General features: G+C 41.9%; 6 protein-coding genes across 7 annotated transcripts; 2 read left to right on the top strand and 4 right to left on the bottom strand.

Annotated features, from left to right (window-relative positions):
- The first annotated feature begins 8,586 nt into the window (after positions 1-8,586).
- Positions 8,587-14,937, top strand: LOC131841310 (uncharacterized). Of its 2 annotated transcripts, none has more exons than XM_059189635.1 (5): positions 8,587-8,854; positions 12,013-12,222; positions 13,179-13,379; positions 13,792-14,006; positions 14,840-14,937. In XM_059189635.1, the coding sequence occupies exons 1-5, from the start codon at positions 8,795-8,797 to the stop codon at positions 14,919-14,921; spliced, it is 768 nt and encodes a 255-aa protein (XP_059045618.1). In that variant the 5' UTR covers positions 8,587-8,794; the 3' UTR covers positions 14,922-14,937. The 2 variants fall into 2 exon arrangements, with proteins under 2 accessions (XP_059045618.1, XP_059045617.1); XM_059189634.1 differs by having other exon boundaries at positions 14,831-14,937.
- A 7,778-nt stretch (positions 14,938-22,715) lies between these two features.
- On the bottom strand, positions 22,716-31,139 carry LOC131841316 (major facilitator superfamily domain-containing protein 6). The gene is made up of 9 exons (XM_059189639.1): positions 31,005-31,139; positions 28,018-28,710; positions 27,469-27,661; positions 26,790-26,966; positions 26,002-26,151; positions 25,804-25,917; positions 25,206-25,398; positions 24,465-24,778; positions 22,716-23,729 (listed from the first exon to the last, which is right to left on the bottom strand). The coding sequence occupies exons 1-9, from the start codon at positions 31,085-31,087 to the stop codon at positions 23,616-23,618; spliced, it is 2,031 nt and encodes a 676-aa protein (XP_059045622.1). The 5' UTR covers positions 31,088-31,139; the 3' UTR covers positions 22,716-23,615.
- A 5,169-nt stretch (positions 31,140-36,308) lies between these two features.
- Positions 36,309-45,838, bottom strand: LOC131841303 (glutamate receptor ionotropic, kainate 2-like). The gene is made up of 18 exons (XM_059189626.1): positions 45,689-45,838; positions 43,789-43,961; positions 43,255-43,425; positions 42,949-43,103; positions 42,642-42,841; positions 42,235-42,509; positions 41,785-42,021; positions 41,404-41,467; positions 40,663-40,808; positions 40,414-40,575; positions 39,998-40,197; positions 39,523-39,721; positions 39,275-39,363; positions 38,738-38,819; positions 38,440-38,488; positions 37,787-37,902; positions 37,174-37,395; positions 36,309-36,617 (listed from the first exon to the last, which is right to left on the bottom strand). The coding sequence occupies exons 1-18, from the start codon at positions 45,768-45,770 to the stop codon at positions 36,336-36,338; spliced, it is 2,904 nt and encodes a 967-aa protein (XP_059045609.1). The 5' UTR covers positions 45,771-45,838; the 3' UTR covers positions 36,309-36,335.
- Positions 45,839-46,549: 711 nt separating this feature from the next.
- LOC131841334 (uncharacterized) lies at positions 46,550-54,551 on the bottom strand. Its single transcript, XM_059189658.1, has 6 exons — positions 53,838-54,551; positions 53,672-53,800; positions 50,295-50,884; positions 49,577-49,767; positions 48,147-49,049; positions 46,550-46,794 (listed from the first exon to the last, which is right to left on the bottom strand). Exons 1-6 carry the CDS (start codon positions 54,549-54,551, stop codon positions 46,550-46,552), a joined length of 2,772 nt encoding a protein of 923 aa, XP_059045641.1.
- Positions 54,552-60,374: 5,823 nt separating this feature from the next.
- On the bottom strand, positions 60,375-64,706 carry LOC131841333 (metabotropic glutamate receptor 5-like). Its single transcript, XM_059189657.1, has 7 exons — positions 64,350-64,706; positions 61,795-61,944; positions 61,454-61,607; positions 61,221-61,372; positions 60,898-61,149; positions 60,749-60,818; positions 60,375-60,643 (listed from the first exon to the last, which is right to left on the bottom strand). Exons 1-7 carry the CDS (start codon positions 64,704-64,706, stop codon positions 60,375-60,377), a joined length of 1,404 nt encoding a protein of 467 aa, XP_059045640.1.
- Positions 64,707-66,862: 2,156 nt separating this feature from the next.
- LOC131841332 (uncharacterized) lies at positions 66,863-69,817 on the top strand. The gene is made up of 2 exons (XM_059189656.1): positions 66,863-68,979; positions 69,787-69,817. The coding sequence occupies exons 1-2, from the start codon at positions 66,863-66,865 to the stop codon at positions 69,815-69,817; spliced, it is 2,148 nt and encodes a 715-aa protein (XP_059045639.1).
- Positions 69,818-71,503: the final 1,686 nt, after the last annotated feature.

Raw genomic sequence — 71,503 nt, 5'->3', positions numbered from 1 at the left:
CTAAAGAATTACTAACAACCGAGTGCGTCCCGTATCGTCGCTCATTCATGTTAGTGAAACTAATAATTTTGTTTTAAAAGCGGGCCGTGACTCGGCCGGACTATTTCGATGCAACGAGTCAACCAAGTCGCTGCAACTTGGTAGGACGGGGCGCACTCTGTCGTGCAGTGGGTACCACTTTTGTTACGTAGCGTTGTTTGTTGTTTGTTGCCTAATCCGACAGACTGTCCGCCACTGCCAGCTGAACAAAACTAATAAAATTTACCTAATAATCTATATTTACTAGTTATTACGTTTAGGGTAATATTGTAAAAGATATCTCTATAAATTGTTAGGTTGCGTACATGCGTATAACGATACAGAAATATTGAGTTGTTACTTTGTTAGACTGAGACACCATACACTGGAGTAGTGATCCCTAAACATATGAGGCTGCGATAAAGTCGCAATCCTTACAGTTTTAGGTCGAAATGTGAGTCGCAATCTTCCGACTGACCAGCTGTATATTACCATCCTTATAAATCTAATACAGGCTGTAGACAGCCAGTAGCGAGATTGGAGCATGTTGGCTGGCTTTATTTGACTTAATATATTTGACGAATTCAGTAAAGTTCACGGACTTATTGCATTGTGTGGTATCTAAGTTTAGGAATCACCGCACTAGAGGACTCTTCTTGGTGCACGTTAGTTATAGAATAACGTAATGAAAGCAGACTGCCATATATTGTTTATTAGTTAGTGTAAGGCCCTTCATACACGAGGCTACTCAAGTTTTAGATACTCTACGATTTTAGTCTCCGAGCGACTGCCGGCATATATAGTAAATCCACTGAGTCGCCGTCATACGTGACTCGCACCGCGCCAGGCCGACGTATAAGTTGCGGCGTATTCCAGATGGCGGAGCAGAAACGTGTGATCCAAAAATAAATGGAATCTTAGTTTTTTACGGACCGAGTTACTCGATACTAATGTATTATACAACTATAGATCAATAAGATTTGCCAGACAAAAAAACAGAGTCAACTAAGTCTAGCTAAAAATAATAAAAAACGGAGACGTTCGAATACGGGACAGATATATATAAAATCGACGTCTATATAACATCAATATCGAAGATTTTGTAGCCATGTGTACAAAGGGGCTAACAGGAGAGAGGCGACATGCCGTCTTCATATCACCAGTGTTAAACAATTATTTCTATTACTGCTCTATAGTAATTGTTATATTTGCGTAGTGTTCATAATCTATATAAATATATTGATTGTTTGTAACAATTTATTGTAAAGTAAAAGTTCAAGATGAACGATACAGAGTTCTTATGATGTTAACGAATACAATGGCGTTATTACAATTGAGAAATATATATCTTCTTGATAGAGTATCGTTTTGATGTTACGAGCGACGGGTGCTGGCAGGCTCGAGGTCAGGGGTGGGAGGACGCCGTGACCTCGCGGTGCTGGTCTCCGGCCACTGTTCGCTCGTTCTATTCCATGTTGCTGTGATTTGTTTTTAAATGACGCGTATGTAATGTAGGTAAAAGTTATAACGTACGAGCGTGCGAGGCGGACTGCAGTGGGCGGCGTCCCCGAGTCGCGCCGTACGTTCACCTGCCATATATTTAGATAAGGTCAACTTTAACTTCCAGTACGGTTGTTTTGTATTTGGTGCCAAATAGTTAAGTTAAGGGTAGGCCCGACCTCGGTTGTAGCTCGGTGCGCACCGCCGCCGCGTCGCCGCGCCGCTCTGGACATGGAAGGTTAATTAAAAATATTGTAATCCGGAGGCGTTCAAGTATTACGTAAGTACTGTAAGGGGGCGGGGGGGTCTTTGCTTATGATACGGGAGGTATGGAAGTCTAGATAATGATTACGTCATCGGTAGTCATTTACTTTTTTACACGAATGGCAACCCTCACATTGTCTGCGCTAAAAAAACGATACATTAATTGAAAAATGTTTACGTAGGCAAGGGGGGAAGGGGGAAGAGTATTGCTTACTTTTGCTGACAACAGGGTTGTGGGGGGGGGGGGGTAAGTAATTGTAATAAATCTGCTTACTTAATACTATAGGCCCCTTTCCTGAGCATAAGTGTTTTATACATTGACAAGAAAACTTGAATCGTTTGTGTAATATGAAATTATATAACTTCCGTCTCTAGTTGGTGGTCGGTGTAGTTACGAAGACATAAAGAATATTGACAATATACGTATGAAGGCACTGGCGCTCACCTGGTCAGGGTTGTGACTCGTGATTAGGGTTGCCAACTTTTTCTGACAAAAAAGACGTTTAAACTAGTTTGGATGGGAGAAAAATAAAGTATTAAGAATAATATTTGTATTTGTCAAATTTTATGTTTTCATTGCTATAAAAACGTATTTCTGTCACAACTCACAATTGACATCTAACATTTCGTTCAGTAATTATAAATCGTTAAGTACCCATAATGAGTATTTTGTTTTACGCATCACAGTGAAGGTTGAAAATAAAGTATTTTTGCATACTTTATTTGTATGTAAAAGTATAATTACCAAGAATAAAGTAGGATACGTTATTATAAATTATGGTTGGCGACCCTACTCATGACCAACTCTGATCAATTAGACAATAAGAGAGAGCCCCGCGCCCCGCGCCCCGCGCCCCGCGCCCCGCGCCCCGCGCCCCGCGCCCCGGCCCTCCGCTCCCGGCGACCACGTGACGCGCGCGCGGCACTCATTCCATATAAGTATCAGGATAAATTGATATTTGTAGTTTGTAAGAGTAATAAAGCAATAAAGTGATATTTTTGTATGAACTCCTGTTGTTTTACTCATACCATAACAATCGACAACTGCATACGCATTATACGAGTTGAGAACAGTGGCGTAGTTAGGTAACCAAAAAATGGGGGCCTACTGGGTCATGGTTTTATTAAAACGTTATAGTTCGTCAAATTGACGACACTTTTTAAAGGGAATTTTATAGGTACAACTTTCGAATTTCTCTCAACTGAGTTGCCATGTTAAAGTCGGGTAGCAACCTGACATATTTATTTTGAAAATTGGAGAAATTTTGAAAAGGTAAGTTCGATCGACATTTTCTGGTAAGGGTACGAGGGCCCATTGAGCTTGAGGGCTCCGGGGCACTGCCCCGCCTAGCCTCTAGGTAGCTACGCCACTGGTTGAGAACCCTATTTTTTCGTGTGGAGATAAATCTTCACATGATTGTCCTCTCGCCAGGGTGACGATCTGTGATTTTTATCCACGATAAAAATACGAGCGCCATTGTCGGTGTGGCGAGGTCGCTTCAGCATTCTACCACGACTCCGGCCACGTTGGACGCCCCATAGATGTTATGGGGCATCCCCATCTCATTGAGACGTCCTATCTCGCCCTATTCAATTATGGAAGCGTGTGGATTCTCACGCACACCTCTGGGCCCTTGTAGTCGGGGCGCTGCCTATACGAGTAGACGCTGAGATCAAGAGGATAAATTTATAGTGAGCTAGTCAGAGAAGCAGCGATTTCTTATTCTATGGAAAGTGGAATAAAACTGCCAGCGATATGTTTATTTAATTTTATTGAGTAACTGGCTGAGGAATTTAACTTTATTTTTCTAAAATAAAAGCAGCCTAAGTTAATCCTTATTACATCAGCTACCGGTCAAAAAAGTCCCGTCAAAATAGGTCCAGCCATTTCAGAGATAAGCCGGAACAAACAGACAGAGAGACAAAAATTGTAAGAAATGTTATTTTGGTGTATGTACTGTATTTATATTCATATGCATGTAGTAAAAAATGATTATTTCAATATTACAAACAGACACTTCAATTTCATTTATATGTATAGATTTGAAGAAATCTAACAAAGTTACCACGTGGCACCTATACCTATAATAATAATAATGTCCCCAAAACAATTCACACGCGCTATCTAGTCGCAAGGAAGGCAAAGCTTGTGTTATGAGTAATCAACAACTGATATCAATATCTTTAAATACATATATAACACACATAGAAAGCGATCTACATCGGAAGTAAAGCGGCGTGCTAAAACGTTAAATTCAAGTTAAAAAATCATTTATTCATTTTAGCCGTTTATGAACGGTAATTTTTTTACATTATACATAATTTGAATTATTTCTCTACCATCCAGTTCAGTATGTTCCTACACTTGTAATATTTCTGTCGACACTTGAGACCCTTCCATTAGTTTACGTCTCCATTAACATAGATTTAAGTTAAGGGTAAAACCAGTCTACGTCCCGACTCCGCGTCGACTGGACGCGTTATTAATAAAACATGTAGCACACTGCCAATAAACTTAATAATGTACAATAAATGATACAATTATTTCACCAGTATACTCAGTATCTACACACTACAATAAATAATATATTATGTACCGCCACTTCATCACAACATACATATATAATGCTACAGTGATGAGGATAACCACCGCGCTACAAGTATATAGATCCAATTGAGAAGAACTGGCAAGAAACTCAATTGAATTACTTTTTTTTAAAAGCCAGTTTATTTACAATGTATATATGTAGGTGTCTATGTCTAACATTAAATGAAAATCCCGTGCATGAACAACTATTGCCATGCACGCTCGTCATTCAATAGGCTTTACTCAGTACCTATGGTTCAACAGATGTTTTGAATTCATTACAGTATATATCGTAGACCAGCAAGGCCGTTAATAACACAATAAGTTGAAATTAAATTTCATTCAAAGTTTGATACATGAGGGGAAAAACTAACACTTGTATGTAGTTGTATTTTACCATACTTCTTTTACCTAATCATCTTCCTGTTCAATAAAAATGACAATAAAGTGACAGGTAAACACTCAGACAGACTACTGAAAGCTATAAAGGTTTTATATTATACTAGCTGTTCCCGCGACTTCGTCCGCGTGGAATATAACTTTATTTTTCTAAAATAAAGTTTCTAAAAGTTACTACTCATTACATCAGCTATTTGTCAAAAAAAGTCAAAACCGTCAAAATCGGTCCAGCCATTTCAGAGATTAGCCGGAACAAACAGACAGACAGAAAATTAAAAAAAAAATGTTATTTTGTATGTTGAATGTTGTTTTTAAGTGGTAGAGTAAGATGTACGACCACACGTGGTTGTTCAGCTCGATTGGGCCGCTCGAACCGGGAAATACCACACCTCGGCAGAAAACCGGCGTTAAGCGATATCGCGTTTGGCATGGTGAGCTGTAGGTTCCGGACGCCCCTCCCCCTCCCCCTATCGCTTTCCTATTTCCTTCCCCTAATCCGCCACCATGGTATGTAAGAAAGGTGTGGGCCCTTTCTTACATACCATGGCAGCGGATTACAAGAGATTTTTACCCCAGGGTGGTACCAGTAACCATGTTACTGGAGATTCCACCCCTGAGATATCACACTCAGGCTGCCCTGCGTATTCTGGCGTGGGCAATACTCCGCTCATATTGGCCAAAAGGAAACCGAGCAAATCTCCATCGGCGTTTCCCTTACTCATAGTCAGTTGTCTGCAACATCAGGGGAATTCATTCCAATCTCAACGCCGTCCACCACCACCTAGAGACGGCGAGGCCGGCTTTGCTCTTCCTTACGGAGACGCAAATATCCTGTCCCGACGAAATTTCGTACCTGACCTACCCTGGATATAAATTGGAACACCATTTTATTCCACGGGCCGGTGTGTGCGCTTATGTCAGAGAGTGTTTGTTGTCGCCGTCTTGGTACACTTAAAGGTTGCGATGACCACCCCCGCATCTATGCATGCTTATACAGGTCCCATAGCGGTAACATCGAAACTGACCGACTCATTGCACACGTCAAAATGGCTACAGATTTTTTGCTCCAACAAATTCCCTCCGCTGAGGTCGTGATTCTAGGTGACTTCAACGCCCATCACGCTGAATGGCTCGGTTCACGTACCACCGACTATGCGGGGAGATCTGTTTATGGCTTTGCTTTGGCGTATGGTTTAACGCAACTGGTATCCTCGCCTACGCGAATTCCTGATGTTGTTGACCATATACCTTCACTGTTGGACCTTCTGCTGACTTCTCATCCGGACGGATATCAGATCTCTGTAGAAGCGCGACTGGGATCCTCTGATCATTGTCTGATACGGAGCGAAGTGCCTCGCACGCGTCCTTCTTTGCCGCTATCTACTGGTCGACGTCGTGTTTGGCATTTTAAGTCGGCAGATTGGGATGAAATGGGAAGTTTTTTTGCATCTTACCCAGTTTGCTTCGCACTGGACGATCCTGATGCAATAGCTGAATCTGTCACCGATGTAGTACTTCACTGAATGGAGATGTTTATTCCAAATTCGCTGGTACCTGTCGATGGGAGATCTCAGTCCTGGTATGGCGGATCCTGTAGATTGGCGTCTCGCCATAAGCAGGAATGCTTCCGTGCCTGGATTGCAGCTGTGAAGTCGAGTGATCCAGATACCAGTGCCCATAAAAGGAAGTATAACTCCGATTCCAGGTCCTTCAAAAGAGTTATAGCCACAGCAAAGTCGGAGCACATCAGCAGAATTGGTAAGAGACTAAACAGTCTTCCATCTGGATACCGGGCTTTTTGGTCTCTTGCCAAAGCTGCTCAGGGAAATTTCTGTCAGCCATCTTTTCCACCACTGCGCAGAGAGGATAACTCGTTGACCCAATATGCTAAAGATAAGGCCGATCTCCTTGGGTCTCTTTTTGCATCCAACTCGACACTGGACGATAGGGAGCAATCACCGCCGGTCATCTCGCGGTGTGAGACTTTTATGCCAGAGGTAAAATTTACCCAAAAGCTAGTACGTAAGTCTCTTTTCTGCCTAAATATCCAGAAGTCGAGTGGGCCTCACGGTATTCCTGCTATTGTGCTCAGGACGTGTGCACCTGAGTTAGCTCCGGTACTAACGCGTCTTTTCCGGTACTGCTACTCTACAGGTGTAGTCTCTTTGGAAGACGGCTTTGGTTCATCCGGTCCCTAAGAAGGGAGATCGCTCAGATCCAGCTAACTATAGGTCCATAGCCATCACCTCCTTATTCTCAAAGATCATGGCGTCGATTGTCAACCGTCAACTCCTACGATACCTAGAAGTGAACCAGTTGATTTCTGATCGTCAGTATGGCTTTCGCCAGGGTCGGTCGGCTGGTGATCTTCTAGCGTATTTGACACATCGATGGGCTATTGAGAGGGGGGAGGCCCTATCTGTTAGTCTGGATATTGCGAAGGCCTTTGATCGGGTTTGGCACAAGGCTCTTCTTTCAAGGCTACCTTAGCTACCTTTCTTAGCTATCCTTTGGGTTGCCTGCGAAGTTATGCAAATGGGTCGCTCTCGCTGATCGGGGCATCAAGATCGTTGTCGATAGTGCTTGTTCCGACCCACACTCTGTGAATGCTGGTGTTCCACAAGGCTGTGTGCTATCTCCGACTCTGTTCCTTCTGCATATCAATGACATGTTACAAGTCAACAACATTCATTGCTATGCGGATGACAGTACCGGAGATGCCTTGTACAGCGGCCATGCTAATATGTCGCAGGCAAAAGTTATAGAGTACCGGAACAAACTTGTGTCTGAAAACGAAACTTCACTCCATCAAGTTTCGGTTTGGTGTCTGGAAAATTGTGCTCAATTCAACCCCAAGAAGACACAAGTTTGCGCGTTTACCGCTAAAAAGATTCCATTTATCGTATCTCCTCAGTTTCAAGACACTCTCCTTGATGTGAAGCCAAATCTCGAGGTCCCTGGCGTTGATATATCCAGTGACGTTCAGTTTTGCGGTCATTTGGAGGACAAGGCTAAAATAGCCTCAAAAAGGCTTGGTGTGCTCAGTAGAATGAGACGGTATTTCACGGCGGCCCATCGCTTGCAATTATACAAGGTGCAGACCCGGCCGCATATGGAATACTGTTCTCATCTCTGGGCGGGAGCACCACAATACCAGCTACTTCCATTTGACCGCATTCAGAACCGAGCAGCCAGAATCATTGGTAATCAACGTCTATGTGACAGACTCGACCCATTGGCTTTGCGGCGAGATATTGCATCTCTGTGCATTTTCTACCTCATATATCACGGGGAGTGTTCTGAGGAATAGTTCGGAATAATACCAGCTGCTGAGTTTCACCATCGTACCATCCTGATCATCTGGATGAATGGCGGTCTTCCACAGTACGGTTTTCTAGAAACTTTTTGCCTCGCACAACCACATTGTGGAATCACCTTCCAGCAATGGTATTTCCGAACCGATACGATATTGAAACCTTCAAGAAAAGAGCTTATTCCTTTTTAAAAGGCCGACAACGTACTTGCAATTCCCCTGGTGTTGCGGGTGCTCATGGGCGGCGGTAATCACTTACCATCAGGTGAGCCGCACGCTCGTTTGTCCCCTGTGTTATAAAAAAAAAATGGTCCGTATTTATATTCATATGCATGTAGTAAAAACTGTTATTTCAATATTACAAACATACACTCCAATTTTGTTTATATGTGATTAATTTTAGTAAGAAATACCTATAATAAAATTTAGATTGGTATTATCTCTGATAATGTTATCTACTATAAAAAGTGTTTGCTTATGAGCATACGAGGTATATCAGTGTAACTGGAGCAGTGCGACGTATATTATCTTATACAGTAAATATAAATAATTTCAAGAAATTGCTAAATATTGAGTCGGTTGAAACACTGACATGATTTCGGGACAACTTACAAGATTTCGCGTGTGTGCTGAGAGGTAGCTGTGTGTTCCGAGCGTTGTGGACAGGTGATAGTTTCAAGTGCGCCGGGGCCCGGGTGCTGCAGGCCTCCGCCATGTGGAGCCCCGCGCGACTGGCGGGCGCGCTCCTGCTGCACGTCAATCTCTTACTCATGGTATTCCTTTGTCTACAAATGAAATAATCACAACGCCATCTAGTCTCGCTTAAGTAACAACTTACATAAATACCTTTTTATTAATATACCCTTGTTTGTGTGTCGGTGTGTCATCAATACAGTTATCTATCAATTAATACGAATCATGTAAAACTTACGTGACTCTCTACATGTATATATATTGTGTTGTATATTGTTAACTGACCTTTGTACTTGTGGTTTCACGTTGCATCTTTTTTTACAATTTTGTACCTTGTACATACGTAACGTACCCTTTAACGCATGTAACAGTTTCATCTATCTATCTATACATATAAATAAAATTGGAGTGTCTGTTTGTAATATTGAAATAACCGTTTTTTACTTCATGCATATCAATATAAATACGGTACATACACCAAAATAACATTTTTTTACAATTTTTGTCTGTCTGTCTGTCTGTCTGTTTGTTCCGGCTAATCGCTGAAATGGCTGGACCGATTATGACGGGATATTTTTGGCAGGTAGCTGATGTAATAAGGAGTAACTTAGGCTACTTTTATTTTAGGAAACTTAAGTTAATTCCATTCGGACGAAGTCGCGGGAACAGCTAGTCTAAATATAAAGTTTCTAAGGAAGGGCTAGATGCAATGTGAATGTGGCATACATAAAGAATACTGTCAAAAAAATCTGTGGCGACATCACCCAGAACTTCATTACACGCAAATAATGTTGTAAAACATCAAGAAGAGTATTGAAACAGACATTAAATATTGTCTTATCACTGCTTGTGACTAATATTGTTATGAATTTTACAAATCAAAAGCTGTACTATTATAGCTGTATATTTGGTGCTATTATTCAAACCATAAAGATATCCAGTGACAAATTTAATTTCAAAGATACTTACATTCAAACACTTTTGGAGTCACAAGTGTATGACTAATATTTTTAATTTTCGTAACATTCGTAAAGCGGTGCCATCACATCTATCACGTTTACATTTAAACTAGCTGTCCCGGCAAACGTTGTTTTGCCATATAAATTAATAACGCTACAAAAAAATAGGGGTTGATGATAGAAGGGTCAAAATTTACGGTTGTATGTATTTTTTAATGACACAATAAAAAAATATAAATATAAAATTTGCCCAAAAAAAAATATTAGGGGTAATATTACCCTTATCCGTTAAGGGTATGAAAAATAGATAGTAGCCGATTCTCGGACCTACTGAATATGCATATAAAATTTCATAAAAATCGGTCAAGCCGTTTGGGAGGAGTATGGTAACTAACATTGTGACACGAGAATTTTATATATAAGATATGTACTCTCATTTGTATACACATTGTATGAAATATTCATATTATTTTATTCACAAATGTAACACAGCTCGTTACACAGTATCACGTCAATTGTAATTACAGTTATTTATGATAATTATGTCACAATTACAATTTTAATTATTCAAAATAATAAATTATATTAAATTTGGACAAGTCCAAACGCCCGGCTGTGTGTAGGTACTACCACAGATAATATAATATTACATAGTACTACTGAAGTAGATTATGTTGTGTGGATTATTGTTTCTAAAAAAAATTTCATGTTACATTTTCCATACCAAATATGTTTGACTACGCTCGCTACCTAGACCCGTCAGGGACAAGAATTGGTTTTTATCAGGGATGTTATGCTATGAAATTTCGGATACGGATTTTACGGAGGTTTCGGATATAGGAATTATTATTATACCGAATACGGATACGGATGCGGATATAAAATTATTGCGGGATTATCCGTTAGTTTCGGATAATTTCACAAGTAAAATACTAATAAAATTGTTACATAACGTGTCACAATAGGCTAAGGCAATAGTCTGACGCTCCGCCCCTATCCGATATTATCCGAAACTTTTATTTCGGATTCAGTTACGGTTACGAATATTTTTTTATATCGGATATCCGATAGTTTCGTATCCGGTTACGGAGCTCCCTAACATCCCTGGTTTTTATCTCCTCTGAAAAGAGTGTAAACTTGCCAAAGCAGATATTTCGTTTATGCATGAGTGGGCTTTTTTTTTTTTTGGATGATAATGGAATGGTGGACCCGCCTGCGCTAACGGTTTACGCTGACGGGGCACCAGTGGAAGATGATAAGATGAGCATGAGGTCAGGTTAGTTAGCCCATCGTGACAAGCTCACCAGGAATTTGTTGCAATGGTTTCCAAGGGCAACCGTGTGGAGGTCGACCTGACATTGTACATTGCTAGTAATGGGGTTATCAATCCACATTACTAACAATCCCCTTTCCCCCCGCATGAGGGGGCTACAACCACATAGGATGTGTTGTTGTGTGTGGCGTTTCCTCTTCAGTTTGGCAAAATCTGCAGATCTTTGTTGTGCACAGGCTTAGCTTAGCCAAACGTTTGTTCAATTTGCCGTGTCCTGTGAGGGCCCTCATTCATATGTTGTTTTTACTCAATAGCAGTAGTTTATTGGAGTATTTGTCCGAGTAGCCCGATATTAGGCCGTTGAATGTACCAAACCTGGAATTTCCTGCAAGTTATTCAGTGCTTCTCGTTTGGTTATTAATTTGAGATATCCCAGTTTTAGGCTACGAGGAACGCCACAGAAGAGCTCGGGGCCCAGTTGGACGGTTTTTGCACGTAACTTTGCCAGATGGTCGGCATTTTCATTGCCTAAATGTTTGTATGCCTTACTTCATTTAATAGCAAGAATATAAAAAATAAGCGAAGAAATAAATTAGATAAAATAGTCAGTGTCACTCCTTGTATAATATGTATTAATAACTAATTTGTACAATAAGTACACAATCATGTACCACGGCCCCGGCCACGCCATGCGCCATCTGGCAATACTACTACTTTATGAATTAATTCACTAATAAAACAATAAAGGGCATTATATATACATATACAAGTTATATTCAGTGTTGGAGCTTGATTATTAAACAATCAATATATAACGTTTGCAAGGATTCTGCTTCTTAGCCCACCTTCGGAACCGCAACTGATTTCACTAGCCTTCTTCATTCATTTTATAAGTTTCGGGCCGAGAGGAAATGATTGACTAATTTATGATTTGTAGGCGTGTAAAACACCAGGGGTGTCACGTGCGTGTGCGTTGTCGTCCTTAAATATACCCTTGTTGACGTAGGTGTGGTGCGGGGCGGGGCTGGCGACCGCGGCGCGGCTCAAGTGGGACCCCTCCACGTACGTGGTGATCCGCGAGCTGGCGCCGCTCGAGTACCGCGTGTCGACGTCGGCGCTGTGCGCAGCCTCCGTCGCCCTGCTGCTCCTCACGCACCTCGGCACCGCCGGCGTCTACGTGCGCAACACCCGCGCCGGCCCCCACATACTGTACGCGGTGAGTGGACAATGACACACCACTCAATGTAAAAGTAATATGTTACATACATTACATGTTCACGAGTGTCACTACAGAAAACTTAAGTCTTTAAACTATAATTTTATTTTAATATACCTCACCGAATTCCTAAATAAGGTGTCAGCCTGGCGTACCGTCAAAATATATGTATGAAAAAAGCACGAAACTTATATAAGTTTTATTTATTGCTTCACAAACAGGAATGTATACAATTAAGCCAAGCTGTTTTACGTGATTTTCACTATCATATTTTTTTAGTAATAATTAAAGTAGAGGGGAAAGAAGAGAAGAAGGGTAGAAGGGGAATCGGCGATTGACTCCAAGTGGAGAAAGAAAATGCTATTGGTGACAGCCCACCGGATGGAACGCGGCAACCGTTGTATACTCATGTAAGCAGCACCGCAGACATCATCGTGGTCAGTGCTGTAGCTGTACCACCATTCATGCACTGTCATTACTGAAGAATACCGTGTAGTTTCACCGGCATATTTCAGCATTGGTGGGCCGGGTCATTGGGCTCCCTAAAATATGGTCGAGCGCAGTGATGGCTAGTTCATCAGTCATACTCGTGAACGAGTGCTGCTTGTAGGGACCGGTCTGCTCTTATCACTACGACTAATTTAATCTTGTTGTGTTTTTATATTTGAGCCTAAATAAATTAGTGCTGGCTGGTAGTTTGTATTCACACGTTTCGACTTGTAAAATGTAAACTTACAAGGATTGTTTAAAAGAGCAACACACAAGTTTCTTGCTTATTCTTCTTGTGATGAGACAGCTTTCCGAATAAGCGGTAGATTTAAAAAAATGATGACTATTCAAAAGTGCTTAAATTAAGTTTATTTGAATAAATGATTTTCTATTCTATTCTATTCTATTCTATTGAGGTGTATTGAGCCGAGAGAACAGTGGTGGCTATCGATGTGTACCGTGTGCAGTTCGCTGGTCTGATGTCCCTGCTGATGGTGTTGGAGGTGGGGCTGGTGTTCTGGGGGGTGCGGCGGCTGCTGGATTGGCTCGACTCCCCCGAGGCGGCGGTCGTGTACGAAGCGCTCGACCTGCGCGACGAGATCCGCACCATCATGAAGTTCATCAACCGGCTCTATCCGCTCCCCTCCAAGATTGATGATCTACTACAAGTTAGTTTCAGTCCATTCATCTATCAAAATTAAAATCTTCGAATTTTTCGGTTTGTTCTGTACTATTTACAAGGATGTATATAAATATAACTTTTTCTCTTGAATCACTGCTTTAGGGAACATCGTAAGACAATAAAGTCCTCGAGTGGCGACCGCGGATCGGAAGACGCAGCGTAGGAAGGCCTCCAGCAAGGCGGACCGACGATCTGGTCAAGATCGCTGGGAGGCGTTGGATGCGAGCAGCGCAGTTGTTCAGCAGTGGACGTCTTCCGGGCTGAGATGATGATGATGATGATGCTTTATTTACTATTTTCCTAGGAAAAGTGATATTAGTAGAGTGGTATGGTATCAATTTGACCAGTTTGGACCACTCTGCGTGACGTGACCGCTGACAGTTGAGTGTGGCTGACAGGAGATGGAGGAGGACCTGCCGCGGAACGTGTACGTGGCGGTGGTGGGGGTGGTGCTGGTGGCCGTCTCGCAGCCGCTGGCGGTGGTGCTGGCGTGCCTGACGGCGCGCGGGCCCGGCCCCGGCCCCGACCCCGACCCCGGCCCCGCGTACTACCACAGTCACCACGACAACATTGACTACAGACCCATGACTGACGACCCGGATATATCGCATCCGTGAGTACGCTTTGCTAATAACAATAATTAAGCTGTGAAAACAAAACATACCAATAATAATAATAATAATAACCAGTCACACAATAAGTACACACACACACATACACACACACACAGACTGCACTTGTATTCGTCCCGTAATTCGTGAGGTAAAAAACAAGCAAAAGTTAAGAAAATGCGACAATAGTATAAATAATAATAATAATAAAACTCTCATTAAATTAAAATTAAATAAACAAATAATTAGAAAAAAGAAAATTATTCAAACAAAAGGCGGCCTTATCGCTCAAAGCGAAGGCACAAATGGAAGAAAAGTAACAGATTCTAGATATAAGAATAATTGCATTTGAGTGCAAAAATATAAAAATTTGTCATTCGTCGTCTATTTTGGACGTGGACGAAGTCGCGGACACAGCTAGTACTATATATTTATGTTTCGTTTCGCTATTACATTATTATATCGTGTATATGTACATATATATACATATTAATAAAATTGGAGTGTCTGTTTGTAATATTGAAATAACCGTTTTTTACTACATGCATATGAATATAAATACGGTACATACACAAAAATAACATTTTTTACAATTTTTGTCTGTCTGTCTGTTTGTTCCGTCTTATCTCTGAAATGGCTGGACCGGTTTTGATGGGACTTTTATTGGTAGGTAGCTGTTGTAATAAGGAGTAACTTAGGCTACTTTTGTATTAGAATTCCACGCGGACGAAGTCGCGGGTACAGCTAGTATACCAATAAAATTATGGTAAATGTTAAGTATTGCATGTATTGTGTATAATCGTACGCACATATATAAGGCAAGCAGTTGTCCCAGATACATCAATAACATGGACCCCAAGAGGCCGCTGATCAGGCCTGTGTACGAGCAACGCCACGGCCGGGTGGAGCCGGTGTGACATTGTCACACTGACACGGACACTGACACTGACAGCGGCCCCTCGAACACACACAAGAAGGCGCTGTGTATGACAACACAATCTTAGTCATCAAGTATGTAAGTAAAGGTGGATTTATATGTTATCTGTGTAGTGACGTGTCGTGTCGTGACGTGATGACTAATTGTCACTTTTATATGTCACTAGCTTTTGCCCGCGGCTTCGCTCGCGTTAATTTATCCCCTTAGGGGTGGAATTTATAAAATCCTTTCTTAGAGGATGCCTATGTCATAGTAGCTTTATGCATGCAAAGTCTCGGACCGATCGGTTTAAAATTGACAAAGTTTCATACAAACTTTCATCACCTATTTTATCCCCTTGGGGGTATAAATAATCAAAATTCTTAGCGGATGCCTACGTCATAACATCTACCTGCATGCCAAATTTCAGCCCGATCCGTCTAGTGGTTTGGGCTGTGCGTTGATAGATCATTATGTCAGTGAGTCAGTCATCTTTGAGTTATATATATATAGATGTTCTGATTCCTTCTGACGATATCACATTGTAGTATGTTCTGCAACTTTCTAACGATACATTGAATCAATACAGCCGTAGCTCTACGTTTCTGACGCGACACAAGAGAAGCCATCACAACTTGTGTTGCCTTCTCTTGTGTCTGGGTATTCTGTCAAACTGCTATGCGTTTCATCTGTAATCACAACACGTTACGCATTACCAGTATTATATGTACTAAACCAGTACCGTTCTGACGCATCATGTCACGACACGTCAGACAATATATATTCACCTTTACCTACTAGTTCTTAAGTTAGTTAAGTTACTAACTTTTTTATATTTTGTTTATTATGATAAAATAGTTACTTATTTTTGTATTGAACAGTTACTTTATAGTTGTCTGTCTATTTTTTTAAATTTTATTCTTCTTTATTTAAGTATAACAAATACAAATAGATATACATCTAAGAGTACACAAACATATTTTTTTATAAATATTAAAATTTTAATTTTAATAATTAATTTTAACAGTGTAGCATATAAGTAACTAACTAACTCGGGACGAATCCCTTTGTCCAATACCGCGTCAAAGGGATTCTACCCGAGGGCCCACCCTCCACCTCCCTTTGGTTGAGAGCGGATGACCTATATCTATATCCGTCCGTATATATATAAATATATATATATATATACAGGCACATACAAATGTAAATTTTTCATCAAACAATTCATGACCAAGTTGTTTGTGATTTAACTAATGCTCCATAACTTGCAGTGCAGTGCTGTAGTATTTGTAAAGCACATGCTCTCCGGTCGATTGTGCAGCTGTAGCTGTAAAGGGGAGTGAGGGGTTGAGGAGCAGGGGGGAAACATCTCTTTATAATTGAGTCCCGTCTCAGTCCGCTGACTGTGATGACTGTGACGCACTGCCAACTAGATATTTAGCTAGCAGTACAGCTATTCTGTAAGCATCACTTACGAATTCGAAGGCGAGATCCGCGCTGACATTGTACATTGGTATTGTGTAAAACTCGACAGCGACTGCAGCGCCACACGCTCGTGAGCGCGATGCAGGTACAACTAGTAATTTTATTATAAACTAGCTGTTCCCGCGACTCCATCCGCGTGGAATTTAACTTTATTTTTCTAAAATAAAAGTAGCCAAAGTTACTCCCTATTACATCAGCTACCTGTCAAAAGAAGTCCCGTAAAAATCGCTCCAGCCATTTCAGAGATTAACCGGAACAAACAGACAGACAAAAATTGTAAAGAAATGTTATTTTGGTGTATGTACCGTATTTATATTCAAATGAATGTAGTATAAATCGGTTATTTCAATATTACAAAATAACACTCCAATTTTAATTATATGTATAGATATAGGCCAACTCAATAGCAACAGCTCAGTAGCAACTTTTTTCGCAAATGAATCGAGTGCCGCGAGTGAAGCGGTGAAATGAGTTGATAAGACGCTTACAGAATAACGATGCTGTGGTATTTCTAAGACTGGCTTATTATTTGTGATAATTTATATTTATATTTATATTATTAATATTTATATCATTTAATGCTCTGTATACTCCATGTAGGTATTATTCAGTTTAAAACAACTATTATAATTTTTCATTAGATATAACGTAATAAGTATCACATTTCTGTCGATTTAATTTATTGTATGTCAGTGTTACAATGGATATCCAATGTAAATTGTAAATGCACCTAATAAAGTAAATAAAATAATAATAATAATAATAATCTTGGGACAATTCACACAGCGCCATCTAGACCGGCTAAAGCTTGTGGTATTGGTACTAGATAACTGATACATACACACATATTTTTTTTTGTAAACACATACATATTATACATAGAAAACACTCAGACCGATACAAACAGTCATACTCATGAATACAAATATTTGTGCCGTGCGAGGAATCGAACCTGCGACCATCGGTCGTAAAGCGGTGTGCTAGACCACTAGACCACCGAAGTCGTCATAATAATGTGTACCAAATAAATGTAGGCAAGAAGGAACAATGTCGTGCCACAGTGCCGGAATGTGGATGAGGATGTGACAGAGAAGTCACAGGCCACCGTTACATCTAATTAAATCAATATTTATTTAAAAGAGCAATACACAAGTTTCTTGTTCATTCTTCTTGTGATGAGTCTGCATTCCGAATGAGTGGTTGGAATAAAGATAATTTATATTTCTATTATTATGTTAACACCTGATACTGAATAGTTAGTTCATTAGCGATGGTTTCTAGTTACCATCAAGCTCAAATATGAAGACGCAGAGCAGAAGTATTAAGTTATCTAAATTCTCTTATTTATTGGTCAAAACATAATTAATATTTTTTAACAGAAATTGTAATCTAACTTTTTTAAATTGAATATTATTGGTAGTGATATTAATGAGCACCCATAAATGGAGTATGTAAGAACTCAACATTTATTTGATTGAAGTAGAAAGCAATGTCGTTGCCTGCTCTAGGTTGGGTGGTCCATTATGTATCATAGACTATATTATAAGCATTTGTACGTGTAATATATTTTAATGTATTTACAGTAATGATCGATGTTTTGTTATTTACACATATTGTGTGACCGCACCACCATGTCGATAAGTCAACGACAGCGATTGTCGTCAGTGGCTGATAATGGAATAGTGCAAACGCTGGCGGGGCACCAGTGGAGGATGATAAGATGAGCATGAGGTCAGGTCAGACGTCAGCGGTTTGTCACCACTCACCATCAACCACCGTCACCATCTCGTTGGACGGTCTAGTGACGGTGGTTGAACACCTACCTGTATTAGCATAGTCGTACTACTCTATACACTGCAACCTATATTATTTCAGGGATGTTAAGGCTATGAAATTTCGTGTACGGATAGGTTAGGTTTAGGCTACAGTATATTATCCTAAGTTATAAGAAGAAATGATATTTTATATTGTTATAAATACATTTCAGGACAGACCATTGAACTTGGCACCCATTTAGATCTCATCTCTTTTGTGGTAGAAGTCAACAATCAAGGCATATATCATAATATTAAACTCGGCTATCATTTCACATTTATGTTTTTGATGGGATAATTTTTTAAGGAATTTCCAATAAAATGGTTACATAACGTGTCTCAATTAGGCTCCGTCCCTGTCCGATATTATCCGACACTTTTATTTCGGATTCGGTTACGGTTACGGCAGGGATGCCATCCCTATTATTTACTATAAAATTCGACTTGAAAAACTTGTGGTAAGACTTATTAGTAACTACATTCATAACTTGCGTGTAAAATGCGAAAATTGAAAATAATTATTATATAATTAGAAGAAATCGAATTAAGCCATTCGAGACCATAAGGCCGAGTAGGTATTGTTATTTATTTATTAACTTTAATGTGCATTAAATTTAATAAATAAATAATATAGTACAGTACATGCGACGTTTTCTACCAGGCAACCATGGGTGGTGCAGAGAATGATTGTTGGTGGGGCAAATATTATAATAAATGTAAACAAATTCTTATAATTGTAGCTGTTTAGGATATTTTCGAAACCATAAAATGCCAAATATTTAGTAATTACTTAGTATTTCAATAAGCATTGATAAATGCTAAAAACAATGATAACTCGGTTCCTTGCTATCGCGAATGTAATCGCTCACTATTTCAATTCTACGGAATTGTTATTGTAATTAATATATTAGAATTTAGTCTCTAATCTCTGACCTTCGATATAGTCATATATCTTCATTAGATACATATATATATATATATATATATATATATATATATAAAACAAAGTCGCTGCCGCTGTCGGTCCGTCCCTAGGTATGCTTAAATCTTTAAAACTACGAAATGCATTTTGTGGCCATTTCTTTTTAATAGATAGATTGATTCAAGAGGAAATTTTATATGTATAATACATGTATAATATTGTAGAGAAACACTGATAAATTTAGAGGTTTCTAATGTGATGTAAAAGAACTCATTTTTTTGCGTTTAAATTGCAAACGCAGGCTGAACTCCACGAGATAAATCAAAATAATGTCCTACGGTAGGTATTGTACACTTTAAAAAGGTCATAAAAAAGTCCACGATGCTATATGTTATCTCTTAAGGATAATCCAAAATAACCATTTTATATCCTTTATATTTTACTTTTACGAAGCGATTTTAAGCAATACAGTATTAATTTTCCTCCAATTAAGTACCTTAAATACATTATCCATTTAATATAGATCAATTTGGCCCTTACAGCATGTACTTTAAATTAATATTTCCGAAGATATTACAGATTTAAAATGCAGGGACAAAGAGGCGCGGCGCGCATGTTTTTACATGTTTGTACTGTCTAATGACAAAGAAAGCTGTAAAGGTTGTTTATAAGGACATTCTGTAGTAGGTAGTATATTTAGTATCAGCATGCACCCGTGCGAAGCCGGGCGGGTCACTAGTTTAAGTAAACATATTTTAGGCAGGTTAGGTTGTTGTTGTGCTATTACTCGTATTATGAATTTATCATAGTATAATTAGTTTTTATCATTAGATTATTAATTTTTCATAGAATTAATAGTTTGAATAATTGTACATGCGAAACATATTACTATTGTGATGACCTTCAACCAGCTCCAGGACTAGTGACACGGTTTGCACTAAATTGGAGGAAAATTTTGGCAGTAGACAAGTTCGTGCGTAAGGTCTTTTTTATTGTCGTGCGTTATATGATTGTATCTGCCTGGGTGTTTTCTATGTATATTATATATGTATTTACAAAAACAATATATATATATACATGAATTTGTATCAGTTGCCTAGTACTCATAACACAAGCTTTAGCTAGCTTAACTTGGGTCTAGATGGCGCTGTGTGAATTGTCCTGATATTATTATTATAATGTAAATGCACGGACACCATCGTCAACCTCATTCACCATAACATGTGTGGGCTGCACCTACCTCGGCTGCTGCCGCGGCGTCCATTTGTAAGTGTGCTGTAAGTAAGTGAGTAAGTAAGTAAGTCGGTTATTTGCATTACAGACAGGATAGTAAACAATTAAGTCACAGTGATGATATCAGCAGGCGGCGCTGTAATATGCCTTTTTATAGAAGGCAAGCAATTTTTTATTACTAAGCCTAAAAGTTACATTACACAATTAAATATATTATAACAATTATATTCTAATTTAATATTTAACGATTATTATACAATGTTGTTACAATTATTATTATTATTATCATTATTACATTATATTACATTTTTATTCATAGTGTTTATAATTTAAATAATCATCTAAAGAGTAGAAACAGTGCACTAACGGCCATTTAGTGAATTTATTTTTAAAATGTTGTCCTGTCAGTTCTATGAAATCTGTAGGTAGTCCATTAAATATTTCATGTGCCATGTAAGACACATCGCTTTGAAATAACGTTAGGTTACTTTTGGGCAATACTATCTTATTCTTTCTCGTTGTTCTTGCATTACCTTTTATTTGCCAGTGGGATGTAAACATACGTAAATTCTGTTTCACGAACAAACATATTTCGAGTATAAACACGGTAAAGGAGGAATATTTAGTTTCTGAAACATTGGTCTACATGAATGTCTATTTCCCAAATTACATAGTGCTCTTATACAATTTTTTTTATCTCAGTGGAATTGCCCCAAATTATTAAACCGTAGCGTAGCACTGACGGTATATAACCATGATATGCATTAAGTGCCGTCTGGAGTGAAACGAAAGGGCTTTGTGAGTAAATGAAACGAAAGGGATCGTTCAACATTGATTTATTTTATTTATACATCTTGAAATTGAAAGTACAACGCACGACATTCGTCGCGCCTACTGTAGACATATTGATACAGACAGTGCAAAAATATATAACCGGTGTCGGGCCGCGAGCGTCCGAGCCTCGGACGCCGGACGCCGGACGCCGGACGCCGGACGCCGGACGCCGGACGCCGGACACCGTAGTCCGGGGCTCGGAGCTCATCGACCCCGCTTATATCGAACCTATACAACAAGAATACATTATGTCTATCGTAATAGAATATCTCATACGTTAACAACAAAATATTATACTATCTAGAGTGGAGATCGGAGCGAGACTAAACAATGACGCCAGGCTCCTCCTGACGCAGCGTAGGCCTCCCGATCATGTACATACACGATACGTTCACAGTTATGTTCTCGTCTGTTACAAATCTCCGCAGATGAGGGAGCAGCTGGATGCTGTACGCGCTCTGCGTCGCACACGGCCGGTCAGTGCTCTGCTGCGACGTTTTCACAGTTGCCATTCGAGCGGTTATACAATTTTTACAATAGCAACTGGTATATCCGATCTGAGGCGATCGTAGTTGCTTGGTCTTCAGTAGACCGTGTGACAAGGCGTCACCAGGTGGTGAGGCAAGAGAGAGAACTTGAAATTAAAACCTTGAAATGGTACTGGACAGCTCTTTTCATTAATTCTAAGTTGCAATAAGTAACCAGAATGCGAGAACAAGTAATTCTCTCAGCTATAAACATGTACATACTTAAATATTATATTGTATATAATAATAAATATAGATTCTACTCATCACACCATGATATGACATCGCGTTTTACATCGTACACACAAACGTGTCCGTAACACCCTCCCACCCCCACCCCGCGACACACACACACACACACACACACACACACACACACACACAATAGATAGCGTGACACGAACGCAGCAACAATGAACACCGCGAATAAACACTTGACAGAAGTTCAATAGCGATAGAATGTGAGTGCCGTGTGTATTGTGTGCACACACACGCCGCATGACGCCACGCACTGCGCGACACACACACACACACACACACACACACACTCCGCACTCATACACACCATACACACGCGCGCACACACACAATCCGCCATGCGGCCCACAGCTGGTAGCTATAGCAATATAATTCAGATAAACATTATATACAAGTACACCTCAGCCGCGACATGTTACTTTAAATTACACAAATGCACACCTGATACTCGTATCATTGACTGATATAATATAATACTATCTACTTACGGTGATTTTAAAAGTCTAGTAGTTACTATACTAGGCGGTTGTCTGAAGATAAATAGTCGGGTACAACAACACAAGCAACAATATTAAATGGCATCCTCAATATTAAAATCGCAGACGCCTAACAGGGACTTACATCAATATAAACGTAACAATAGTCGTGATATACAATCAACAAGAACAATATATCTAACGCATACATCATTCATCAAAACATAACTATTTTCACGTACGTTCTAGAACCTACAGCAGGTACAGATCTGTGCTCGGCTACACTTATTCGTATATAATTACTCGAAACGAAAATTGTATGCCATCATAAAACACACACAAGTTTTTGTCGTTATTATGTAGGTAAGTTAAAAACTTATACCACATTAAAATAATTCACAATATTTTAGTAAACTTTGAAAATTAACGATATATCTAAAATCGTTGAATTTAAATATTATATATAGGTACTATAACATTTAGTTACACTAAAGGTGGATTTATGATTGTGTGATGTGTCGTGACTCGTGACATAACTCTTTAGAACGGTTTCGGTTTAGTGTATGTGTGTGTACATGATGTGTTGTGTCTCATCAACGATCCCGGCCGAGTCAGAGCGGAGGGGTGTGCGAACGCCATGACACGTCAGCAAATGTACGAGCGACAGTGTTGTATTGTGACGCGTCGGAGTTACTACGACTGAGCTACAGCTATTGATTCAATATATCGTAAGAAGGCGGCAAAACATCACATATAAATGTGGAAACTTGTCACTACACGACACGTCACGACACTTCAGATAAATATATATCCACCTTACACTTCGGGAAAACTTTACGAGTAAATTCGGTCATTCGGTCCAGCCCGGCGCGGCGTCCCCGGCCGCCACCGGGCCGGCGGGGGACGAGCCCTAGGTTGTGCTTGGTGTGTGCTAACTACAGACTAACTGCAGCACAGTCCACATCGAAAATAGGACAACTCACCATCGAGCTCTAACATATAACAGTTACAAGCACGGAGTGGAGCGCTGCGACGGTGTTAATGTAACTTCTGTCCGGTGCAGCTGACTGCAGTCGATCACTGAACGTTTCAACTCTAGTGAGAAAAAATAATGCAATGTTAGGGGTGCCGCGTGGAGCTTCCTGTTTATCTGTAGGCGGGTGCCGACTGTTGGTCTGCCAGGAACGGGTTCGCGGGCCTGGAGGGCGGCGGCTGCGGGCCCTGCCCCGGCACGCTCAGACTCTCTGCACCGCTGTAGCTCTGTAACCAGCCACACACAAACATCACAATCAACCAGTTACCTTTACAATATCCTGTTTACTCTAATATGTGTTTAATGGCAAACAAGCTGAAGGCCAATGTACAATGTACAATGTACAATGTACATCAAGAAGACACGTGAGGATTACGTTTTTTTGCTTCGGGGATATTAAAAAAAAAATTGGTACTAATACTTAATACTCAATAATTGGTAATTACTGTAATGATTTGTTTAATCTTATTATTATTAATATTATAAACGTGAAAGTTTGTGAGTATGGATGAATGCTTGTTACTCTTTCATGAACCACTGAACGGAATTTACTGAAATTTTACAGTAATATAGCTTATATATACATATATCAGAACAACATATGACTGTAAATGTCACGCGGGTGAATCCGCGGCTAGTATTGTTATATAATGTAGAATTCTAATGGTGAATGAATTTTTCATATCAATCCAGTAGTTTCGGAGCCTATTCAAAGCATATAAACAAAGAAACAATCAAATCTTTTCTCTTTATAATATTAGTATAGATATTACAGATGATTTCGCGTTTCATAACTTGTGGCGTTGTGTTGTGAAACTTGTGAAAATACCCTTTGGAGAGCATTTTCACTAATTACTTAAATAATAAATGACTTTGCACGGGTGTTTTATTTATGAGGTGTGCTGTGTGTGAGTGTGTGCGTGTGTGTGAGTGTGCGGGGTGGGAGGGGGGGGGGAGTGTACCTGCGTGGCGCCGTACGAGTCGTGGTGGGCGAGGTCCGCGAGGCGCGTGGAGGAGAGCGCCCTCGGCAGCGGGTTGGAGGGCACCCCGTGGGGGGCCAGCACGCCCGCCTCCGCCACCGCGCGCGCCTCCTCGTCCGCGCCCGCGCCCCCCACCTCCGCCTCCGGCTCCCCGCGGAAGTTCACGAACGCGAACGCGGCCAGCGCCACCGCGCACAGCAGCCCGTAGCCCGCGAACGTGCGCGTGGTGCCCCACTTGGCCACCGCTATGCCGCCCAGCACCGCGCCGCACCCGCGCCCCAGGCCGTGGTGTAGGCCTACAGTTAACGAACGTTACACATACGAAACAGACAGTTCCTGCTACTACAATAAGGTTATATTGTAGACTAGCCGTTACCGCGACTTCGTCCGCGTGGAATTTAACTTTATTTTTCTAAAACAAAAGTAACCTAAGTTATTCATTATTACACCAGCTACCTGCCAAAAAATGTTCCTTCAAAATCGGTCCAGTCATTTTAGAGATTAGCCGGAACAAACAGACAGCCAAAAATTGTAAAAATGTTGTTTTGGTGTATGTACAGTATTTATTATTCATATGCATGTATTAAAAACGGTTATTTCGGTATGACAAACAGACACTCCAATTTTCTTTGTATGTATAGACTATTGTAGTGCGTTTAGAAGACTGTCTGATGGGCAGAGAGCAGGCGTAGTTTCCCGTTCTGAAATGTGTGCGTGTCTGACCTTGTAAGACGCCCTGGGCGGAGGAGCGGAGCCCGGGCGGCGCGCCGTGCGCGATGTAGGAGCAGCAGGCGGCCCACACGGCCGCGTGCGTCACGCCCTGCACGAACTCGAACGGCAGCACCCACCACGGGTCCTCCAGCCACGAGATGTACAGGAAGCGCAGCACGTTCCCCGCCAGGCCCAGGCACAGCACCTGCACACGCACACACACACACACACACACACACATGTGATCAGTATAATAGACATTCTTTAAGGCTTTGAACAAGGACAATATAATTTTATACATAAATCGGCGTATAATTTATAAAATCCTGCGAGCCTGTACATGTATTATATATATAAACCTTCCTCTAGAATCACTCTATCCATAACAAAAAATAAGCTTTAAAATCCGTTGCGTATTTTTTAAGGTTTAAGCATACATAGGGACAGACCGCGACAGCGACTTTGTTTTATACTATGTAATTGTACTAAGGTGTTAAGTCCGCCATATAAACTTGTAACTCTGTATTAAGTGGGTTAAATAATAACAATATATAAATAAATAAATTAAACAGTAGCTACATTTAATAGTGAATTTGTATCTGTTGATTACCTTAACATGGCCCATTTGAGTAATGAGCTTGAAGCTGAAGAAGTACGCGAAGATCTCCGAGATGTGATTGATGACGGAAGCGACGCCGAAGAGAGTGGGCGACCCGCCGATGTCCTGTCAACAGAATACAGTTTACAACTAGGTCTGTAGCCGACGCTTGTATCGCAGGTCATGAGGCTGCAGCAGACGGTCATGTACCTGAAGATGCCAGAAAAGGAACGTGAATATGAGGCCGATGCCAAAGCCCATGAACCAGGCCACCAGCAGGAACGAGGCCGCCTTCACGTTTTGGAACTGGCGCAGTACCGTCACCCACTCGGGCATCTCCCGCGTCGTCTGCGCGAACACCTGGCGGCGGAATGAGAGAGACATGAGAATTAGACATGTTAACATAAACTCGGGGCCAATTATAATCAATTTAATCGGCTTATTTATTATTTTATTTTATTTATTAGTAACCAACGGCGTTATAATTTAATTTACATTAATGTATGTTGTAACATTAGAGCTACTATAGGTTGCACTTAATTAACACAAAGTACCTATATTGTATTGCGCTAAAACAAAACAACCAAATAGGAAATGAATGAATCAACTGAACACATAAAAAAATGAATGCATGAATGAGTGTGGAAGGTATACTTCTCCATATAATATATACTATATACTGATAATACATTCATTATACTTAAATAAAGAATAAAACCAAATGAAAATATTGTATTTCGGAAAATTTACGTTTGTAGTTTACCGACTGTATCGTAAGTGATCAGTTGAAAAATATTTTTAAATACACAATGTGAAAAAATGTGCGTCGTAAGACAAATTAATTGGACTAGTGCTTCTCTGGAAAATAATTGTTATCGACTATCATGTGATCTCTGGGGAGAAGTCAAAATTAGTTTGGAAATATTTATAAAAGGCAGATTAATAGGTATAATAGGTTGTTGTAGGTGTGGTTGTAGTGGGTCTGAGGTGTGGAGAACCTTGGCATGTTGCAGCGGTGGCTGGCGGGCCTGCGGCGCGCTGGTGTCCAGCCCCGGCAGCTGCAGCTGTTCGGCCAACTGCTGCTGCAGCTTCTCCTCGTGGGTGGGCTCGGACGGCGCCGCCGGTGCCTCCGCCGTGTGCACCTCCGGACTAGCGAACTCGTATTTGAACCTTATCTAAACCAACAAATATTGTTTGCTATAGATTTCAGAAATTAATGCCAGCGATTACGATACATTTTTCTCAAACAACAATAACTTTCAAATCAGTATGAAATAATTAATTGAATAGAGAGCGTCATGTAATGATTTACTATACATAAGTAGGTACTTATATTAATTTAGTAAGTATTTTGCCGAAAATTTGGCCGAAAAAAACACTGTGTCACAATTCATATTTCGCACTGACTCTCAAAGATGAATCCAAGAGAGGCCAGTAAGTTCACTTCCTGCCACGTTAGATTCTAATATAGTTATATTAGAATCCAACGTGGCAGAGAATATAATGTAAGCATAAATATAAACAATGAGTAATATAATTAGGTAGGCCCCTGAGTAGATTTACCCAGGGCCCACAAATTCACGGTCCGCCCCTGGTCTGACTACCTCTTATGAGTGGCTACTATTCTTTTCTCTACAATATTTTAAGAATTAACATAACATATCGTATCGTAAATACCTGCGACGCGGTCATAAGTGCAGCCCCCATGAGCACGGAGAACGTGGCGAAGCATATGGTGTAATTTTTTTCGTATCGTTGCGGCCCACCGCACGGGTGCGAGCTGAAGGCGGTGCTGTGGTCCAGTGCGATGCCCACGAAGAACATGGCCAGCCCCCAGCCCAGGGAGCCGAACATTCGTTGATGGCCGTACCTGTGACGAGGGTCGCACTCGTGTTACCGGTACATGTACGAGCGTGGACGACACAGATTGTTATGTTATGTACACATACACGAACACGAACAACGAACAACGAACAACGAACGACGCCGTTTATGGTTATTTTTATCCATAAAAGACTTTAAAAAAATTTAAACAATGTACAAAAGGTTCGCCTGTGTGAATGTGAAATTATATCTGTCTGATTTCTAACATTCCAGGTATAAACGGACCTTAATGAAATTGGACGTGAATATAGATTCTATACCAAGAACACAAAGGTTCTCGTTGTCCATTCGGCTAGTTTGTTGTATAATGAGTAAACAATAAGTTGTACTGTACTGTATTACCTGTCAGCATCTTCCCCCAGGAGCGTTATAACAGCCGAGTCGGCGAGTGTTATAGCGGGCGCGCTGAAGAATTCGCCAATAACCACCAGTAACAGAAGAAGAAAGAACGTCTTCTGTATGTCGGGAGTCCGGTACACGATGTACGAGTGGAGGGGCGTAACCCAGTCGCTATTTTTTTCTGGATCGTAATTTTTAGCATCACTGACCGGGAGCGGTGAGCCCTCGCGACCGCCTGCTGCGGGTCCTTTGAATTTCCTTGTGGCTGGCCATTCTTCGTCGTAGTTTGGAGAAACCAATTCATAGGAGTTATTGTTCATCGGCTGCACGCATGCCACGGCTGCGGGCTGCACCCAGCTCAGCGGCAGTGTGAAGACCACCCAAGCTCCGAGCGAGGCCAATAGAAGCACACGGCCTTTCTGCCACCTGTCCGCTAGACTCCCCCAGAACGGTGCCGACAGGAATTCGACAAAAGGTCGCGTGCCGATGAGCAGTCCGCACTGGCCCGCGTTCATGCCCATCTGCTTGAAGTATACGCCCATCAATGGGAAAAGCGAGCCGAATGCCGAGTAAAAGAAGAAGTAGAAAGTCTTGACCGTCAGCAACTCGGGGTCGACCGCGTCCGGACCGCACAGGAGCTCCAGCAGGTCGCTGCGGCCGCGCACCTTGTGGGTCGCCTCCTTCGGCGCCGGGTACCTGTTCATACCGTAACAACTGGTTAACATTGCTTGCCAGGTGTGCTCTTCTCCGTTAAGAGGTAGATGTCAACCTTCTATTAGCACATCGGCCAAACGACATGGTATAGGGTTTGTAGAACTTTAATTGTTTTTTAACAGAATCGTTTAGTATTGATTGTAATTAAATTTGGATTACATGTATATAGTAAGTACATTATGTAGATATTGATGATTATTTTATTACCGAGACATGTCTCGGTAATATGAGAGAGGTGAGATGAGACACCGGCCGGGCCAATGTAATCTGTGAACATTAATAACTAAGATTGCATGTGGTGTTTACCCATGCAAAAAAATGTATTTCATTCTTTCTTTTAGTTGTTTAGGACCTATATTACAAGTTTTGCTTAGTTGGAGATTAAATGGCGCTCTGTGAATTGACCTGACTTAATATTATTTCTTTCTTTACTCTTTATTTATTATTGTTATGAAAATTGAGCCAACAAGAACTACTCAACTGGAAACGACATTACCCCCAATAAACGAACACAATAGGCGTGGGTGGCTCCCGGAGTCGCAGTAGTACCTACGCCAAATATAATTGAACGAATCGCAACGTGAATTATAAAACACTTTGGAATTGTAAATATAAGGTTGCAGGTCAGGTGACAATACAATTAATAAATATCTACAAATTAACATCAAACGACGCACTTTGCTATTAAATTGGATTGTAAGTGATTGACTGACTGATTTAATCTTGTTGTGTTTTTATATTTGAGCCTAAATAAATTAGTGCTGGTTGGTAGTTTGTATTCACACGTTTCGACTTGTAAAATGTGAACTTACAAGGATTGTTTAAAAGAGCAACACACAAGTTTCTTGCTTAATCTTCTTGTGATGAGACAGCTTTCCGAGTAAGCGGTAGATTTAAAAAAATGTTGACTATTCAAAAGTGCTTAAATTGAGTTTATTTGAATAAATGATTTCTATTCTATTCTATTCTATTCTATACTAAGTCGCCAAACATAATGTCAAAACCATAATATAACGAGATTTCGGTTCCCGTTCCGTCATACTCCTGAACGAGTGTTGCTTTTGGGGACTGGTCTGTTCAGGTTGCGAACACTGATTAGATTTTTTGTGTTTTGCAATAGCATACGCTGGTGGTCACTATTCTCTCAAATTTGAATTTAAATGAATTTGTATTATTGTAAACATGTACAACTTTTATTTAAACAGAATACGAGCTGAGTTTCTTGTCAGTTCTTCTCATCTCGAAATCATTCCGTACTGACGGTAGATTTGACATATCATAAGAGTCTGTAATAGACCTACATGAATAAAGATATTTTGAATTTGAATTTTGAATCAGTTCTCTTTGCTGCAGATACTGTACAATTCAAAAGTGACTTCCTCTCGGGTTGTGGCTTAATTAAAAATGTATAAAAGTTCCCGTATGTATACAGTATAAATTCCCGGCTGTATATAACTCTTGAGGAACCCAATTAATGCGTGTTTACCATACGCTCTGTTTATATTAATAATTGAATAAAGGAATGAGCAACCATTGAAATATAAGGATGTCATCAGTTGGTGCTATAAAATGTTGCCTCTATAAGTATACCTACCAATTGATGTAGGTCATGTTATATTATAAAGTCACCTACTTACGTACAACCCACCCCATAGCAAAATGGAGATAATTATGTTGTATAGAAGATGACAACTGCAAGCTCTCCTCCCACACCAGAACAGAAATTTGTGTTTTATTTTAACTTAAATGCACAGAGATCGATACCCAATTATATAAACTTTACAGCCATTTTGTGTTACAGTACAAATGAAAATTTATATTAAAAACTAAACATGGCACTGAGAAAGGATGTGATTTTAGACTTTCCTCCTGTAGCGCCATGTTCATGATTGTTTGTTTCAGGTGGTACTTTATTTATTCGTTATATCATGATAATTCTTAACATTCATCTTTATTCACTACTAGGCGTATAATGTATATCTGTGTGTGTGTGTATGTGTGTGTGTGTCACATCCCGCAGTCACATCTGTAATGTAACGCAACACTACCAACTGAATCTCTTCAATCTTCGGATCGTTCTGTCGACTGTAACGCCCCCGCGGCCTCACTCATATACTGAACACGACAGAGGCGTCAGAATCACCTGAGTCCATTCTTAGGTAACTGTGTTTACCTAGCTACATGTAGTCGTAGAGGGAGTATTATATACATATATATATATGAGGGGTGGATGATGATGGTGGTGGTGTCCTGCCGGTGGCGCGTGGTGGTCGTACCTGGTGGCGTCCACCTCGCCGTACTCGTCGGCGTGCACGAGGGGCCGCGCGACGTGCGGCGCGGCTGGCTGCTGCGCCTCCATGGCGGAGCCCGGCGGAGACGCGGCGGTCGAGAGCGGTGGTGGCCACTCGCCGCTGTCGCTGCGGCGGCACTGTGCGCGGCCCGCCGCCCGCCACCACCCGCCACATCTCGCCACCGCGCTCCGTCCCCGCGCAGCTCGATACCGCCACGCCTGCGCCTCAGCCACTTTTTTGATAAATCAGTAATTAGGAAAAATGCGCTTATTTGTATACAGATAAGTGGTACATTGCTTTGATGTTATGAATGAAATACTACAACGTGTCCTAGTGGACGTGCTTATCATTTTATCCTACGACTTGATTTAATACCAACACAACATTGTAAGTCAGGCCAGTTCTCATATACCAATTATTACTTTCGATTGCTAGTTACTACTAATAATAAAATAGGAACCGATAAGTAACATGTTTAGAACTTGCGAAGGCTACAGTATATTTCGTATATGAAAACTAGCCAAGTTAGACCTTAGGCTACAGTATATTATCCTAAGTTATAAGAAGAAATGATATTTTATATTGTTATAAATACATTTCAGGACAGACCATTGAACTTGGCACCCATTTAGATCTCATCTCTTTTGTCGTAGAAGTCAACAATCAAGGCATATATCATAATATTAAACTCGGCTATCATTTCACATTTATGTTTTTGATGGGATATCATTACTTTTTGTACATAAATTATACGAGGTACTTATTTATAACTAAATTAATACCAAATTATTTTTGATAAATTACTGTATTTTAGTATATTTACGGGGTATAATTGTCTTTTTTTTGTGTTATTTTCTATATTTTCTTGTAACGTTTAAATGTTCAAGTGCAATGCCAATTCAGTATCAGGAATTTTTGGGCAAATCGGGGCGGTATAACGTCCACAGATGGTTGTACTCTACAATAGAGCTCTCGTGACTTGGATCTAAATTGTTAAGACGTACTCCATCTAAGGTTTTAACTCTGGAGAGTCCAACGTAAACCTGCCCTTTATTAAATATTGAGGAGCCTATGTTGAGAAGAGGACTGCCAAAACTAAGGCCTTGTGATTTGTGGATAGTAATAGCATATGTTAAGCAAATACGGAATTGTTCTCTATCAACATATACATTATTTAATATCTGAAACTTCGTATTGACACGTTATAGTTCGTAAAGACGATTATGTAACAAATTGACTGTTATCTATTGAATTCTCAAGAAAACAATTTGTTACCAATGAGTTCTCATTCTCGAGTTAACTATACATTCCTACTTATAACTATACTAAAATTGTTATTAATTTTTGGTTTAAACTATTGTCTATACCATACGTATTTACTAAAATAATGTAATAATAATATAATCACAAATATATAAGTATAATTTAAGAAAGCTATAAATTTCGTAGCATAAATCGCAACCTTATAGGTTAGATATCGAGAAACAAAACATTGAGACATATGAGGGCGGCTGCCATTCGCTCGGACAGGTTCGCGTCAACGTTTTATCGCACCGCTCCCACACGGCGCCGCCGCGGCGCCCTATACCGAAATGCCTATTGTTTAATAATTATTTATAAAAATAATGATTTTACACTATCGATGTGCGCTAAATATTGAAACAATAATTAATACCAAATCTCAGTTAATAACATAATAAATACGAAATTCGACTATACTCCTAGTTATAAGTACGAGTATATTTTAGACAGAATCTAAATTATAGCAACTAGTGTTTACCGCTCAATGCAATATTTGAAGTTTGCTAGTTATCGACACTGATGTGAAGGGGTCAACGTAAATTGGTAATGATCGACGTTTTCATACAATATTACTTTCCGTCCAGTACAAGATGAGATTTTTCGCCAGGGATCAATGTCAATTGGTGGCTATCGACGTTTTCATAGAATTTTAGTATTCGTCCAGTGTAAGTTGAAATAGAATCAATTAAAGTGAAAAATTGTAGTAAAATGATAACAATTTACCAGTTTCAGATTTTTTCCTTTATATTCACCTAATTACCTATCTGCATACCAAATTTGAACTTCCTAGGTCATCTGGAAGTGGGTTATAATTTTGATCTATAGTTGATCAGTGATAAAAATGACGATTTTTGGACATTAATATCTAAATAACCGTTTGAGATATGTTTATGAAATTTGGAACACATATTTATCTCGCAAGTCTCAATATATGAACCAAATTTGACAGGTTTATGTGAAAGAGTTTTTGAGTTATGAGGGGGTCAAAAGTGGCTCCAAATGGTTCGTGTAAATATACACACGGTGCTGCAGGCCAGTTTACTTGAAACTCGGCTTGACACGCTGCCGCGTGTCTAGATTTGCTATACTGTAATACAACAGACAATCTTCAGGAGTACTTTCACTTTGAGTGGCTGTCTACATTTTTTGTATTTATTTAATTACTTATAATATAATATGTTTCTTGATTCCATTTATTATGAGACACATGTAGTTGTAACAAACAATACCAACATGAAGAACTCAATGAAGTAAGTAGGTACCTACTTACTTAATTGAGACAAGTCACTGTATGTATGTATGTGCCTGTAATTAAAACAATATCTAACTACAGATAATTTCATAACTACATACTATAGGTACACTCTTTTTTATGCATAAGTATGAATGTATACTTACTTATGAAAATTTTATTGCACGGGAATCGAACCCGCAACTATGGGTATCTGGGACAGTGGCTCAAACGTGACATCCAGAGCGATCAGCATATTAATTTAAAATTAGATTTCCCAGAGTTGTGTTGCGGAGGGCGGACAGTTCTGAAGCGGCGGGCGGCGGGCGGCGGGCGGCGGGCGGTTTCTATAGTCCACTTTAGGACCAGAGAGGACTATTAATAGTGGGGACCACCGGCCCCGCGGCCAGCGACGTACCATCATCCACAAAGAGCAAGCTAACGGAAACCCAAAACTATGAACATGAACATGAACATGAACATATTGATTTATATAATAGTAAATGTAAATATGTGTAGTGGCCGTGTATGAGAAGGCGTTATATGTTCAGAAGAGGGAAATTATTGAATGAAACTACGACCGTACACAAGTATACTATTTTTATTCATTACTGCAGCATTTACAAACTACAAAATTGCACCTAAACGTTATTTGAAACTAAACTATAATCTATAGTACACACACACCGAGTACCTATAACCACAGGTAACATAATATTACATACTACAACTAATGTATGGCACAGAGGGAAGGGGGTTGTTAGTGATGTGGACTCATGACCCCGTTACTAGCAATGTACCATGTCAGGTTGACCTCCACGCGGTTCCCCCTGGAAACCATCGTGATACATTTTTGGTAAATATATGTCACGATGTACTAACTGATCTGACCTCATGTTCATCTTATCATCCTCCACTGGTGCCCCGCCAGCGTAAACAGTCAGTGCAGGCGGGTGCACCATACCATTATCATCCATAAAAAATGTATGGCACATTAAAAAAAATACAAGAGTAGAGGATGCCAATTGTGGATCATAAACCAACTTTCTGAGAACAAAAAATATATTAATACTCGTATTCTTATACCGGTACTCAACTCGTATAGTTCTCGTCGTGTTGTTTTCTAGGCGCTCCAGTTTGACGAGAAAAATATGTGTTCACGTAAAAATAATAGAGTTATTTTCAAATATACAATTACAGGGGCTGCACATACTGCTGTTAGTACATATTTATAGAGTACATATATCCTGGCAAGTAACATTCAATTGGGGCTCTATGGACAGGGGCGGATCGTGAATTTGTAGGGCCCTAATTATATTACTCAACTAAAAAAATACACCGACCAGGAATTCCCCGTTCCTTTCAATAGAGGCACACTTGCATGGGTTGATTGATCCCAGGGTTGCCGAGCATATGATAGGTTTTTTTAATATTCTAGATATTTTTTTATAAACTAAATATCATTTCAGTGGGGACTGGGGGCCTTTTGTATCCTCGGGGCCCTGGGCTGCAGCCCAAAAAGCCCTTAGGTAGATCCGTCCCTGTCTATGGTCAGTATCAACAATCATCTCAAGGAGTACGTATATAGTACATACCTACTCCAGTCGCTACTCCCGACTGGTCGTGACACTGTCATTGTACGGTATGCTAGAAGTATCACTGGAATTTCCTGCAGTCTGATATATTGAATTACAATCAGTTAGTTGCTTCTCAATTTATATACTCAAATATTCTATATGGTCACAAAAATCTTCACCTGTTTCCAAAAAACAGCAATATTCACAATAGTAATACTAGATTTAAAAACAAGCTTCCTGTCCCCAAGTATCGTTAAGAAAAAGTCAATAGGTCTGTTATGGGAATAGGTAAAAAAATTTACAATAAGATACCAAAAGATATACTGGAATTACTCTTAAATAAATTCAAAACATCTGTTAAATCATATTTACTGAGCAAAGCCTATTACTCACTAAACGATTACTTGAATGACGAGCGTGCATGGCAATAGTTGGTCATGCACGGGATTTTCATTTAATGTTAGACATAGACACCTATATAAATATACATTGTAAATAAACTGGCTTAAAATTCGCTTTCCACAATCAACTTATGATCCATCGATTCACAGGAAACACGATTGTACTAATTTCTTAATTCTACATATTCATTTCATAAGTATACATATAGAAAGAGAAAAGAACTGACAAGAAACTGAGCGCTATACCTATGTATAGCGCTCAGTTTCTTGTCAGTTCTTCTCACCTCGAAATCATTCCGAACTGACGGTAGATTTGACATATCATAAGAGTCTGTAATAGACCTACATGAATAAAGATATTTTGAATTTGTATATTACTTTGTGGAGCACTATACAAGTTCAGCGGAATAGAAAATAGACCCATTTATCGTTGTCTTATTTAAACTGTTAGTATGGTTCGTTGAGAGGAGTGTGTGCACGCTATAAAATTACCGTGTATAAAATACCTACGTTACAATGTTTTATTACGTCTAATTAAAAAAAATGCACTCTAACTTAATCTTTAATCATTACAAGCAATTGTGTCAATTTGGTTATCCGAAACCGTCAAATATGTAGATATTGTTCAGTATTCGTTCTTCTATTGCTTCTGCTTTCCTATTACATAAAAAAGGTATTATTATTTGCTTTATTCAGAGAATTCAACATACTTACAATGTATTGTACAGTTCATACGAATGAGCTTTGACTTGAATCGTATCCTTGAACGTAATTTTATATGGAGAGGAGTGAGGGCGCTGCACCCTCACGTGGGCGGTGAGAGTGCACGGGCGCGGTCGGGGGTGGCCCGCGGGGGGGTGGGCGAGTGCGAGCGGCGCGCGGCGTGCCTCGCCAGCCGCACGCTGGCCGCGTGCATCGACGAGCGGCGCCGCGCGCGCGGGCCGCACGACGACCGCCGCCGCGCCTCCTCCGCGGCCTCCTCCGCCGCCTCCGCCACCTCCTCCGCCTCCTCCGCGGCCTCCTCGCTGCCCGCCGCCGCCGACGACGAGCGCGGCGCGGACCCGCTCGACGACCCGCTCAGCGGACCCTGCACACGTTAACCGGGTCGCGAGGGGGAGGGGATTAGTAATAGTGTACCATGACAGGTTGACCTCCACGCGGTTCCCCTTGGAAACCGTCGTTATAAATTCTTAGTGAACTCGTCACGACAGACTAACTGACCTGACCTCGTGCTCATCTTATCGTAATTCACTGGTGCCCCGCCAGCGTACTGTACGTCTTTTTTTTATACCACGTAGGTGGCAAAGAAGCATACGGCCCATTTGATGGTAAACGGTTACCGCAGCCTATGGACGCCTGAAACACCATGGGTGTCACGTGCGCGTTGCCGACCCTTAAAAAACCTTAATACACCCTTCCTGAAAACCCCCATGCTGTAGTCTCTCGAGAAAACCTCGGCAGGTAGTTCATTCCACAATGTAAGTGTACGCGGGAGGAAGCTCCTCTGAAACCGCACCGTCCGAGACTACATAGGTTTCATCGTGTGGGAATAAATTCCCTGTCGATGGCGAACGGTACGATGGTAAAAGGTAGCCGTAGGCATCATATGGAACAATTCTTCAGAACAGAGACAGAACACTCACCTGTAGAGGTTTCTCCGATTGCTCGAATCGGAATACGAAACGAATCTCCGACCACAAGCGTCGACTGAACGGCACGTCGGGGTCCCGGGGGTGGCGCCAGGCGGCCCATATCATGTCGCAGCACGAGACCACTATCCCCAGCGCGGAACCCACTACTAATACTACGAACAAGCCCTGAAAGTTTGACATCTTTAGTTCCTCGCTCGATGGATCGTCCCCGACCTGCCGACAAAATATATTCAATATCAAGACTCGTTGCACGACGAATACCAGGCACTGGTGTAGTCTACGGCAATCGTGCTGCAACCGTATCCGCACACCTACGACGAATTAACATAAACAAATACTCAGCTTGTGATAAGATCAACTATATATATAGAGACTATATATATAGTAGAGTGGGTACATCAATATTACATATTGATTTCAATGCACCGCAGGCATCTTGCATCCTGAGAAATTATCGTAACAAGTACCTACTGACTTTGAGTTTATAACTCTACTATGACAGTAGAGTATTCACAGACAAGCCTAAAATTTTCTGGAAGTTTACTATGAACAATTTAGTAGACTTGTATTTGAGTAAATGTGTATAAGAGATGGTAATATGTACATTGCAAGCACCGCCGCCGTGCTTCTCGTTCCACCATTTGTATTTCATCTCGCGCAGCACTCCAGACTCCTGCAGATTCAGTAGCGCCAGGTTCAGCTGGTGTCGATACGGAGAGTCTGCGTATGGAAATTACAAATTTAAATTCAAAATATTTTTATTCATGTAGGTCTATTACAGACTCTTAAGATATGTTAAATCTACCGTCAGTTTGGAATGACTTCGAGATGTGAACAACTGTCAAGAAACTGAGGTTGTGTTCTTTTCAAATAAAGTTGTATCTGTATTATTATAAACAATAATACAGATTCATTTTTATTTTCAAATTTGGGAGAAACGAGTGACCACCAGCATATGCTATTGCAAAACTAAATAGTCTAATCAGTGTTCGTGATACACTCGTGGCCTTGTATACAGCGCCAGATGTCACGACGTAATATGAAGTACGACCAGACAGATCAGTAAGATAGAGTACGTCCAGGGAATGCACAAAATAATTTCATAACTAGGTATTGCGTTTGACTTATTTTTAACGAGAACAGGGAACTTTTATTTTGCGAAGAAAGAGTAGAGTGAGCGTAGAGAGTGCACTAAACTGGTGCCACATGCAAAAACTTGTAGTAGTTGGTGCACTAAGTTACTTAAAAAATACCCACTTTTTTTCATCGCGATGCCGTATCCCTTGCTGTCCAGCAGCGAGCCCACCTGCAACGTTTGATACAGTCAATTCACAGTACACCGACTGCAACAATCGGCTGTGTTGGTTCATCAGTCGCGTTTGTTTCAGCCGCCAAGCAAATTGCTTACTTTGATCAGGTAGCAAAATTTCGGAACAAGTGGCATGACATATTAGCAACTTATTGCGAATTACTACGTACGTGTCTCTATGGCAACATTCTTTTAATTGAATATAAATGATTTAATGCCTAACTCATAGTGTACTATTATTTGTACCATCGTAACTTCGCAGTTGCGCTGTATCGTATACTCGATTGAAGTAGACTCCATAAGGAATGCAAAGTCTTCATTCACCACCCTGTAAACATAGTTTCACTGTAATTTCAGGTCAGTAGACAATGGGTCAGCATCGTAATTGACTACAAAGATTTATTTACTTAAGCACATAACAATTACATGCCATTATTGTAAATAATCATAATCCAACGCGGTATATCGAGGCAGTGCTCCCAAGATACCGGCAGCGTTCCCTTTTTAAATGGACATGCTTATCTTCTGGGTGAAGGAGCTACCAGCTCTAGGGTTGCTGTATCTTCGATGAGCGGTGTCGTAATATTGGTCAGAAACATTTTGTCTTCTGGGCTCAATGGTTCGTTCTCAGATGTGAAGAGCTGAATAAGTGTACAGCGATTTAGTTCAAACTTGATTAAGACAGTGATTGTAACTAGGTTTAATCTGGTTAATATTTGATTATATACTCTATATGTGTATGTATAGTATTTGGTTAGTATGCGGTATAATAATTCCTCTTACTTCTGTATTCCAGAGTTGTTGTCTCCGGGCATGTCGTGTTCGCTCATGTGTTTAAACATTCTTTTGTAGAGCTCGTTTTGTGAATGCTGCAACATTACATAAACATTACTAAAACCATCACGTATCATTTTTACTGCAATACTTGTACAGAACACCGTGATAACCCGATTACAATATTGAGGTAACCCATTCATTTATTTCCATTTGGTAGAGTTTCATGTAGCTATATACAAAGTGATACTTTCCTGGAAGAACGTGTAGGTGGAGCCATTGATTTTAGCGCCGTAGGTGATGTCGAGTTCGTTGTCGGCGAGGTCCTGTACGTTGTGAATGAGTTCGTCGCTGCTCTTGTGCGCGAGCAGCGTGGCCAGGTTGGCCGTGTACGAGCTGGTGATGACCAGCGCGAACAGCCACCACGCGCTCGCCACTGCACGCGTGCCGTAAGCCCTGTGACATGTGTTGCTATGTGACCAATCATAATCAATCATTTCTTTATGTCTACGTAACCTATAATAAGGGAGAACATTTTACAAAATCTTCCACTAAGGTACTTCTGATTTAATTATTTCTATCGAGATCAGCTCGCGTTGCAGGCTGTTTCACTTTATACGTATACTAGAAAGTCTATGATTTTGAATATGAGCTATTTCAAATAATAAAAAAATCATTCGATAAAGACTATCTTTAGAAGTAAATATACAAACAGTCACTGTTTGTACTCACAGAGGAGCAATTTCGGAGCCCTGCAGCAGCATAGCTCCCAGATTGAACCAGAGCGCGTTCTCAAGCGTGAACTGGTTCTCGAGAGCCAGCGGCTCCTCGAGGCACGGGTACGGGTTCTGCCACTCCTCAGGACACAGTCGGCCCACCACATACAGCAGCAGCGATGTACCCAAATATGCAAAGCCCAGACAAATCCAAACCTGTAACCACAGCACAGCATGCTCCTAGATGTTCCTAGATAAAACTCAACATACGTTTGGAACATATTGTAATTAATCCACAAATGATAACAATTTGTTGTTTCTTATCTATTTCGCATTTATAGAGCTTGAATAATATTATATATACATGGACAATTTAATAATACATAAATGAATATCAGAAGACATAACAAACACTAACTAACTCAGACGCACCTCCTTAGAGAACGGCAAAAGAAATGCGAATAATTCCGGCTCTGGAGTCTTAGGTTTTCGGAATAAAATGCTGATGCCGAGGTTCATGAATGGCGTTGAAAAGTCAACTGCCTTCTCGCGTTCCGCCGTGATGGTCAAGTCTGTGATTGCAAAGTCGATTTTCTGTAAATAACATACACAGTGATTGGCTTCAGTTTCAGGAGGTGGGTGGCAGGAGACGGCGGACGTGTAGTGGCGGGTATGACTCACCGGATCGCGCATGAGCTGTCCCAGCATGCCGTCCCACTCGCCGGACACGTTGGTCGGGGAGCCGTACTTGCCGTCCGGCTGTTCCACCAGCGTATACGTGAAATTCAACAGCTCTGATAGCTTACTGATCAATTCCACGCAGAAACCTGAACACGTTTTTACTATTACATTATCTTCAATATCAACATAACTTGACTAAAATATTATCAAAGAGATGTAGGGAATACAAAATGTATGGTTCGTTACAATGTTACTATTCGATTAACCCATTTTTATTTTTCTATTTGTCCAGTGTATAAACCACAGCTATATAACATTAATGTAACAAATATAGACTTATAATAACACATATACAAATGTAGTGTAAATGATTTTATTTTTGTTGTTAAATTTAGGGACTTTTGTACCATCTACATACCAGTCCCATTGTATCCTAAAACTAATCACTGCATTATCTCACCAGTGATCAAATTGCCTTGGCCGCACCGTCCGAAGGATCGGCTAGAACACCGACGCCGGCATCTAATATATTCATTCCATCGTCTGACGTCATTCTATGTCGTAGACTCTGGTTCCTGACACACTCCATCAGCATCAGCAAATGATATATGATAAAATACTTAAAAATGATTATATTGTTGTAAGTACTTTTTCACAATACACAACAGACGTAACCAGGTTTACCTATCACTGCCATTAGCCATACTAACTACTTCTAATAATGTTTTAAATTACATCTACCTTCATAACGATCGTTTCCGGATAGTCTTTGGGACGACTCCTGTCTCATCACATAGGGCTGATTCTGTAAAAGAACTTTTTTAAATTGCTTAACATATGAAATTGGCGTTTTGTAAGAGAGTAACCTAAAGTCGATTTTTTCAAAATTAATATATTTATTTAACAAAATATGTACCATTGCTATTTATACACTTTTGCCATTTCATAGGTAGTTCATTGATACCTTTACTAAAAAAACCATTCGAACGGGAATCAATAAAATCTTTGAAGGCGCTTTGGACTGCCCCATCGGAGTTGAATTTCCCTCTTCCCTTGCAGGCAGTTATTGTATATTAATTAAAGTATATAGGTAGATGGAGTGTGCTCTCTGTGGAGTCGTACCGGCGCGATGAGGATGGTGAAGGTGCGATTGGCGATGGAGATCTGCGAGGGGGGCGGCTCGAGGGGCCCCGCGGGGCGCTGCCAGGCGAGCCCGGTCCCCGGCGACCACAGCGCGGCGCCCTGCAGCCGCCCGCCGCGCTGCAGCTCCGCCACGCGCACCTGCACCTCGCGCCGCCCGCCGTCGCTCTCCCACGACGCGCCGCCGCCGCTCAAGCTCATAGCGCCGCTCCACTCCTCCTGTGTGCACACGCCACCGCCACGTCTATGGACTATAGATCATTTCAGTACATGCACAGTAAACCCTGCTTCGCTTAACGAATCATTCTTAACACGCATTTCGCAGGATGTCTCGAATACGAAAACGGGACTCTAATATAAAACGGAGCCAAAAGTTATGACATAGAAGGCACGGTACGAGGCATCCTAATTCCTAATATATATTAAACTTACGGAGCGCAGGTAATTTAGAAGTGTGTCGGCATGGAAGGAGCCGACGCCGCGATCGCAGGCGCCCTCCCCGAACGTCTGCAGCTGGAGGTAGTCGAGCGCGGCGGTGACGAGGCGGGCGGCGTCGTAAGCCAGCAGCAGCGCGGAGGGTGGCGCCGACATCACCTCCTGCAGCTGCTCCTGGGGCACGTCGCCGCCCAGTCGAGTCACGTACGCGTCGCGCCATCTCTCCATCACTGTCACCACCTCAGACGACTCCAGGTCGAATAACTGCAAAGCTGCATTCAATGATTCGATTACTTTATGGTATACATTTATTGCCATCTGTTTATTACAGTTGTTCATGCACGGGATTAACATTTGAAGATTTTAATTTAAACTCGTATAATTGTGTAGTGTGGTGCACTGACTGGTGATGTTGGCCCCGCCGTGGCTGTAGTTGGCCAGCGGCTGCGTGTGCAGGTCCACGGTGAGCACGATGTACGAGTGCCGCTCGGACAACAGCCCCACGCGCTGCGCCGCGTCCAGCACCAGCCGCGCGCGCTCCGCCTCCTCGCACCACACTATGAAATTCGTACTCCCCGACTTCTTCAGCAGCAACAGCAAGTTCCTGCCGCAAGCACATTATCGTCATATTCGACAACAACCGCCATGTTTGGTTGTGTCCATTCGTCTTCCATTGTGTCACTTCATCTATATTGACGACGTAGGTATCACCTGAGCAGCGCGTCGTCACCGCGCGGGGGCAGCTGGCGCGGGATCAGCGTGAGGTGCTCCGCGTCGGGCGCGATCATAGCCGCGCTGTGAGCACTCCCCTCGTACAGCAGCACCGCCTGCTGCCACGACTTCTCCGCGCAGAGGTCCCGGCATATCTGTCTGGCGAACAAACGGCACAAATATTACACGCTGTACTAATATTATTTTCTAGAGACATAGCTATACATGTTTAAAAGTAAGTTCTCAATGAGTGTCGTAACATTAAAGTTACCAGATAGTTATGGCATAAGAAAGAATAGCGAGCACCTGCGCGAATATATCTTGGTGCGGGTGCAGCGCTAGCGCCTCCCAGGCGTGGTAGAGGGGCGCGGGCGAGAGCAGCAGCAGCGGCTGCCCCGCGCGCGCCGCGCCCTCCCCCGCCAGCCGCGCGGCGCCACCCCGCGCCCCGCTCACCACCGCCACCCCGCCCTGCGCCGCCTGCACACACACGCGGTATATATATAAGTAGGCCTGGCAACTTTTTTATAAGAGAGAAATAAGAAATAAAATATATTCAAGTCTGTGAAGAATATTAAAAAGTATTTTAGAAAAATGAACAAAACTCTTTCAGTGAATGCTGATACAGTTTAAAACAGTATAGTTGGCAACCGTAGTGGTAAGAGTAGCCTCCCGTGCGTCGGTCGAGTCATATAACAATATGATGACACGTCAAGTTACAGTGAATGAACGCAGGCGCAGAATATATTTGCAATTGCAAGTCTCAATATCTGTACTCAATGGGATTTTTATAAAATAATCTTATTGCCAGAAATTGATATTTGAAAACAATATAAAATGTACCTGTGCGCAGACTTGTGCGGGCAGCGCGAGCGGCTCGTCGGGCTCGACGGGCGCGACCCCGGCCTCGGGAGCCCGGGGAGCCCCGGGAGCCCCGGGAGCCCCGGGGGCGTTGCGCGCCGCGTCCACCGCCGCCGCCAGCTGCTGCGCGAGCTGCGGGTCCGCCTCCACCACACCTGCAACCACCACCACAACACGTCACCTCACAACGTGCCATCACACCCACCAGACTACTTATATGTGTATATATATATATATTATACTAGCTGTCCCGGCAAACGTTGTTTTGCCATATAAATTAAAATCGCTATTAAAAAATAGGGGTTGATGCTAGAAGTGTGAAAATTTAGGGTAGTATATATTTTTCAATCATAAATAATAATAAAATGAAAATAAAATATTATGTCGAAAAAATAAAAAACAAATATTTAGGGGTGGATATTCATTACCACTTAGGGGTATGAAAAATAGGTAGTAGCCGATGCTCAGAGAAAATTTCATAAAAATCGATCAAGCCCATAGATAACATATATATTGTAATAGATTGTAATGGAATGGTGCTACGGTCTGCGCTAACGGTTTACGCTGACGGGACCCCAGTGGAGACTGATAACATGAACTTAAGGCAGGGTCAGGTGGCCCCTCGTGACTAATTTAATAGGAATCAATCACGATGGTGACCCGGCGGACCCGGGGGGAGGTCAACGTTACATGTTACATTGCTGGCTCATCTGAATAGGCTGCGCTCATCATCCATACCACTGCTGATCTCCTTCCGCCTATCTGCCGCCTGTATATTTTGTTTAGTAATTACTGTGATATGTATTTATCTTCATTTATCGTTTGCCACATTCATACAGCCACGGTGCCGGTGGTTTAACAGTTTAATTACTGCCTGTGTTAGGATTCGAGTCCTCGCGCGGTACAAATATATATCATGAGTATGATTGTTTGTAGCGATGTGGGTGTTATATATGTATATTTAGTGTGTATTGTTTTATTTTTAAATTATCTAATAATATATATCAGTTGTCTAGTACCTGTAACAAGGTCTGCATAGCTTGCGACCAGATAACTCTATGTAAGTTGACAAAAGACTAAAGAAAAGAGAAAATGCTAATGTATGAATAAATAGTACTAAACAAGTCACCAGCAGCCGTCGTTGATGTTTTGTTTACACGTCAGCGACTCCGAGATTATAGGCAGATAGATAAAAAAACACGTTTCAATTCTTTCAGCTCCTTTTACGTGAAACCTTAACGTACTAACTAACAGGCAAACAAACAGATTTTGTTACGTTATGATGTTACAATATGGTCCAGAAGATATCTTTATTCATGTAGATCTATTACAAACTCTTATGATATATCGTGAAATGTATAAAAATGTATAAAAGAGACATCTGGTATTTTAAAATGCTAACGTTTTGGACTCTCTCTTTTCTCGAACTTTCAATTCTAAGCATTATACAAACGCGTGCAGCGTATTTACCTACTAGCTATACGTGAAGTCAACTGTACTATATTATATTATACTCTCTATAATTGATGTCGTTCGCTTCACTCCAACCGGTTCAGATGGTTTTTCTATTTTCAGCCCAAATACACACATCTGGAGCATCACGTCCACAATACACGTCCATCTACTCGTGTGCACTATTTACTTACCATATATATATACATATACATATATATCTACGGGAGTCGGCCACTGGCATATTGGTTATATAAATATAATTGTTATATTGCGGCGAGTGTAAGTACTAAGATATGTAATTTTAATTATAAATTTGTATTTAAATTTATTTGTTTTATACTTCATTATGTTATGTCGATAGTTTTACCCGACACATATCTCCGTATACCTAATCTATACACAAATAAAATAAAACTACAACACTAACCAATTCGTATGTCTATGTCTGCGCGCGAGTCCGCGCCGCACAACAACACGCCCACCACCAACAAACAGCGGCGGAGCGACATCGCGACGCACGCTCGCCACGTGGCCGGCGCTGCGTCCGCGCTCACACTGCCCACCACCACGACGACGGCGACGACGGCGACGGCGACGACGGCGACGACGGCGACGGTCACGCCGCGCTCCTGTGACCCGCTTCACGATCTATTCTTGACCCGCCGCGCCGCTGCGGCTGCGTCACACGCTCACACCTAGGGTTGTCACATAACCGGGAATTCCGGGATTGTGCTGGAATTTGCGTCTTGTCCCGTGTCCAGTAGACTTTTTTGTCCCGAATTCTGAAGTTTTTTTTATTTCAAATTGGTACGCGAATTAAGTTTGAGTATTTAGGCACTTGCTTATAATGTTTTTATACATTCATTATCGCAATATGAGTGCATTGTTATACATTCTAATTAATTTTCAATTTTGTTATACCTATCTAATGAAAGTATGTATTTGACAATATATGGTATTTTCTTTTTCAAATACATTTTATTTTGTAAATGCTTTCAAAATAAAAAAAACAAGATACTATTTTCTATGGCCACGTATTCTATGGTCCCGGATTTGATAAGTTTCTATCTGGCAACCCTACTCACAGCACACGCCACTAAATTCAATGTTTGTTTACGACCACCAGCCAACTATTTAGGTTGTCGTGCTTTGTGTAGTCTACGGATCTACGGACATCTACCAAATATCTACCCTCATAGGTGCATACAAATTACGACTGTCATTACTCATTTTGTACTCATTACACAGACAATGACGGTCACGTGTTTATATGAACGGTGAGACGGTTTTAAAGCATATCGTATGTTGATGGCAGGCGGGGCAGCATGTGTCGGTGATGCAGCAGTACTATGAGCACGGTGTCGGCGGCGTCCGGGTCCGGGTCCGGGTCCGGGTCCGAGCCCGCGTCCCGCCCGTCCCCGGCGGCCTGCAGCCGGGTCACGCGCGCACACGCTCCCCGCGTCTCACACTCGCCACCCTCCGCACACGTGACCCCGACTGGTGTATCCGTCTGAGAAGCAGCTTCGCAGCAACCTACAATATTGTTCAATAGAAATAGAAATAGAAATAATCTTTATTCAAATAAACTCATTACAAGCACTTTTGAATAGTCATATTTTGATTCCACCACTCATTCGGAATGCAGATTCATCACAAGAAGAATGAGCAAGAAACTTGTGTGTTGCTCTTTTTAATAGACGTTTTTTTATATAAATAATTACAGTGTAACAAGTAAGAGGTATGCGATTATCAACATAGAAATCGCTACGCACTCATTATTAGTGTAATCAGATAATATTGTCAGTGCTATGTATAGATTTAAAGTTTTTCTATAAAAACATTATTATCGTTAACGAATTCTTCAATTTTATAGTAAGCTTGCAAAGGAAGTATTTTATTTGACATTTAAATCTTTTTTCAGGCAGATTTATAACATACTCTGGTATTTTATTGTAAAACCTTACGCAATTGCCATAAAACGAATTACTAACTTTAGCCAAACGTAAGCTTTTATTGGTGCAATCATTAACTCTTTTGAACCTGTCTATATTCTTCCTGGCATACATGATATTTTCATAAATATATTGAGAAGTAACGGTGAGGATATTTGATTCCTTAAAGCACTCTCGTAAAGACTCCCTGGAACCCGTACTATAAATGGAGTTCAGTTTCTGTTTATTTTGATTGAAATGAAAATTAAAATGAAATCATTCGTCATACTCGAGAACGGGTGCTGCTTGTGGGGATTGGTCTGCTCGGGCTGATTAGACTATTTGCTTTAGCAATAGCATATGCTGGTGGTCACTCTATTCTCACAAATTTGAATTTAAATGAATTTGTATTCAAATTCAAAAATCATTCATGTAGGACATTTTATCCGCTTATGAACGTCATTGTACAATAGTATTATTGTAACATCTACAACATTCATTTGAAAACACAAGTACACTATACTACAAGAGTGCAATTTATAATTCACTGTTTACTTTGATGAATTTTCATTCTGTTTCGATTCGGTTTAATCGTCCCTATTACGAGTATTAGTCGTATTACGTATTACGAGACCGTTGTATATTAACTTTACAATCGTAAAACATGGAAGTACAAGTGCACCCAATTAATAACTTCATTAATTATGTATTTCAGTTCTGCTTCTGTATTAGCTGCAGTTAGAAAGCCATTCACATAAAAAATATTTGTGATTGTATTGGCAATTAATGGATCCGAGCTTTCCTTCGATAGCTCCACTAAACATGTTTAAATATGGCGCTGAAGCCGAACCGTGCCGTACGTTTGTATTGGCATACATTCGTCGCCTCGCCAAATCTCCACAAGTACATTACAATGTCTGATCTCATGACGTTCTAATTTATTTTAAAATGTACCTGTTTTATGAATCTCGACGGGGTTTCGTGTTTCCTTTCCGGGTCTATATTTTCCAAGGTGACATCGTATGGACGTGGCTGTCAGGAAGTATGCTCTGGTGTTGCGCGCCGGCCGGCACACGCACACCCACACCCTGGGGCCCAGCGAGAGCGCCACGCACGCGCCCGCCGACAGCGACACGCAGCCGCACAGCGTGCTCGTGCGCGCCGCCGTGGCCGCGTACAGCGGGAAGAACGCCACCCACGTCACGCACGTGGCGTACGCGGCCGCGCCCACGAACCGCGTCTCGTTGAAGTTGTGGGGCAGCCGGCGCGTGCGCACCGCCGCCGCCACGCACGCCGCCAGCAGCACCAGCGCCGGCGCCAGCGGCGGCAGCTGCGCCGCGGCCAGCTCGCCGCCGCACGTGAGCACGGCCCGCGCGCGCCCCGGGTGCACCAGCCGGGTCGTCGGCGGCCACCGTACCGCGCTCCACGCAGCCGTAGCGATCCCGGGCGCGCTCAGGCCCAGCCAGGTCCATACCTGTGCGCGCGACGACAGCAAGCGGGGACGCATCGTCGGCCGCTTCTCCACAGCCGTCACGAGGCGTGCGATCCGCAGAGTGCGCGCCAGGATCGCGGCGTACACCCCGGCGAGGGCGGGCGCGGCCAGCCGCACTAGTGCACAGGGCACCGTCGCGGGGCGCAGCGCGGCCGCCAGCGCGGCGCTGTGGCAGACCGCCGCCGAGCACAGCAGCAGGGCGCACAGCTCCCGCGACGCCGACTTCACGACGGGCGTAGCGCGGTGACGCCACAACGTGGCGCCGCTCACCACCACCGCGGCCAGCCCTACACCACCGGCCGCCATGGCTACGATCCGCGCCCAGTGACCGTCCGTACCCCACTCCACTGCCGAGGGCAGGCATCCTTAAAATAGTATAGTAATCATATTTATTAACTAGCTATACCCACGACTTCGTTCGCGTGGAATATAACTTTATTTTTTTTTAAATAAAAGTAGCCTAAGTTACTCCTTGCTACATCAGTTACCCGTCTAAAAAAATCTCGTCAAAATCGGTCCAGTCATTTCAAAGATTACCCCGAACAGACTGACAGACCAAAATTGTAAAAAAAAAATTTTGGTGTGTGTACTGTATTTATATTCATCTGTTTATCACCGATGTGTTGTTAGTTGCATATTTCAACCTACTATGTAGTCTGTACAGGACGCTCTGCTCTACTCTCGCTTCGGTAGGAAGGTTACAGAAAACTTTAGAGGGTACCAAAACATAGTGTTCAGAGTAACCCCACATTTTGGCATCTTTTTCTGACGAGAGGTAGGTACTATTATCGCGAGTTGTGGTCGCCAAGGGTGACAGAAGCTATTGCTCTGAGTAAGTGACTAGACTGGACGTGCGGCGGGCGGCAGGGCGGTGGTATGTGGTAGTACGCACGCAGGCGGCGCAGGTCGGGCCTGTGTCCGGGCGCACAGAGGCGGCAGCCGGCGGCGGGCGGCGCGGCGGTGACAGCGAGCGGCGCGCACGTGACGCACGCCCAGCAGCAGCGCGCGCGGCCCTGCCCCACGCGCGCCCACTGCCCCACGCCGCACGCCGCCGAGCACGCCGCCCGCACGCCCACACCGCGCCTGTACAGTGTACAGTGTACAGGGTACAGGGTACAGGGTACAGGGTACACACACCGAACCAAACTCTACACTGTACCATGTACAGTACCATGCTAGTAGTACGCCACGCGCCAGTACAGACACTCCCTTGGATACTCTACTTCAACTTCAAGTTACTTGAATCATTGTTACTAGTAGTATGTTGAAAGCATTGAATTGTGCACAAGTACAGCTTCATTGTGTACTGTATTTAAATATTTAAATAAATAAAATGCTAAATTGCGCTTCACATTTAATTAGGCCGTTCCCGCCATTTTTACAATCAGGCTCTGTCAACTGCACAGAGTACGTTATGAACAATATTAATTATGCCAAAGACTATATATACTACAATCCCTCCCCCAATTATTTTAAAAATTATACAAATTTTATATTTTACACAAATTACATTTTAAAACTAATACTTATAATTAACTTTTTTGTTTCTCGTGGATCTTATTGGATTACGGCCTCTATTTATAACATTGGGCACTGCTTCTGTAACTAACATATCGTCAGCTCGAGTATCCTCCGCTATTTTCGTTATAGTGGTTGAATCTGATAGACCAGATATTCCTTCTCCTGGGTCTATATCTATGAGCGGTGATGTTATTGTTCCCATGATTCCTTCATTGGCTACTTTTGTAGAACTCTCTTCTGGTATGAATGATTCAACATGTGATGCTTGCGATGGATGTGTGATATGTGACGGTTTTGATGACTGTGGATTGCAGATATTTGGATCTGTTATTATCTCCTCCGGAACTACTGATTGATATACTGTCTCTGGAACTGTCTCCTCGTTTCCATTTCTGTTTGTTCCTTCTGTACTAGAGTATTCTCCATTTAAACTAACCTCGTCTGAACTTTGACGTGAAATTGGCCCTTTGTATGACAATAACTGATCCACATGTTTTCTTACATAACAATTTAAATCATGCACAAAAATAACATACATCCTAGAACCGATTTTTCGTTGTACAGTTCCCAATTTCCAAATATATTTCATACCATTTTTAAATACATGTTTCACCAATACCTTACTTCCTATCGAAAAATCTGTTCTGCGATGTCCCCCATACTGCTTACTCTGTGAGATCTGTTTAACAAAAACATTATTTTGAGCTGTGGATGCTAACGACACTACTGGAGTATTTTCAGGTAGAATAACACGTAATAAGTCAAACCGACAGCGCAGTGGCCGCCCTAATAATAATTTAGCAGGTGAAAATCCGGTGGTACAGTGTGTTGAATTGCGATAATTGAACAAAAAATTGTTTAATTTTTTTACAATATCTCTTACATGCGTATTTTCTTTTAATATATTCCGTACTGCCCTTTTTATTGTTTTTACGCTATTTTCAGCCTGACCATTAGACTCTGGGTGGTATGGTGATATTGTAATATGTTTTATACCATTCAAGTCACAAAAATCTTTGAACTGACTAGAACAAAAATTCATTGCATTGTCTGTCACTAACGTATGAACTAATCCGAACCTGCTAAACATCTCATCTAATTTATTTATAACTGACAAAGTGTCAGTTCCCGACATCAAAAAACACTCAATCCATTTTGAATGGGCATCGACAGCTACCAAAAATTGGTACTTATCAATTGAAAACATGTCCAAGTGAATACGTTTCCAAGGTTCTGTCGGAAATGACCACTGTGCGAGAGGCGAACGGGGAGGTGAACTACGAAAAGAGTTGCATAAGCTGCACGAACCTATTTTCTCTTCAATGTGTCTGTCAATATTAGGCCACCAAAATCTAGCCCTCGCCTAAGTTTTCGTTCGAACTACACCGAAATGTGAACTATGCAATTCATTTAATATGCGCTCTCTAAACTTATGCGGTATTACTACTTTGTGACCTCGTAAAATACACTTATTTTCAAACGATAATTCAAAACGACACATAAAGTATTTTAACATCCATGTCCGACATCTTAGGAGGCCAACCCGTATTAATATAATAAGCTACTTTCTTTAAAATTTCATCTAATCCCGTTTCCTTTTTTATATCCTCTACTGTTATTGGTTTTAAAATAGAATCGTCAATAAAGTTTATATAAGTCGTACGATCAATATCAAAATCATCTTCACTGTCGAGCAAACCTACGGAACTTACACTACGCGATAAAAAATCTGCTACATTATTATCGCCCTTGATGTATTCAATTTTAAAATTATATGCTGATAAAAATAAAGCATAACGCTGCAGTCTATTAGCTGCCATCTCTGGTATTCCTTTTTTATTACCAAAGATTGATAATAAAGGCTTGTGGTCTGTACGCAAAATAAAAGGTACAGATCTTCCATATAAATAATGATGGAATTTTTTAATTGCAAATACAATGGAAGTAGCTTCTTTTTGTATTTGTGCATAATTACGTTCCGTTTTAGACAAGGACCGAGACGCGTAGGCCACCACCCGCTCGGTGCCGTCGGGTTGTCTCTGCGCCAGCACTGCTCCTAGACCTAGCGGCCCGGCGTCCGCTGTCACTATGGTCTCGTACTCTGGACTGCAATGAGCTAATACCCGATCCTATGACAATTCTAATTTTATTTTATTAAAAGCAGAATTCTGCTCCTCTCCCCAATTCCATTTTGTGTCTTTTTTTAATAATGCATGTAAGGAGCTCAACACACTAGACGTATTAGGAACAAAACATCTATAATAGTTCACCATCCCTAAAAATGATTTGAGCTCTGTAACATTCTTCGGACAACTACAATTTAAAATAGCCTTCACCTTACTTTCAGCTTTATGTAAACCATTACGATCTATACGAAAACCTAAGTATTCTACGCTATCCTTAAATAGTTCACATTTTTCTCGTTTTAACCGTAGACCTGCTTCCTGTAATCTTCCTAAAACCTGTTCCAACCTTTCGAGATGTTGTTCCTTAGTACATCCTGTGACTAAAATATCATCTAAAAATATACATGTACCCTCTATATCTGCCAGTAACTGTTCCATTGTCCGCTGGAAGATAAAAGGTGCGTTAGACAAACCAAACACTAACCTATTATATACAAATAAACCTTTGTGGGTGTTAATACATGTTAAATATTTAGAATCATCTAATTCTAGCTGATTATAGGCCCTACACAAATCTAATTTAGAAAATTGCAACCCTCCATGTAGTTTTGCAAATAAATCTTCAATGCGTGGCAATGGATAGTTTTCCATCAGTAATGCTTTGTTCAGCGTTACCGAAAAATCACCACAAATCCTTATACCGCCATCTGACCGTAACACAGGAACGATGGGTGTGGCAAATTCGGAATGTTCTACTTTTTCTAAAATACCTAAATTCGACAATCGTTGCAACTCGTTTTCTACTTTTTGTTTTAATGCCAAAGGTACCGGACGAGCCTTAAAAAACTTTAAATGTACGTCGGGTTTTATTTTAATATTAATCTTATATTTATTAAATGTACCTAATTCATTTTTAAATAGCGTTTCGTACTTTTGCATCAAAAATATATCAACATCTTTTTCTAAATAGTTACAATTGTGTAATTGACTACACAACTTTAAATTAAATATGCTTATAAAATCCCGACCTAACAATGTTGGTTGATTTCCGTCCGTAGCAATAATAAATAATTTAATCAACTTAGTACACCTCTCAAAAGTGATCGGCAGAGATACGTATCCCAACGGCGATATTTTACTTCCATTATAGCAATTCAACACCACATTACACGACTTAAGGTTATATTTACTTTTAAAACACAACTCGTATATGTGAGCCGGCAGGACTGACACCGCGCTGCCGCTATCTATCTCGCATAGAACGTCGCTATGGCCTATAGACACCACCTGGCGCATCGGTTTTCCGTCCACACACTCTATACTAAGTAAATTAAAATTACCTTCAACCATGTCGTCGTGATCATCCACAGCCAAGTATTTACAATTTTTAACCTTAGATTTACACATTCGTTGTAAATGACCTTTGTTATTACACTTTCGACATATGAACTCAGCATAACGACACTTTTCTTTTGTATGGTTTTTATACCCACACACTTCACAAACCACATTTTGATTAACACTATGACGAGCAGTTAAATGTAACCGGCGAAGCTCCGCCGCCGCCGCCGCTTCGGTGCGGGCGGTGCGCAGCGCGTAAATCGGCTCCTCCTGGAGCTGAGGCCGCCGCGAGCCAGCCGCGCCGTCCGCGCTCTCTTCTGTCTGCGACGCTTGCAATGCGATCCGGGCACACCGTACATTCTGCGCTATTTCTAACGCCCTATTAAACGTTAGCGTATCAATGGATTCTGCAAATAATTTCTCTTTCTCTCTTGCGTTTTCCAATCCCAGTACAAAACGATCTCTCAAAGCGGTCTCCAGCTCTGTTTTAAATCCACAATACTGCGCTAAATGTCGCACTCGTGCCGCCCATTCAGCCAAATCTTCTCCTAACCGTTGTTCTGCCTTATAAAATTGATAACGTTCTGCAAATGTACTCTTTCTTGAAGAAAAATGAGTATCTAATTTCTCCAAGAGATATTTATATTCTTCACTTTCTAATGGCGTAGGAAAAATGATATCCCGCGCTACGCGGTATGTGTCTTCCACCAAAGCCGTTAATAATAATGCTCGCCGTTTTATTCCACTTTTATCATTCTCTTCATTAATATCATTTGCGGTGCAGTACTGAATAAATCGACTTTTGAATATGCTCCATTCCTGAGAGCGGTGGTCAAAGGTGAGGCTACCGCCGAACATTATGTTTCCGTAACCAGCCATTACATACATTAACAATACAATTTTATTAATGCAGACTTAATTACACACGTGAATTATTACTCGTCGCCAATTTGTACTGTATTTAAATATTTAAATAAATAAAATGCTAAATTGCGCTTCACATTTAATTAGGCCGTTCCCGCCATTTTTACAAAACAGGCTCTGTCAACTGCACAGAGTACGTTATGAACAATATTAATTATGCCAAAGAGAAAAAAAAAGCGCGGGAACGCTTGAAAGGAAGCGCGCTATTATAAAAATTTTATTTTATTTTATTTGGTTTATTCAATTGTATATCGTATATATTGTGGTTAAAATAAAATAAATAACCCACAACATGGGGAAGAGTAGAAGAAAGCGTAAAAAGCCTGTATCTCCAGATGATCCAGATAGTGACTGCAAATCTTCAACTTCATCCGAATCTGACGAAGTGGAATTAGATCAGAAAGAACTGTATAAAACTTATTTTGTCACGGATTATCATAGACGTTATCCAGAGGATTCCGGTGCAACTGAATTCGTTGTATTCGTTGAGTCTAGTGACCCTAAAACTATAATAGGCTCTAGAGACCTTCTATCTCTTTCATCTTGTTTAAAAAGGTTTAATAAAGGAGTCAAGTATCTCAGAAGCTTAAATAAGTATAAAATAGGAGTATATTTTGAGAAACCTGGCCTTGCAAATGCTTTCCTAAATAATTTTACCTTTCTTAAAGAATACCAATTTAAAGCGAGTATACCAGCTGGATCCACAGAAGTTACAGGAGTCATTAGGAATGTCCCATTAAACCTATCCAATAAGAAGATATATACCATGATATCAAGTTATAAAAAAATTATATGTGTTCGGCGGTTTCTACGTAAAGTTAAAAATGATACTAACTTTTTTCTACAGCCAACTCAGACCATAGCAATCACTTTTGCAGCTTCAGTTCTTCCAGATTATGTGGACCTTGAAGGATGGCGACACGATATATCACCATACATCGCTCCTGTGAAGCAGTGCTTCCGTTGTTTGAGGTATGGACATCTAGCTAAATATTGTAAAAATGCAGAGACATGCTCCATATGCAAAGGAAGTCATAATTTTAAAATATGCGATACACCAGTAGAAAATGCCAAATGTTTCCATTGCGATGGTAATCATGTTAGTATTTCCTCCAAATGTCCAATCAAACAAAAAAAAATTATAGAAAACAGAAACAAAGCTCAAACATCTTCATATGCAGATGTATTTAAATCTTTCCCATCACTAGGTACTAGACAGAATAAATATAATAATGATTTGATTTCTTTTCTTAAAAATGATGATAAATCTCTTGGTCTCTTAGTAGAGTCCATAGTAAAATTGATTACATTAAATAAAACTCAAAATACTTCAATTTGCACAAAAAATTTATTAGACATTCTTACTGAAAATTTCAGTAACAAAAACATTAGCTCTCAAAATTCACCTTAAATAATTTAAATATAGCTCAGTGGAACGCTCAAAGTCTGCTGAGCAATCGACATTTACTCACACATTTTCTTTACAGTAATAACATACATATTGCACTTTTATGTGAAACTTGGCTTCGGCCACATCATAAATTAAAAATAAAGGGTTATAAAATAGAACGCAATGACTCAGGTAATTACCACAACGGTGTTGCTATTATCATACATGAAAACCTTCATTATAATAGAATTAATATGTTTTCTGACGATTCAATACAAACTTTAGTCATTCAGATCATTATAAACAATGAAAAAATATCATTAGCTACTATTTATTGCCCCACCAATTGTTCAGTACCTTTCACAAAATCTAAACTTGTTAACTTTGTAAATAATACTCCTAAGCCTTTTATAATTGCTGGTGATTTTAATGCACATCACACCATTTGGGGTTGTGATTCAATTAAACCCAGAGGTAGAGATATTTTAGAAACTTTAGATGAATGTAACCTAGTTTTATTAAACGATGGTCATGTCACTACTGTAGGTAGTCATATTTGGAAGCCAAATGGCTTGGATTTAACCATAGTTAGTCCTTCTTTATCCCTTTCATGTAACTGGTATGTTTACGAAGATCCGTTAGGTAGTTATCATTTGCCAACAATAACACAATTAAATTTACAATATTCCAATTTTTCTTGTAAAGGAGCAAATAATTGTGTATCAGTTCCAGTAAATCGGCGTAACTTGCGACTTGTAAACTGGGACAATTACAGTAAAATTGTTAATTCCAAATTACAAGGCTTTTCTGTCAATGAGAGCGATCCGTGTTCAACATATGACACTTTTTGTAATATTATTTTAAATTCTATTGATATTGTTCTAAATAAGAGTTCATCGGCACATCAAAAACAATACAATTGTAATTCTTCTAGCAATTCTAAACTATCAAAATATAAGCATCCTCCAGTACCATGGTGGAATGACACTTGTGCAACAGCTGTTCGTAAAAGTAAACAAGCATATATAGATTTTAAATATGATCCTACCACAGATAATTATATTAAGTTTAAAAGATTGCAAGCGGAAAAAAAACTTACTATTAAAACTGTGCGTTTACAAAGTTGGCATGAATACTGTTCTAATTTAAACAGAACCACTTCTATATCTAATGTTTGGACAAAAGTTCGAAAATTTAATAAGAAATATATAAATAAACCTCGCACTTACAACTCAGGTAACGATGATATGTGGTTAAATGAATTTTTACACAAATATACTCCAGATTACGTTGCGAGCCCTTTTACAACAGTTCCTAACAATTCTGATAAAGCTAAAGATATTTTCTTTGATAAACCTTTCAAATTAGCAGAGCTTCAATCAGCATTAAAATCAAGAAGGGACACAGCAGTTGGGTTGGATAATATTTCATACAAAATGTTGAAAGCATTAAATGGTAACAATTTAAATACCTTCTTAATTATTATAAATTTATTATGGTATAACTCTATAATTCCAAAAGAATGGAAAACAGATTATCTTATTCCTGTGTTAAAGCCTAATAAAAATTTATATGTTGCTGATTCTTATCGGCCCATTACATTAACATCGTGTATAGGAAAAGTTTTTGAACAATTGCTTAAACAAAGACTAGAGTTTTATTTCGAGTCTCAAAATCTATTGCCGTCGAATCAATTTGGATTCAGACGAGGATTTTCAGCTCGGGAAAGCTTAGGGCATTTTTATATCGATATTAAGAAAGCTTTAGAAAATAATCAACATTTGGTAGCAATTTTTCTGGATATAGTGGGTGCATTCAATAATGTAAATCCGAAGATTTTGGCAGATATCTTAATTTCTGTCGGAGTTTCAAATAAACTAGCAATATGGTTATATAATTTTATGAATGGTCGAAAATTATACGTTAAAGTTAGTAATGTTTCATGTATAGGTCCTCGCTTATCTCATGTAGGAGTATCACAAGGTGGTATACTCAGTCCTTTATTATATATTATTTATGTTCATAGAATTAATGATGCTTTAGGGCCTTATGTCCATAATCTCCAATTTGCTGACGACTTAGCTGTATATTGTTATGGTGACAATATTGTGGATACATTATCCAAAATCAATATTGCTCTTAGTAATCTTTCAGTATATTTTTCTTATGTAAATTTGGAAATCAGTCCTTCTAAAAGCAAAATGGTAGTGTTTAGTAATAACAATTTAAATATAGACTCATCTAGTCAGGTGAAATATATGAGCGCTATTATTCCAGTAGAGCCAGAAGCAAAATTTTTAGGTGTAATATTTCAAAATAATTTAAGTTTTAAAAAATATGTCGATTGTGTATCAGATAGAGCCATGATGTCCACTAATATTCTCAGATCTTTGGTCGGCACTACTTGGGGAGCAGACCCTAAAATTCTGTTAATTCTTTACAAGTCGCTGGTTCGAACGCATTTTGAATATGCGTTCTTCTGTTTTTGTAACAAAGAAAAATATGTTGATAAATTAGAAAAACTCCAAAATATAAATTTAAGATTAATTTTGGGAGCCATGAGCACATCACCAATAAATTCGTTGCAAGTTGAATGTAATATGCCCCCATTGCCGTTACGTTTTGAATTGCTAAAACTTATGTTTTTACTGAAACTTTATTCTGTTCATGATAACCAATTATTACATAAATTAAAAAATCCATCCTCTCCTAATAATTTCCTCTCTAATAATATAACTGAAATTATTAAAAGTCTACATAACTCCAACATATTTATTAATCAGAAATTAGTTCACAATAGCAATTCATATGATTGTAATTTTTTTAAAACCCCCATTTTTATAAATAAGAATTTACATAATAAATATGATGTCTATGATTACATATCTCAATGGAACAATTATAGGCATATGTATACGGATGGTGCTAAAAATAAAGACTGCACGGCTATTGCTGTTTATGATGCCAAGGAAAAAATATCATTCGGTACAAAAATATCGAATAAATCGAGCATATTTACTGCTGAAGCTTACGCTATTATCTCAGCGCTAGACTATATTGGTGAAACGAACAATAATGATAAATGGGTCATATTAACGGACAGCATGAGTGTCTTGTTGGCCCTTGCGAATGTTTCTTCTAGTAAAACATCTTTCGTTATACAAAATATTCAAAGGAAAATATATGATTTTAAAAAACGGCTTAATGTGGATATTAATCTTATCTGGACTCCAGCTCACGTTGATGTCACTGGCAACGAAAAAGCTGATGAACTGGCTAGGTTCATCACAAACTGTCAAATTCAAGGAAAAGAAAAAAAATACATGTTAATCCCAGCTTCAGATTTTATCGTTGAAATAAGAAAAACAATTAAAACTAAATGGAAACAACAGTGGGAAGAATCCATAAAAGTTAAAGGGAAATGGTTCAGAGAAATACAGCAAGAATTGAAAACGCCATGGTTCGTTCAAGGAAAATATGTGGAAAGAAAATTTTATTCAATTTTATGTCGTCTTAGAATTGGACATGGAAGATATAAAAAGCATTTGCATAGGATGAAAATGGTTTCGTCTCCTATATGTGATTATTGTTCTGCCGACGAAGATCAATCATTAGATCACTTGTTTTTTGAATGTCAACATTTCGCAATCCAGCGATTAATATTTATTGATAAATTGATCAATATATATGATAAAATGGAGATCCCGCGCTCCATCCAGAATTTATTAAAGAACACAGAAACATACAAACCCATTTTCGAGTACGTTATATCAACATTTCAAGATTTATAACTACTGAAGACAAGTATTAGAAAAAAAAAAAAAATATACGAAAATATTACTGAAGACAATGGCTGTATGGGCTGAGTCCTTTTGCCTTTCCCTAAAAAGGGAAAAACAGAACCAAAAAAAAAAAAAATTATGCCAAAGACTATATATACTACACATTGATTGTATGTATGTAGTATGTAGAGTTGTGATCACTATGGTACCTGAACGTGGCGGCGTGACCACCTCGCAGTGTGAGTCTCCCGCGGCGCCACCTGCCCACGCGCACGTACCGCCACCTCCCCGCGCCGCTGTCACCGTCACCGTCCCCGTGGCTCACCAAATTCATCACGTCGTACTCGCTCAAGCTGTATTCATTTATTTTTAGTTTACCTTCCTAACAATTCCTCGCAGACAACAGATTTTTTTCCGACTTTTATTTGTATTTTATGGAAATAATAATGTCACATTTTCATAAGTAAATCATATTCTAAAAACTAATGAATACTGTAAAATCTGCAGTTACTAAAATTAATGGTATACTTTTAGTGTATGGGGTGGCACTAATGATAATGCCCACTGTCTTTTTCCTGCTTCTCAGTAGCTATTAAATAAATATATTTACCTGGGAGGCGGGTCGCCATTGTCGTCGAATGCCACCAGACCTCCGTCAGGCGCCGTGAAGCGGACCTTCGCCAGGTGTTTCTTGTACTGCGACACATTGAAGGGCAGCATGGCGGCGCAGAGCCCACCAGTGCCCCCCGGCGGCGTCGCCCCGCATGCGGCGGCGCGCATCTCGTGCAGAGCGTGCGCCAGCGCATACACCCCGCGCACCACCAGCGCCAGCTTGGGCTCTTGAGTGTAACCGTGTAATGCCAACGACTCCCTACCTGCTTAAAATAAAATTATTGGACCAGCGGAGAGAAGCTTGTTGCGTCGGCTTATAACGACTTCAAGGACTTCAACATAAGTACTGAAGAGAAACATACTCGTACCTGTGCAACGTTGGACGTGAGCTGGGGGGCTCGTCGACAGCGAACAGTTGAATTTTTGTTCCCAAAACTCCTGCACAGATAATGTGACTGAGTAACGTTCCTCATTTGCTTTGAAAGTGATTACGGTGGGTAGGTATGAATTTGTGTACCTGGAACCAAGGGTTCCGAATGTTGTTATGAGGCGAGAGCTTGTGGTAGTACGCGTCAAAATCGACCAGATATGGGGAACGGATACGGAGCGTGAGCGCGTCGGCGGCGGCATGTTCCACGCCCCTCACCACGTCCTGGCGGTCAGCCCAGCCGTCGCTGCCCACCAGCCGCAGTCGCAGCCTGGGCCGGCGCCGGGACAACCCCTCGAGGAGGGCTCTTGCCGTCCTACCCTCGCACCAACACACGCACACCTGCAGTGAAGCGATGGCTGTTGTGTCGTCGCGTATAACGTAGTGCGTGAGCGGGGCCGGGCGGCGTGTACCTGCGTGGTGGTGGTGGCTGCGAGTCTGTGCAGCAGGGCGTCGACCTCGTGGGGCGCGGGCGCGGCCCGCAGCGGCTCCTCCCGCGCCACGCACACCGCCCCGCGCGCCGCCTCCTCGTGGAACGCCGCCATGCCGCTCTGACCGTAGCTCTCTGTCACCAACCAACACGCATTACAAGTCCACGCACAGTCGGCGCATCCATCGCGTTGTTATATGTATATGTGGCACGCACCGTCCGTATAGACCGCGTGCACGTAGGTCCAGTTGTGTGCGCGGAGCAGCGCCACCATGAGCCGCGCCTGATGCTGGTCGGATGGCACCACGCGGAAGAAGGTCGAGAAACGGGCGCGGTCCGACAGCTCGCGGGACGTCGCCGAGTATGAGATCTGTACACATATATGCATACTCGTATTACAAGCACATACTGTTTAGTAACTTACACAAGTATATATATATATACATTGTTGTACGAACGAATGTCAAAGCTTTCTTAACTAAAATGAATAAATAAATAAAAATTTAAATGTAACGGATAATATAGTATATATAAAAGCAGAGTAGTTAAGTGTCTACCTGCGGTATGGAGAATAATTGCAGTAGATTTTGTACTTGTACGGCGGCGGAGCTGGCGCCCGGCCCCAGCACGCCCAGCATCGGCGTGCGGTGGACGCCGGCAGTGTGCGCGGCCGGCCGAGTCACGTTGTCCACTACTACACTCGTCTCCTAACACGAGACACAGTTACACGCTATATGCGTTGTACCTCAGTAGCTATCGACAGCACACTTCTCATTTATAAGGCAATGTTTAAGCCAATCTGGACATATGGGATACAACTATGGAGCTCTGCCAGTGACTCCAACGTCATGACAATACAACGAGTTCAAAACTATATATTAAAACAGCTCTCGGATGCACCATGGTTTATAAAAACTATTGAGATCAACGAAATACTTGATATTCCCATGTTAAACATGTAATTAATGACTACAGCAACAAATACAAATCACGACTACACAGCCACCCGAATAAATTCGCTGCGCAACTTACAATACCTGAAAACTTGCGTCGATTAAAGAAAAGGCGTGATATATTTGACCAAGATAGTCAGACAGGACGGACATTTTAAAAGCGAGGAGCTGCTCTACTGAGAGCGGCACTCTACCTGCTATATACGGAACACCACATCTACTTATAGTCCATGTGACTGATTGCAAGACATCTAATACAATATATATATATATATTTGTTGTATCTACAGCTGGTAGGCACGATTATAATAATTTTGTACTGACGTTTTAGGCATATGTTCGACCCATTCTTTTCGACTTGTGTTTAATATAGGTCAGGCAGGTACACGGCCAGTCAAGCAGTCGTTCCGTATACATACTTTGTACTGCAGTTCTCGTTGGTTTGTTTAAATTATTATGTTATTATTGTGCGTGTGTGTGCTTGTTGTGGATGTTTAGTGTGTCAAGGAGCCGTGGTCCGTGGTGTAGGGTGCGGGCGTGGAGGGCCCGTGTGGTGATTGACAGAGAGTGCTCAGGGCGAGTGGCGACACGTTCCCCGCCCCGACTACAACACGTGCGCCCTCCACACAACCTCACTAACCTACATACTCACGTTTATCGACTAATCCTTACTTCCGTACTAATATTATAAATGCGAAAGTAATTCTGTCTGTCTGTCTGTCTGTCTCGCTGACGTCAAAACTACTAAACCGATTTAAATGAAATTTGGTACACAGACACCCTGAGAAAGGACATAGGCTACATTTTTAATGTGAAAAAGTGTTATACGTGAACGAGCGCTGCTTGTAGGGACCGTCTGCTCTTATCACTACGACTGATTTAATATTATTTGACCCTAATAAATTAGTGCTGGTTGGTAGTTTGTATTCACACGTCTCGACTTGTAAATGTAAACTTACTAGGATTATTTAAAAGAGCAACACGAGTGGCGAATGAGCGGCGGAAAAAAAATTGTTGACTATTCAAAAGTGCTTAAATTAAGTTTACTTGAATAAAGGATTTTCTATTATATTCTATTCTAAGAGGGTTGAAAGTAAAATGAAAGATTATATTCAAGTGTCGTCATTATCAAAGCTAGATGCCTGAAACTTATTCTTTAGGCTGTTGATTGAATTGTAATTATGTATCGTCATTTCTGAATCTTAAACGATGAACGGTTTTTTTTTTATTTTAATCGTCTTAAAAATAACAAAAGAGTTTAGATGTGAACCACCTGTATCACTGTAGGATATGAAAATTAGTTTACGCGTTATCATCATACCTACTGAGTATGTATACACATAACATTTAATAAAAGTTAGTCCGGCCGTTTCGGAGTTTTTTTTTTTAATTTTTTTTGTTGTTATTCAGTTTACAAACACTTCGAAACGAGTATTTTATATATTAGATAATAATATCCCGGAACAATCTGCATAGTGCCATTTAGTCCCAAGCTAAGCAGTTTGCGTTATGGGTACGAGCTAACAAAAAAGTTTTTTTTTGTTTTTACATTTATTACCAATACAAATAATCGTTCTAATGAATCGAAATGTTAGCGCCGTGCGACCATCACAAAGTATGGCGATGTGATAAACCACTACACTACAGAGGCCGCTATACTATATCCATACATATAAATCCAAAGCTCCAAATTAGAGTGTGTGTGTGTTTGTAATCATAAACAGACACTCTAATTTGGAACTCGAATAACCGTTTTTTACTAGATGCATATGAATAAATAAATAATTAAAAATAAATGCACCAAAATAACATTTTTTACAATTTTTGTCTGTTTGTTCCGGCTAATCTCTGAAACGGCTGGACCGATTTTGGCGCGACTTTTATTAGCAGGTGGCTTATAATAAGGTGTTACTTAGGCTACAATTAGTTTAGAAAAAATCTTTTCTTTTAGAAAATTAAATTCCAAGCAGACGAAATCGCGAGCACAGCTAGTTTTAAATACAACTAATTCTAAGTACTAATCACAGAACAGAGACGTAGGGCTCCAAATACTAAGGTGCGCGGACAGCGGCGCTGATTGTGTACCTGCGAGTACTACGCTCCCGACCTACCTGTGCACCGGTGCACCCCGCCGGTCGGACATAGTCCCTCGGGGGTACAGTGGTGCGAGGGTGCGGCGCCGCTATGGCGTCCCGCACCAGGTCGATGGTCTGTCGGAGGGCGGTGGGCGCCGCCCAGCACGAGTCCCGCAGCTCGGCCCCCAGCCGCAGGCCGGGCAGCAGCGCCGGGTCCGCGTTGATGGCGTCGAGCGCGCGCAGCGTCGCCTCCACGCGCTGGATGCCGTAGTGCTCGCGGACCGCGCCGCAGCTGGAGCCCGCGCGGGCCGCCGCCGGAGCCCCGTGCACCGCGAACAGCGCGCCCAGCCGCACCGCGCCGGCCACCACCACGCGCTCGTCGTTAGACCCGCCTCCCGCCACCACGGCCACCGCCACCGCCACCGCTACCATCGCCACCATCACAAGTGCGGCCACTTTAACACGCGCCATGCCGACTGTTACATATCGCGCCACGGAGAGCGCCGCCACGCGACTGCCGCAGCTGTACCCGCGTCGCGGCTACCTACTACAGTTAAGTGATAACTGTATCTGTCTCGCTTTCTCGCCAAACCTACTAAACCCCTTCCTCAGGTCTAGACTAGTGTTACCGACATATGCGGGTTGTAAGTGCTCGAAAGAGGACAGACTGTAGTAGTTTGTTGTATAACCTTATAAGTCTTATTACAAAAAATCTGTTAAAACTCGGATGTAACGTTGTAACTCAAATGGTCGAGGTTTAAACCATTGCTAATGTTAACACTTGGAATAAACCTAACATTATTATGAATCCAGATCTAACAGAGGACTACTCAGTACTAGTGTTAGTAGTTAGTATGTTGGTACACCCGTGTGGCTGCGCCCACCATCAAGCTGTCTTATAATAAAGTAGTGCGATACGAACCCGTGTACGTTTCACTTGTCTTCACTACGCATATCTAACAATTGCGACGAGGTACCCACATATTGGCGGAATAAAAAGCAAAATGGCGACAACGCACGGCAGTATACCAATAACTCTGTCTAAGTCGCGAAAAGAGACTATGAAAGATGCAATTTTGAATCGAGTATTAAAATATATACAAAATGGATGGCCAGCTAAAATGAATGATATACGTCTCAAACCGTTTCACCTTTGTAGATTACAATTATCGTTAGAAAATGAATGTATTATGAGAGGTCATAAGGTCGTCATTCCGGAGAGTTTATACACGATTATTTTAAATGAATTTAGGTTTAGGTTTAGGTTTAGGTTTAGGTTTAGGTTTAGGTTTAGGTTTAGGTTTAGGTTTAGGTTTAGGTTTAGGTTTAGGTTTAGGTTTAGGTTTAGGTTTAGGTTTAGGTTTAGGTTTAGGTTTAGGTTTAGGTTTAGGTTTAGGTTTAGGTTTAGGTTTAGGTTTAGGTTTAGGTTTAGGTTTAGGTTTAGGTTTAGGTTTAGGTTTAGGTTTAGGTTTAGGTTTAGGTTTAGGTTTAGGTTTAGGTTTAGGTTTAGGTTTAGGTTTAGGTTTAGGTTTAGGTTTAGGTTTAGGTTTAGGTTTAGGTTTAGGTTTAGGTTTAGGTTTAGGTTTAGGTTTAGGTTTAGGTTTAGGTTTAGGTTTAGGTTTAGGTTTAGGTTTAGGTTTAGGTTTAGGTTTAGGTTTAGGTTTAGGTTTAGGTTTAGGTTTAGGTTTAGGTTTAGGTTTAGGTTTAGGTTTAGGTTTAGGTTTAGGTTTAGGTTTAGGTTTAGGTTTAGGTTTAGGTTTAGGTTTAGGTTTAGGTTTAGGTTTAGGTTTAGGTTTAGGTTTAGGTTTAGGTTTAGGTTTAGGTTTAGGTTTAGGTTTAGGTTTAGGTTTAGGTTTAGGTTTAGGTTTAGGTTTAGGTTTAGGTTTAGGTTTAGGTTTAGGTTTAGGTTTAGGTTTAGGTTTAGGTTTAGGTTTAGGTTTAGGTTTAGGTTTAGGTTTAGGTTTAGGTTTAGGTTTAGGTTTAGGTTTAGGTTTAGGTTTAGGTTTAGGTTTAGGTTTAGGTTTAGGTTTAGGTTTAGGTTTAGGTTTAGGTTTAGGTTTAGGTTTAGGTTTAGGTTTAGGTTAGGTTAGGTTAGGTTAGGTTAGGTTAGGTTAGGTTGGGGCGTGGGTCGGGCAACCTCCTAGTATGGGCCTGCCATTGGGAGGCTTCCCCATCCTCGTGGATACGTCCGCGGGGAACGGTGGCCGAGCAATGGTTTGGTTCTGGTACGCCCCGGGCGGGATAGTAGTCGTTCCTTCGGGATACGGCTACTATGTCGGCCAGTAGCCCGGCAGGTTGGGCGGGTTTAGGATTCCTATGCCTCGACAAAAGTCGAGGATCCCGGAGTTAGGAACCCGCCCAACTTCTTGTTTTAGTCTTCTTTTTGTTCGTTTCTTCTTCTTTGTTTTGTTTGGGTTTTTACTTCTTTTATTGTTTTGTTTTAATTTATTTCGGTTTTTTAGTTTGTCTTTGGTTTTTATCTGTCTTTGTCTGTCTGTTTGTCTTTTCTGTCTTTTTGGTTTTGTTTCTTCGTTTTCTTTTTTTTCGTCGTTCGTGGCAGGAGGTCGGGACCACACCCGTAAAAAGGACAAAAATGAATGGCTGAACGTAAAAAAAGGATACCCCAGGGAGGTACCGGTCGCTCTGCGGCCGGAGAATCCTCCCCCACCGCACCGGGTTTGCCGGGGGTGGGCCGTCCCAAGTACTCTGGGGGGGACGCGGACAGCCGGAGGAAGGAGTGGGAGGATGAAGTTAGGAGGTGCGTTGAGGCCGTGAAAGGGATTGAGGAGTTTGAGATCCACGTGGCCGGCATGGACTCCGAGTGCACGGAGTCCGGATTGTCGGCTGCGTCGGAGGACTGCCTCAATTCCATGTCCGTAACATCTGAGGACTGCCTCAACGTAAGGGTGAGCACTTCGCCCAAACGTGTTCGGCGGAAGAGGCGCGTCGTCGAGAGGCCGCAAGACCTGGACTCCGACGACGACGTCGAGGTTGTAGAGGTGGCGAAACGGGTCCCGAGCCCGAAAGCCGAACTGGGGAAAGGGAAGAGCAAGCGTGCCACCCGAATGGAGACAGAGGGTTCGGCGTCTGACGCTGGGCCCTCCAGAGCCGTCTCCGCCCCAGTAACAGAGGTCCGTCGCGCTGATGAACTCGGCGCCACCATCGAGGATAGTGCCCGGAAGGTTCTTGCCGCGGTCAAAGTATCCGGCAACCTGAAGGGCACTATTATAAAGGAGATCAAGGACGCCATCGCCAACATCATGACGGCGTCCGAGATCCTAAAGGAGAGGTCGGCTGATGTCGAGGTGACTACCCTCAGCCGAGAGAATGCACGCCTGAGGAACGACTTGGCACATGCTAAGCTGATGTCCAGCGGAGCCATCGAAGAGGCGAAGGCCGACAAGCGGGAAATAAATGCCCTCCGCAAAACGGCACACTCTTCTGCCATTCTGGCCGAGGAGATTGCCCAACTCAAGGCAGAAAGGGAGGAGCTGCAGCGGGAGGCCCGGGAGAGCAAAAGGCTTCTTGAGGAGCTGAAGAAGACCAACGCTCAGACTCAGGCCTCTCTGCTGCAGGCGCAGCGCGATTTGGAGGAGGCGAGGACGGCCATCGAGCTCCCGCCAGTTACCATCGGGGGAACGGCGGCGGAAGCGCCGGAAGGTGCCACGCCCCTCACCCTATCGGAGACAGCCGAAGACCGGATTATCCGGCGAGTAGGCGAGATTATGGACGGCCGCTTCGCCGAGATGGAGCAACGGATCTCGGCGAAGCGCAAGCGGCAACCCAAAGCCGCCAAGAGCTCGCCTGCTGCCGGATCATCCGGCCCAGCGGCCAATAGGGCCCCGCAGAACGGGGAGCCCATCGGGGGTGGAGACCCACAACCGTCGACTTCAGCCAATCGGGAGGGCTGGTCGACGGTAGTCCGGCGAGGGAAGCGCAAGGGCGCTGGCGCTAGCCAGACGGCTCCTGCCAATGCGCGCCCGCCGAAGGGGCCACGCGGCGGCCCAACAGAGGCACCTCCGCAGCGGAAGGCACCCGCGCGGAAGAAGGTAAAAGCACGCCCCCCTCGCTCGTCGGCAGTGGTGTTAACCATGAGGCCGGGAGCTGAGGAGAGGGGCGTCACCTACAGGTCGGTGCTCACCGAAGCGAAAGCCAAGATATCCTTGGCCCAGCTCGGTATCACCGACCTGAGGTTCAAGGTAGGGAGAACCGGGTCCCGTATCCTGGAGATCCCCGGAACGCACACAGGCGAGGCGGCAGACGCGTTGGCCGCCAAAATCGAGGAGGTCCTGCCCGAGGACACCGTCCGGGTCTCCAGGCCAGTGAAGTCGGCCGAGCTGCGCATTGGAGATCTGGACGACTCGGTGATGGTGGCCGACGTGGTCGTCGCCGTGATGCGAGAGGGGGGTTGCCTGGAATCCTCGGTGAAAGCCGGGGAGATCCGGCGCAACACCCAGGGAACGGGATCCGTGTGGGTGCGGTGCCCTGTGGCCGCCGCAAGGAAGTTGGCCGAGGCCGGCCGGCTTAGGATAGGGTGGGTGATGGCGCGGGTGCAGTCGCTGGACCCGCGTCCTCAGCGGTGCTATCGCTGCCTCCTTACGGGACACGTGGGAGTGCGATGCACCGCTACGGAGGACAGCAGCGGAATTTGTTTCCGCTGCAGTGAGCCCGGCCATAAGGCCGCGCGCTGCGCCGCGCCATCGCCGAAGTGTCGGTATTGTGCCGCGGCGGGTCGGAAATCCGACCATAGAGTGGGCGTCACAAATTTGTGTCGCCCGCCTAAGGCCCGAGCCGCGGCACGGGCCACACGCGGGGGGGGGGGGGAGTCGATGGACACTTGAGTAAAATCAGGTGTGCATCGACTCCAAAATTGACCCTAGGGTGGAGGATTGTTAGGGCAATCCGAAGCTCACCGGGGAGGCATTAGGGTCTGGAGGTGGCGTGCAGAGACTGTTCCCTGCACGCCTAGATGGAGGTCCCTTCGATGGGAACCATGCCGGTGGTCTTGGTGAATGCTTTGCGTATCCCATGGCCACGGCGATTATGTCGAGGAGGAACAGTCGTCAGGTTTTTAGCAGGTAGGAGTCCGGCAGTATCCATTCTTCCCTAAGGGAATGGTTCTCCATGATGGATTTTCCTGACGTGAAAAAAAAAAAAAAAAAAAAAAAAAAAAAAAGGTTAGGTTAGGTTAGGTTAGGTTAGGTTAGGTTAGGTTAGGTTAGGTTTTGTTAGGTTAGGTTAGGTTAGGTTAGGTTAGGTTAGGTTAGGTTAGGTTAGGTTAGGTTAGGTTAGGTTAGGTTAGGTTAGGTTAGGTTAGGTTAGGTTAGGTTAGGTTAGGTTAGGTTAGGTTAGGTTAGGTTAGGTTTTTTTTTTTTTTTTTTTTTTTTTTTTTTTTTTTTTTTCCTACTTGGCCTACCTCCCCACCGCTGTTTACAACAGGGTGGGCCGTCGTCTAGCTATGGGTCTTATGCTAGGGGGTACAGCCAAGTAAACACACTTAAGCCCGGATGTGAAATTCCAGGTTTTTTACATTTTCTTTATTAGACAAATAACTTTCTTATTTACTACACTTAAACCTAGAGGAGAACTTAATTAGGGATTTACATTTCTAAGGGTTATCTATTTTACTTTTGTTTACATACTAGAATTTTAGCCTATTTTATTTCTTACTTATCTATTACAATTCTTACTATTACTATTATTCTTTTTATTACTTATGTCTATTGCTTATCTATGACTGTATATCCACTATACACCTAGATACAGCTTTACGTATCGCTGTTTATGTTTGATACCTTGTTTATTATTTCTGTTGCGTACTTTAAAAACTTTTCTCTGTGCTCTTTATTCTTTATAATTTCCTTGAAGTTATCTGATTTTATTTCTATTCCCAATTCTATTTCTAAATCCACTCTTTTCCTTCCAAAGCGAGGGCATTGTGACATAATGTGTAATAGTGTTTCGGGTGTGTGCTGGTCACATGGGCACGACGGATTCTCGCGGCACCGAAAACGGTGCAGATACGCCCGGAATCCGCCGTGTCCCGTGAACAGCTGGGTGATGTATTTGTCTGCGGTGATTTTGCCGACGACCCTGTACGCATCGGCCGCGCTCGGGAAGAAGAGTTTCGTTACGGAAGCAGTCTCGCCAGACTGGTACCGCCTATCCCATTCGGCAATCGTCCGATCCCGGATCAGACGTTTGGCGAATGAGACCGGACACCAGTCGTAGTCTGACCTCCTCTTTGACTTCAGGGCCGCTTCCTTGGCGAGATGGTCCGCCCTCTCATTTCCTTCCCACCCCGCGTGTGCCTTTATCCAATATAATTTTATTATTTTCCCATTTTGGTTACACTTAGTGTGCTTCCTTCTAAATTCTTCCGCTAGGGGGTGGGGTGCTTTAGGATTTGCGACTGTTTGCAGTGCGGCCCTGGAGTCGCTGAGGATGCCGATCGTGGTAGCAGGATGTTCCGTTGCTATCCCAACCGCCCTGCTCAGAGCCAGGAGTTCCGCCTGGTAGACGGTGCAGTGTGCCGAGAGAGCAAGCTTGAGGGCCTTGGTCTCGGTCGCTCTGTTCCATACCGACAGAGCCGCACCGACCCGGCCCTCAATCTTGCTCCCATCGGTAAATATTCTTATCTCGCAGTCTTGTTGCGCTGTTTTATATTGTTCCTCGTCTACCAGGTCCTGGAACTCCAGCCTCCCCTGCTCGGCCGGATGGGGCTTGTCTGCCGCTGGCGTCATCCGCTCGACATCCCTGTCTCCCACTAGCCCGTCGGCCTTCCCCCTCCTCGCCTCGTACAGTGAGGCAGCCTCACGTATACGAAGATCTAGAGGGAGAATTCCTGACAGCACCAGTGCGGAGTTTAGAGACACCGTGCGGTAAGCCCTGCAGATTTTTTGGGCGAAGCCCCTCTGCACCACGCTCAGCTGCTTCCGGAACTCTATCTTCGTCACCGATTCCGACCACGCGCTTGCCGCATACATGATTATCGGCTCCACCACCGCTGTGTATATTGTCCTCGTAACTTCTGGGTGCAGACCCCAGTTCACCCTTGCCGCCTAGCCAGCTGTTTGTAGATGGCTATCGCCTTCTTACAAACCGCAGCCATATGGGCGTTAAAGGTTAACCGGTGGTCGATGGTGAGTCCCAGAAGTTTGACACTTTCGGTCATGCCTATGGCGACCCCGTCCATGCTCAGACGTGGTGTATCGTATTTCAGCTTGCGTGTGATTAGC

This window comes from Achroia grisella, unplaced genomic scaffold (genome assembly GCF_030625045.1).
Source record: "Achroia grisella isolate CSIRO2021 unplaced genomic scaffold, CSIRO_AGI_Agris_v1 utg1581, whole genome shotgun sequence".
Classification (NCBI taxonomy): Eukaryota; Metazoa; Arthropoda; class Insecta; order Lepidoptera; family Pyralidae; genus Achroia; species Achroia grisella.
The sequence above is the reverse complement of the archived record's forward strand: the minus strand, read 5'-3'. Positions and strand labels throughout refer to the sequence as shown.

Coding starts and splice junctions, on each gene's coding strand:
- LOC131841310 (XM_059189634.1), top strand. CDS start 8,795: ATGTGGAGCCCCGCGCGACTGGCGGGCGCGCTCCTGCTGCACGTCAAT. Junction 8,855..12,012: donor ACGTCAATCTCTTACTCATG/GTATTCCTTTGT, acceptor TTGTTGACGTAG/GTGTGGTGCGGGGCGGGGCT. Junction 14,007..14,830: donor GACCCGGATATATCGCATCC/GTGAGTACGCTT, acceptor TAAGGCAAGCAG/TTGTCCCAGATACATCAATA.
- LOC131841316 (XM_059189639.1), bottom strand. CDS start 31,087: ATGGAGGCGCAGCAGCCAGCCGCGCCGCACGTCGCGCGGCCCCTCGTG. Junction 28,711..31,004: donor GGCGAGGTGGACGCCACCAG/GTACGACCACCA, acceptor CGGTATGAACAG/GTACCCGGCGCCGAAGGAGG. Junction 26,152..26,789: donor CACCGCTGCAACATGCCAAG/GTTCTCCACACC, acceptor TTCCGCCGCCAG/GTGTTCGCGCAGACGACGCG.
- LOC131841303 (XM_059189626.1), bottom strand. CDS start 45,770: ATGTCGCTCCGCCGCTGTTTGTTGGTGGTGGGCGTGTTGTTGTGCGGC. Junction 43,962..45,688: donor AGACATAGACATACGAATTG/GTTAGTGTTGTA, acceptor TGGTGGTTGCAG/GTGTGGTGGAGGCGGACCCG. Junction 40,809..41,403: donor CGGAAACGATCGTTATGAAG/GTAGATGTAATT, acceptor AAACGTGTTCAG/GTTTCTGCGTGGAATTGATC.
- LOC131841334 (XM_059189658.1), bottom strand. CDS start 54,551: ATGGCTGGTTACGGAAACATAATGTTCGGCGGTAGCCTCACCTTTGAC. Junction 53,801..53,837: donor ATAGTGTTAATCAAAATGTG/GTTTGTGAAGTG, acceptor ACCATACAAAAG/AAAAGTGTCGTTATGCTGAG. Junction 49,768..50,294: donor GATACTCGAGCTGACGATAT/GTTAGTTACAGA, acceptor TACACTGTACAG/GCGCGGTGTGGGCGTGCGGG.
- LOC131841333 (XM_059189657.1), bottom strand. CDS start 64,706: ATGGTGGCGATGGTAGCGGTGGCGGTGGCGGTGGCCGTGGTGGCGGGA. Junction 61,945..64,349: donor CGCCGCACCCTCGCACCACT/GTACCCCCGAGG, acceptor GTCTCGTGTTAG/GAGACGAGTGTAGTAGTGGA. Junction 61,150..61,220: donor CAGCCACCACCACCACGCAG/GTACACGCCGCC, acceptor GCTTCACTGCAG/GTGTGCGTGTGTTGGTGCGA.
- LOC131841332 (XM_059189656.1), top strand. CDS start 66,863: ATGGCTGAACGTAAAAAAAGGATACCCCAGGGAGGTACCGGTCGCTCT. Junction 68,980..69,786: donor GCGCCATCGCCGAAGTGTCG/GTATTGTGCCGC, acceptor GTGAAATTCCAG/GTTTTTTACATTTTCTTTAT.